The 70,854-nt window shown below is 50.2% G+C and overlaps 2 protein-coding genes and 1 long non-coding RNA gene across 9 annotated transcripts; 1 reads left to right on the forward strand and 2 right to left on the reverse strand.

Annotated features, from left to right (window-relative positions):
* Positions 1–27,812: 27,812 nt before the first annotated feature.
* On the reverse strand, positions 27,813–30,186 carry FOXD2 (forkhead box D2). The gene has a single exon (XM_061120046.1). It carries the CDS (start codon positions 30,100–30,102, stop codon positions 28,639–28,641), a length of 1,464 nt encoding a protein of 487 aa, XP_060976029.1. The 5' UTR covers positions 30,103–30,186; the 3' UTR covers positions 27,813–28,638.
* A 364-nt stretch (positions 30,187–30,550) lies between these two features.
* LOC133041387 (uncharacterized) lies at positions 30,551–56,272 on the forward strand. 7 transcript variants are annotated; one of them, XR_009689233.1, is made up of 8 exons: positions 30,551–30,696; positions 30,769–30,951; positions 42,432–42,517; positions 44,422–44,643; positions 44,781–44,820; positions 46,237–46,400; positions 48,349–48,488; positions 52,586–53,804. It is a non-coding gene; the product is annotated as an uncharacterized LOC133041387 (long non-coding RNA). The 7 variants fall into 7 exon arrangements; XR_009689230.1 differs by lacking the exon at positions 52,586–53,804 and adding an exon at positions 55,814–56,272 and having other exon boundaries at positions 30,551–30,951; XR_009689228.1 differs by having other exon boundaries at positions 30,551–30,951; positions 52,570–53,804.
* On the reverse strand, positions 46,943–48,338 carry FOXE3 (forkhead box E3). Its single transcript, XM_061121968.1, has one exon. The coding sequence runs from the start codon at positions 47,888–47,890 to the stop codon at positions 46,943–46,945; it is 948 nt and encodes a 315-aa protein (XP_060977951.1). The 5' UTR covers positions 47,891–48,338.
* Positions 56,273–70,854: the final 14,582 nt, after the last annotated feature.

Below are 70,854 nucleotides of genomic sequence, written 5' to 3' on the forward strand. Positions count from 1 at the left end.
ACACAGATACACACAGACACACACAGACACACGCAGACACAGACACACACACAGACACACACAGACACACACACACAGATACACACAGACACACACAGACACACACACACACACAGACACACAAACACAGATACACACAGACACACACACAGACACACACACAGATACACACAGACAGACACACACACACAGATACACACAGACACACAAACACAGACACACACACACAAATAGCATTCCCAGTGATCCAGGTCATACCTCCTATGGCCCCACCCCACCTCCCACTTCATTGTATTGGGGATGCCTTAGATAAGAATATGTGGGCAAAAAGTAAAAAATAAATAAAGAATCTGTGGACAGAGGTACACCAGGTTCCCAAGGCCCACTGTGGAAGGAGCCATCCTCTCGGGGCCTCACTTCCCTGTAGGCCTTGCTACTAGTGAAATACCATGGGTCTCCGACTCGGCTCTGATATGATGACTTGGCGCTGCTTTCCAGAGCCCTAGTTGCGGTTCATCTGTTACCCTTTAGAGGGGACTTGGCGGTCCCGGCTGAGTTGCTGGAGAACCAGATGTGTGGGGCCACAACTCTCCCTGCACACATCTCCAGATTTCAGCTGTCTTTGAGGAAAGAAAAGCACTCCAAACCTCTCAGCCTGCACCTTTCCCCATGGATCCTGAGTGTCTGGGCCCCATTCCTCTTTCCCAGGGACACTCTGAGAACCCAGCAGGCCCAGGGAACGCCCAGCACACCATCCTTCCAGCATCCACACCTCAGAGCATTCCCCTCCACCCTCAGCATCCCAGGAACCTTACTTAACACAGCAGCTCCAACACTAGCAACCTTTGTAAATGACAAAGAATTTCTAGGACTCTTTCAGGAACTTGACCAATTGAAGGAATCAAACAGCAGACAGAGGCTCTGTCCACAAAAGGAGCAGTTTAAAAAAAGAAGGGGAAAAAAAAAAGCTAATCTGTAGGTGTAAACATCACTGCTGAGAAAATAGCCTACTAAGTACTGAACCCAGCAACTCAGGCCTCCATCATCTCACTTGTCCACATCTTGCTCAGATCAATACCCACTGGATAAAGAAGTCAGTGAACTAAATTTAGCACGAGTTCAGGATTCTAGCATCCAAATTCTGCCACTGCCTTTTTATATAACCTTAAAAAAGGTCTCCCATCCCTGGGCCCCTGTAAAATGAGGGATTGGCTCTCACCCCCCTATACCGAAGGATACAGATGTCAAGGGCTCTGGTCCAGCATGTCTCTGCTCTTACTGGCTCCAGATTCTTGGAGGAGCCCTCACTAGAGTCCAGACATGATCAAAGAAGGTGGCTGCTCCCCCATCTCTCATTCCAATTTGCCCACATCTTGTCTCTTTAGTAAGAAAAAAAGAGGCTTGACTCAGACAGGCTGAGAGAAGATTCACAGGACGGAGTGATCGGGCTGTTGGCTAGAAGCCTCCATCCTTGAGCCAAGCAATTGTCCCCTTAATTAAAGACATGCCCTCGATCATGGTGCAGCCTGTGGGGACTGACTCATTCACACTCGGACCAAGAGCCAGGCTCAGCTAAGGAGCCTACTCTCTGGCTCAGGAGAGAAGGTGGACGTGTTTATGAAAATGACTGGAACTTTTCTCCCCTCAGGAAAAACAACTTTTTTTTTTTCTTTTTTGGTGGAGTAAACAAAACAGGATTCTGCCTTACTCCAAACCAAGAAAGTCAAGTCTCATTCCAGCCTCCCCCCTGGGTGTCCCTAGTCTGTGGGGACAGAGGGGCAGAATTACTCAGGTAAAGCTAACACAGTCATGGAGAAGGACCTTTTCCCATATTCATCCTCTCAGAATTTAGCCATGCTTGAGATAAGCCGACCTCAGCATTCCTGCCACCACATTCCCTCCAGGACTCCCCAGTCTGACAGGGGAGACACAAGCCAGCCCACCCCTAAGGAGAGGGTGATAGGAAATCCTAGCCCCACACACTCCTGACAGAAGCATTGGCTGTAGCTATGGTCACAGATAGAGATGATGGGCCTTGTGGGAGGAGGGAAGGAGAACAAATGGATGGGGGAAGGGTCCCTGCTCATCTGTTCCCAGTGACCCAGGCAAGAGGCTTGCCAAGGACACCCCTCCCACTGAAAGAAGCAATCAGGAGAACCACATGTATATTTGCATAATATTTGCATTCAATTTCCTTCTGATTTACATAAGTCCCCTAGCATGGGCCCATCCTCTTAGACAGTTCTCTTGGTGAACATGTCCCTCCCGTCCTGGAAAGGGCCGGCTTTGTCTTAGCACCTCTGAAGGCTCCTCTCTCAGCCTGCCTAAGTCACCTGGGACTTGGAGTAGAGGTGAGGGGAAGCTGGATTCTCAAGGATCAAGAATGCCAAGCTGGCCAGGGGCCTGTATAACAACACACAGCTAAAGCAGAGGAGGAGCGGGAGGGGAGGAGAGGTGCCATCAGTCTCCACAAGCTACCTCTTCCCACTCCCCTCTCCATCTCCCCTTCAGCAAAGCACTGGGACAGTTAGAATAGGGAGTGGAAATTCTGACTAGGGCAGTGAAATCAAGGATGATTTCATGAAGCAAGTACATGAGCAAAGCTTTCAAGGAAGAGCAGAGTGTGGCTAGGTAAATGGAGACCACAGTGGTGAAGGACAGAGCCCATTTATCCACAGAGTGAGTTATTCATTCCCTACATAGATAAATAGGTAGGTGACAGATGAACAGAGATGGGCTTCCCTGGTGGCTCAGATGGTAAAGAATCTGACTGCAATGTGGGAGACCCAGTTTTGATCCCTGGGTCAAGAAGATCCCCTGGAGAAGGGAATGGCAACCCACTCCAGTATTCATGCCCGGAGAATCCCATGAACAGAGGAGTCTGACCAGTCCCTGGGGTCACAAAGCATCAGACACAACTAAGCAACTACCACATCTAACTACTTCTATAGATAATACATAGGTGATAAATGATTGATAGAAAATAAGTAAATGACTGACTGATCGATTGATGATAAATGATTGACAGATAGTAGACACACAGATGATAAATGATGGATAGATGTTGATGATGGTGATGATGATCATGATAGATCAATAAATAGATAGACAGATGCTACTACTAGCCCAGCTCTGAGCCAGGTACCAGAAGCGCAGTGATGGGTTAAGCATGCTCCCTCCAGCCAGTGAGACAGAGAAGCAAGCAATTAATTAAAATTCAGAGTGGTGAATGCTGTGCTAGCGAGATGTACAAATTGTTGAGGGAGCACAGGGGAGGGGACTGTTAAATCAGCTGGAAAAGGTAATGTCGAAAGATGTGAAAGAGAGACCTGCACAAAAGAGTGACATTTGAACTAAGTGTTCCGGAGGATAAAGAGAAAGTCATCAACAGGAGACAATGTAGGGAAGAGCATTCCAGGCAGAGGAAACGATCAGAGGCAAGGCATGAAAGTCTGGATAAACTACAAAAAGACCAGGCAAAGGGGTAGAATTCAAGAAGGAGACAATAAGGCTGAAATTCTGGAAAACATACCAGGCCAAGAAGGTCCCTGGTGGAAGGACAACTGAAGAGTCTCCAGAAAAATCCCTTTGAGCTAGAAAAAGTGGTTATAGATACTCTGTAGAGGGTATCTATGATTTCAAAGGGATATTTCTAAATTGGAAGGCTGAAATACTGGGGAGGCTACTCAGAGAACTGAGGGAGTTGAGATGAATAAACAAAAGATACGTAAGTAAAATGGTGAAGGATGGATAGATGGATAGATGGAAAATTAAATTCATTATCTAGCATACCATCTTTATAACAGTGGGTGAATTAAGAGGTCTTGGAGATGATTATTTTAATCTGATACCAAAGGCAAAATAAACAAGTGGGACTACACCAAACTAAAAGCTTCTGCATAGTAAAGGAAACTATCAACAAAATGAAAAGGCAACCTACCCTACAAAACAGGAGAAAATATTTGCAAACCATATATCTGATAAGGGACTAATATGCAAAATAATAAAGGACTCATACAACTCAACAGCAAAAAAAAAAAAAAACAGTCTGACTAAAAACTGGGCAGAAAACAAAAAAAACTGGGTAGAAGATCTGAATAGATATTTTTCCAAAGAAGACAGATAGCTAACAAGTACATAAAAAGATGCCCTACATCATTGGGAAAACACAGGTCAGGATCACAACGAGATATCACCCCATACCTGTTGGAATGCCCATTATCAAAAAGACTGAAAACAACAAGTGTTGGTGAAGATGTGGAGAAAAGGGACCCTCCTACACTGTTGGTGGGAATGTAAATTGGTGTAAATGGAAAACAGTATGGAGGTTCCTCAAAAAATTAAACATAAAATTACCGTATGATCCCACACTTTCAATTCTGGGTATTTACCCAAAGAAAACAACAACACTAACAAATCTGCATCCCCATGTTCATTGTAGTAACACTTATAATAACCATGATGTGGAAACAATCTAAGTGCTGATCAATGAATGGATAAGTGGATAAAGAAACTGTGAGATGCATATACATAGAGAGAGCTGAGAAAAGTGAAGACTGGTAGAGAAGGTAATTTATCCCTTGAGAGAGATATAGAGACTTTATTAGTAATCTTTGCAGTCAGTAAGTCATATCCAACTCTTTGAGACCCCATGAACTGCAGCACTCCAGGCTCCCCTGTCCTTCACTATCTCCCAGAGTTTGCTCAAACTCATGTCCATTGAGTCAGTGATGCCATCCAACCATCGCATTCTCTGTTGCACTCTTCTCCTCTTGCTCTCAATCTTTCCCAGCATCAGGGTCTTTTCCAATGAGTCAACTCTTCGCATTAGGTGCCCAAATTACTGGAGCTTCGGCATCAGTACTTCCAATGAATATTCAGGGTTGATTTCCTTTCCTTTAGGATTGACTGGCTTGATCTCCGTGCTGTCCAAGTGACTTTCGAGAGTCTTCTCCAGCAAAACAGTTCAAAATCATCAATTTTTCAGTGCTCAGACTGCTTTATGGTCCAACTCTCACCTCCACACATGCCTACTAAAAAAACCATGGCTTTGACTATATGGACCTTTGTCGGCAAAGTGATATATCTGCTGAGTAATGATTATGAAAGTTTACCTTTGAAAACAATACTTCATTTTGCAAAAGAATGCCTACATATTTTTGTGTCACTGAAAATTTTCAAAGCTATGAAGCTCACGTTTGATACCTTAGGACCCCGTCAGCTGAGGTTGTACAACCATCAGTTCAGTTCAGTCGCTCAGTCTTGTCCAACTCTTTGCAACCCTGTGGTCAATACCGAAATCAGATTGATTATATTCTTTGCAGAATATAATATATTCTGCAATATATTCTTTGCAAAGATGGAGAAGCTCTATACAGTCAGCAAAAACAAGACCGGGAGCTGACTGTGGCTCATATCATGAGCTTGTTATTGCCAAATTCAGACTTAAATTGAAGTAAGTAGCGAAAACCACTAGACCATTCAGGTATGACCTAAATCAAATCCCTTACGGTTATACAGTGGAAGTGAGAAATAGATTCAAGGGAATAGATCTGATAGACAGAGTGCCTGAAGAACTATGGACGGAGGTTCGTGACATTGTACAACCACAGAGACAGAATTTTCTGAACTGAAATTCAGCACACCTGGCCAACTCCAGCCTCTCAGGAACAGAGCGACAACAGAATGGAATGTGTGACATAGGTGTCATCCTGGGGAGTCTGGGAGTAGTGGAGGCTGTCAGTGTGGTTCCAGTTCACAGCTGGTCAGTGACAGCAAAGGTCTACCCACAGGCACTCTCTAGGTCTGGAGGTGGTAGGAGAAGGAAGGAGGGTAGTGAGTGATGAGGGTACACGACAGGGCAAATGGGAGCAAACACACACCCTAGATCAAGGCCACTCAGAGATGACAGTCCTGGTAAATCCGACATGACTGGAGCTGGGCAGAGCAAGCTGGGGAGGCTTCCTGGAGGAGGCAACACCTAAGCTAAGGTACAGACAGTGGCTTTTTCTGGGACACAGGCACCAGAAGAGGAGCAGTTTGGTGGATGGGAAAAGGGACACAAAGTTGGGAAATTATAAATTCATTTAGAGACCTGAAGTCTTTCTGTCTGTGCTTTCTCTTGCACAGATCTTACCACATCACAGGCCCACCCCTGTCTCCGTCTTTCCAGGTCCTCCATCCTCCTAAAAATCTTCCCAGCCTTGGAACATTCCAAGGGTAAGGATGGCCTGGTTAAGGGGGTGACCAGGAATGATGCCCTGGAAAAGCAAACCCGCAGCTGGAGAGGGTAATCTCCACCCACATCATGGCTGCTGCCTGCTCACATGTCCTCCTGCACGTCTGGGGCAGCTCAGCTGCCTTCCCCTCTTTCTCTTTCCCTGTCAATATGCCCAGCTACCCACATTGCCCAGCCCTTCCGACTTAGTTGGAAAGGATTCCTGTCTCCTCCATCCAGAAGAAACATGGTTAGCTGTGTGACTTTAATCCAATCACAAACCTCTCTGGGCCTCAATTTCTTTGCCTATAAAACAAAATTAATAATTCCCAGCCTTGCCTGCGCCCCACCCCCCCAGGTCTCTTATGAGAATGAAATGAAATGAAAATGGTCACCTACTGAACATCTGCTATAGATACACAGGTTTTCAATGTTTCAGTAGAAACCAAATACATAATTATATTAGGCTGATTTTTAATTTCCTTCTCTTTGCTCATGGTAGTTTTTAATGTTGTTACAGTAAATAAAAATTACTTATTTAATAACTCGGGGAAACTAAAGTTTGAAAAAATAAATTCTACTTAGAAGTGGAGGAAAGTTTAGCGTTTTGAAATTATACAGGGACATTTCCTATTTTGCTGTTTCTTGTGACTGTTCTCTTTTATTGGTATTGTTATTGTTTCCATCATCATCATTGATGAATGAATGAATAATTAATTTTTATCCTCATCTTGCAGATGAGGAAACAGAGTCTCAGGATGACTACACTAGTTGCCCAGACACATAGCCAGTTACTGGCTGAGCCAACATCCAGATCTTTGGTCTCCATATCTAGTGATCCTCACATTACAACACAAAACATTTTTGCATGACCTGTTTCCAATGTTGGCAATGCTTACATTCAATTTTTAAATATCATGTGTATCTAGCTGCCACAAATCTAAATTCACATATGAAAACAAAAATAGAATTAAAATAAACACACATACGGTGAAATTCAGCTATCTAGAACCTTTGATTAATGCATTTCTCCAGATACCCAAGCTTTCAGACAGCTAAAGATTTAAACATCAACTTTGCTTTTTAATTTTAATCATTTCTAGAAACTGTTCTCTAAAAATATGTACTCTTTCCCTGATTTCTTAATCAGCATATACAGAAAGTAATGTAACCTTTCTTAAAGCCTAAAGGTAGCCATTCTAATCCCATCTGGGACTGGAGTATAAATAACTTCATCATGTCCCTTCTCTGACCTCCATGTGCTCAATAACAACAACAACTAACATTTATTGGGCACTTACCACATACACCGTTCTAAGTAAACATGAACTGACATAATCGTCCAAACCCTAGAAGGTGGATGCTGTGACATCTGTTTTATAGACAAAGAAAGGGAGGCACTGAGAGGTTGAGTAACTTCCTCAAGGTTACAGAGCTGGCAGGCTGGGGACTCAGGATATGGATCCTGGCAGCATGGCTCTGGCAGTGAGACCAGGTGCTTCCAGCCCTGACCTGTAAGGCCTTACCCTCTACGCCCAAAGAAGTGTTTGATGGGCATGTGTGCCAACCCCCAGCATAGCCCAGGCTCAGGAAAGAGCGCCGCCCTCTCCAGACATTCCATACGGTCTCCCACAGGCCACCGCAAAGCTTCGTGGAAATCCCTTTCTTCTCCCCAGCTCCCAACAGTTGCTGCAGCTTATGAAGCTTGAAGATCCTCGGCCCTCCTGTCGGCCCTCCGGCCCTGCCAGTTCTGAACTTTATACCTTCAGCCTTTTTCTGGCTCTTGACAAACGGAAAAAAAAATCATTCTCAGGATTGATGTGTGTGTGTCTGTGTGTCTGCCCACAGAGGAAAAATGACATTTTTGGCCCTTCCCTCAACTTGTAGTTGCATAACACCGGAAGAGACGAGGGGCTGGACAGAAACTCAAGGAGGCGGTTGCAGCCTCTTGCCACCCACCCCAGCCCACCATGGGCCACACAGCAAACCCCGCTGCTGCCCAATCCTTTCCCTTGCTCTTCCGCAGGGAATCACTGCTGTGGCCTCAGACCCAACTTGGAAAATGTAGCATTCCTGCCCACCTTCCAACCTCATCGCCCACAACTCCCCAGCACACAGTCTTTTTTTTTTTTTTCCAGACGATCCAGATTCCTCATTGATCTCAACCCATGTTTCATGCTTTCCTACCTCTGTGCCTGTGCCCACACTACTTCCCCTCCAGGAATGCCCTCCCTTCTCCCCACCCTATATCCAAACCCACCGTCCTTCCAGGCTGTGCTGGGGATACAGAGATGAATAATGGAGGAAGGGTCCCTGCTCTCAAGACAGTCATTAAAAAGTGACTGTACAATTTAATTGCAGATAGTAAAAAGCCTTCACTGCTACACCTGTGCTCACATCCCCTCCACCCCGGGTGCTGCCATCATCACCTAGCAGTGCTTAGAAATAACATCTAAGAATGGTCTCCTTCCACCACCGTCTGCAATTAACAAAGATTCTCTTGAATCTTTAAGGCCTTTGACCAAAGCCCACTGCCTCCAGGGACTCTTCCAGAAAACCCCACTGTCGATGCAATCATTCCTCTTCAGAACATACCCCCTTGTTGGTTTCAGTGGACCACCCCCACCCCCGCCTCTGTGGGCAGCCCTGTGTTGAATCTGACAACTGCATTTACACAGTGAGTGTAACTCTGAACCCTACACTCTGGGGCTTCTGACCAAGTACAATCCCCTTCCACTTACACCAGTGTGCCAAAGAAAGACAGGGACAGTCTCTGGGTGCCATGTCATGGCAAGGTGTGGAAGCATCCAGTGAAGCCAGGATGTTCATAAGGCCCATCTGATGCTCTAACGTGCAAGCCTACAACGTTTCAATGCTGACTGCCCAGATTGAAGTCTGTGTCGAGCAGTGCCATTCTTATGGTTAAAGTCAGATCATTTAATGGTCTTTTTAATTTTTTCTCAAAATTATCATCTTGGGTAGTTTTTCTGAAATCTTTTCAATAGTTTGTAAGGGGACTCTTGACAGACAAAACACCATATGACGAACAGAGGCAGCATCAACCAGCAAAAATCATCTTGCCATTGACAGTCCCCCAGATTTTTCCAGAATTGGAACAATGAAAACTTTTCATGAATGACTTGTCCAAAGATAATTTGGTAGGACAAGGTAGACTCAGTGAGGAAAAGGCCTTATCAGGGTAAGGCTGTGTTCATAGTGAAGTAAAAGGAGATAAAAACTAAATCAAGTTCTGTAATTAAGACAAGCAGTGAAGAGGGAACAGTATCTCACAAAGGTGATGAAAATCCAGTCCGAGATGCAGTCACGTCTCAAAATTCTTGGAGAAAGTGTTCCACTTTCCTGGGGTGTTGGCTCCTCAGGGGACGTCAGTGCCCCGCCCTGTGTTAAACAGGATGGATGGGAATGTGAGCTGGTGGGAAGCAGGGGGGCCTGGCTGCCGAGTGAAGTGGTGTCAGCGTTGCTGCCAGCCCACCACACTCTCCTACGATGATCTCACAAGATGACCACCCAGGCAGCCGCGGGGCGGCTGTGCACGGGCAGCCATCTGCCACGCTGGGGACGATCTGCTCTACTCGGCCAACTGCTTTAGAAGCCGCCGTCCCAGGTGGCAAACCTGCATCCCACATCAGAAGGGCAGGTCTCATGGTCCAAAGACTCACCTCCCTCAGTAGCTCGTCCTTGGAACACTCCACATACACATCCACATGCAGAGAGTGTTCAAGACTCATCCAACAGACCTGTGACTGACAGTCCAGATGCTGTGGAGTAGAACACACAGGGAAGCCACGGCTTCCTCTAAGATGCAAGAACTCTTTCCTGTTGCTTCCAGTCAAACACCTGCCCAAGACCCCATCACCACAGACAGGACCTCTCATGGGTGAATTCAACACACAAAAGCCAATAAACTGGAAGAGAAGCAGGACCACTCACCAGAGCATTAAGAAAGTGGTCCTTCTCAGAGCTTTCACTGTCAGAGCCAAGGTTCAATTCCTGGTGGGGGAACAAAAGATCCCGAAAGCTACAAAGCATGCTCTCCCCCTCAAAAAAAGTTAAAAAAGAAAGCAGTCCTGGAAAATGGAAAGCTGTAGAAAATTACAGTTATTATTTTAATTATTATCACAATTATTAACTTGAGGAGGAGGTGAAGGAGAGAGCTTCACTGCATCCTTACAAAAGAAAGCAAATAGTCTGGTGACCATCAGCTGCCTTCAGCCATGGAGAATGGGCTGCTAGAGAGCCTGGCCCCTTCCATCACACTGGGAACCTCCTTCCTCGAGGGGTTCCATCAGAAAACAACTAACATGGTGCAGGAGAAAGCCAACAGTAAAAGCCACCCAGTCATTGTGATAACATAGAAACACTATTGCCTACGGTATATGATAATTATATCAAGTTGTTCTGAATAAAAACAAAACTCTCCAATGGTATACACAGTTCAGTGCATGCTCAGAAACTAGTACAACTGATGCAATAATTCCTCTGTCTCAAAATTAAAACAGGATCTCAAAGAAGTAGAGGACAAAGGAAATAAAATCTTGATAATTGTTGAATCTAAATGGTGGGTATGTAGGAGGTTCATTGTACTTTTCTCTCTGAAAATGTGCATTAAAATTTTTTTTTAACAAGAATTGTCAAAAATTCAGAGACAAGTAACAACTACTGGTCCTACCACTTAAACACTGTGGAAGTCTTTGTGGTTCAGGTGACTGTTGCTTCTTAGAACTACCCTCTTGTAGTATATACAAAATAAAGATTCTTGTGTAATTGCAGAAAAAAAAAAAGAAAGAAGAGAGGCTGTGGAAAGGGAAGAAGAGGGGAGGGGGGATGGGAAGGGCAGGAAGAAGCAGGGGAGAGCACAGCTGAAAGAACTGAGCTTCCACAGGAGCAGGACCGAGGTCCCATCATACCTTCCCATGTGTGACTATGGGTAGGTTTGTGGTATTCTCTGTGCATCTATTTCTTCTTCCTGAAAATTAGGATACTGTCCTCCACAGGCTTGTTCTGGGGCAATAATTAAATGTAAAGTGAAAGTTTCTCAGTCATGTCCGACTCTTTGCGACCCCAAGGACTATACAGTCCATGGAATTCTCCAGGCCAGAATACTGGAGTGGGTAGCCTTTCCCTTTTCCAGGGGATCTTCCCAACCCAGGAGTTGAACCCATGTCTCCCACAATGCAGGCAAATTCTTTACCAGCTGAGCCACAAGGGAAGCCCAAGAATACTGGAGTAGGTAGCCTATCCCTTCTCCAGGAGATCTTCCCAACCCAGGAATCAAACCAGGGTCTCCTGCATTGCAGGCGGATTCTTTACCAACTGAGCTATCAGGGGAGCCCATAATTAAATAACGGATGTTAAATATTCCACACATAGTAGGCACTCAAGGAACCCTGACTATTATTGCTTTATAAGTCTTTGTGCTTTATAAAATAGTTACATTCAGGAGATGCTATGCTTTACAAAAGAATTCACCCCAGGGTCCCTTTAAGCTCCTAGCCCTGCTAGTGCATTTTAAACGGGATTGAGTTTGCAGAAACCCATTTACACAGGACTTTTCAAGAACGCAGCAGCCAAGGCACTAATGAAGGCAAGAACATCTACAGAGAGAGTCCCTGGGCAGAATCTCTCAGATCCTGTCCAGCAGGATTCTCTGAAAGACAGGAAACTAAAAAACATCTTCTCTGAAAACCCACAAAGACCCACTGGCTGCCCTCTGGGAAGCCTTTTTTCCATGCATATTTGGAAGCACTGTGGTACCTCCAGCTCTGGATCTGGGCTTGTGAAGACAATAGCACTAAGGTAACAGCACTGGTTAACATTTACTGAGAGCTTCCTATGGGAGAGCCTCTGTGTTAATTCCCGCGCATTATCCTACACAAGGCGATAAAAGCTAATGTCTGCATAACTACAAGTGCTTTCAGATGAAAAAGTTCTTATACTTCCTCACAAAGATCTCTGTTGGTTGTTTTCTTTTTTCCCAGATAGAAAAACAGAGGCACAGAGTAGGTAAATCATTTGCCCAAGATTACCCAGCTATAAATGATGGATTATTGGAATCAGTCTAGCTCTGAAGTCTACCCCGTTGCAGACCCACTGCTCTGTGCCAGGTACCCTCTCCCCACCGGCAGTCCATCCAGCAGTGACAGGACTGTAGGGCTAGGGTCCCTGCAGGAGGCCCCCCACTCCCCATCTCACTTAGCCCTCCACAAGCTGTTGTCAATTGCACTGAAGTATTTACAGCAACCAGCGACCGCTGACACCTCTGTCCACGTGGGCTATAATTTGATGCTCAAGCTGTTAAACAGCCGCTTTCGAGCGCTGAGCTCTTCACAATGAGTGTCTCTCCCAAGAGCCAGGCTGGCTGCCTCTCAGCTTCTCCTGACACTTGCACACCTCTCCTGTGGGCCCCAGGCATGCACACACACACACACACACACACACACACACACACACACACACACACACCAAATACCCTATCACACACAGACACTTCCTCACAGGCACAGTTATCATCACAAAGTGATCTGAGTTCACTGTTCAGGACACACCCACCCACGCATGACACATGTCACAGATTCCCAATGCACCCAGTTCACACCCCTGTGGTCATCAACACACAAGACACTACAAGGGTAATGGCTGAGGATATTCCATGACTGCTAGTAATGCCCATCCCATACCCATTTCCATGAAATAAGCCCTCCCCACGTAATTGTTCATGGGAAAATAATGCACACACTCAACTCTGCATTAGTGTAAACAGAAAAACACTAAATAGACTTTTTCACTTACTTGTGCTAAATGCAGCTGTCACTTGGATGTGCCTGTACCTGATCATTGTTTTACCTAAGTGGTGGGTGTATAGGAATTCATTTTTGCCATTCTCTCCGCTTCCACCAGTGTTTGAAAAGGTTCATCCTGCTGTGTACACCTAAAGCCCTGACTCCACATCTGTGTGTGGGCGCCTATGTGTGTTGCAGGGTAGGTAAGGTGAGAGGTGTGCATGTGCTCACACTCCAGCACGGCTGCCTGTGTGTGTGTGTTTGTACGGAGCAGACCCCGCACTGTGACTCTGGGGCCGCCCCTCTCCCCAGGAAGTCTTTGCAGGGTAGGGCTGCCCTCTGCATAACTATCCAAGAGCAAACACATCAGAAACCAGATCCCCTCGCAGCCCCCATCAATGTAGCAGTGGGGGGAGGGGTGTTCTGAAAGAGACCGGGAGCAGGGGATGAGGGAGGGCAGAGAAAGAAACGGGGACCTGCCGGTCCAGAGGAGAATAGATTCAAGAACACGTGCTCTTCTGTAATCACCAAGGAGACGGTCCAGAGCCGTGGACACTGACTGGTTGAGGGTCTGAGGAGGACCTGGGTTTCCAGCCCTTCAGGGGTCCTCTGAGGTCACCAGATCTGAGAGGATGGGGGTCAGCCTCAGCCCCCTTCCTGGAACTGCTGAGGCAGGGTGCCTAGAGGGCTCCAGGAGACAGAGGCACCAGAGTGAGCCTGAGCTGAGAAGATGCCCCGCAGAGCGGCCTTCGGACAAAGGAGATTCAGTGGATGCGGAGATGAATGAGGACAGAAAGAGAGGGAAGAACCAGAGGGGCAGCGAGAAGAGAAGAAATGTCTGAGTAGGATGGATAAGAAGACTGAGGCCAACAGGGGACCCAGGGCAGTGCTGAAATAAAGGACAGAAACCCTCGCAGCAGGAAGGGATGAAAGGACTCAGGACCAGGGTCTCTCTGGCAGCCCTAGCAAGTCATTGACAAAGAGTGGGTCCTGCCCTACCTGTCCAAGAATCCTCAAGGAAACCTCCCTGGGACCTGGACAACACTGTGAGGGGGGCAGGGGGAGGGGTGAGCATCCCTCCCTCTTCAGAGCCGGCATGGAGGCCCATGGAGGAGCAGGAAGCTGGTGGGAGGGAAGAAAAGGAAAACCTTCCAGTGGGGACAAAGGAGCAAAGGGACCCTTGAAATCAGATCAGAGTTCAAGTCCTGATGCTATTTCCCGTGCAAACTTGCAGGAGCCCCTTAACTTCTACAAGTCTCATCTGGAAAATACAGATGCTCACCTCAAGTCCCCAGGTGAACCAAATGAGGTGATGGGGATGGAAATACTTTCTAGCAAGGTCTGTGCAACTCTTCATTGATGGAGGCTGCCAGCAGGGGAGAAGCCATGAGACAGCGTAGACATGACAGTGAACAATTATCTGCCAACAGGGACACTTTACTCTTAATACTTATGTGTGCTTCTACGTCCTTCCTCATCCCACAAAGCATTTGAGTTGGCTAAGAGGGGAAAATCAGACAGACTGACTGAAGGGCAGATGGGTGGACAGAGGAATAAAGACGGAGGCAACAAGAAAGCAAGAGACTTCTAGGGCAAAGGTCATTTCTTCAGACATTCAATTCAACCTTCCCTTCTCAAGCATCTTCTGCTTGGTTTCAGATGACTTTCCCCTGATAGAAGCGTGGCAATGTCAGTCTACTCCTCTCCCTATTCCTTCTCCTCCTGCACACACGCATTGTGCTCAGGCATGTCTGACTCTTTTGTGACTCCATGGACTGTAGCCTGCCAGGCTCCTCTGTCCGTGGGATTCCCCAGGAAAGAAAACTGGAGTGGGTTGCCATTTCTTCCTCCAGGTTTTCTTCCTGACCCAGGGATCGAACCCAGGTCTCCTGCACTTCCTGAACTGGCAAGCAGATTCTTTTACCACCTAGAAAGACCCCTGTGCACAAGACCAGACACTATTTCCCAGCTACCCTGCAATCAGATGGAGCCATGTGACTGGGTTGTGACCAAGGAAAGTGGTCAGAGTGATATTTGCTGCCTGTAGACCTGGCCTTTTAAAAACTCACACAAGCCCCCCACCCCACCCCCACTCCAAATCCTCCGCTCTCTTTCCTCCTCTGCTGAGTTTAGAAGATCCAGTGGAGGATGTCAAGCCATTAGAACTGGGGTACACAATCCCCAGAGGTCGATGATAGAATTTGCTATGTTGGAGCTTCATATATTTGGATGAGAAAATTTTTATCTTTATTTTTACTGAACCTCTAAACTGAGATTCAATATTATATTCAACTTCAAAGAGAGGCAACAAATTCCAGTGGTATTCCCTATACCTGTAAGTAGGTCACCCATAGAAATCACAGTATTTTTCTAAATCATGTTAAGTGGCTGCCAAAATATCAAAAGATCATTTATACTGAAAACTGTTGAAGTTGTACTATTAATCCTTTTGCTATTTCCTATTTAACTTGTTATATTATTATTATTCCATCCTATTATATAAAAATTTTTAATACCTTGATACTTGAATTTCAATATAATTATAGTCCCATGAATTGGATTTTATGTATTGAACATTTTTATTCTTAGGGGTCCATTGGCTTAGCCAACAGGATCCATGTGCCCAACAGGACCCACGACACACAAAAAAATAAGAACACCTCCTCTATAGAGTAATAGAGCCCCTAGAGGGAAGGCCCTGGGTCTCTGGATGATGTCCCCTGCCCTACTACCACCACCACTGATTCAACATTTGTATTATGAGATGAATAAAAAACAATCTTCACTTGTTAAACTACTAAGACTTTGAAGACCTTTTATATACAGAGAGTAGTCTTTGTAGATCCAGGAAGAGTACAGGGTGGACTTCTTGGCTTGAGTTAACTCTAGACTCAGTCTTAGTTCTCCTAAATGCCCTTGCTGACCCTGGAATGCCCTGGATGCCCTCCCCTCAAACTTCTGCTGTCCAAATGCTCCCAAAACTTCAAGTCCCAGCTCAAATGCCACCTCTTACAGGAAGCCTTCCTAGGTCTCCTCCCCATCCCAGAACCTCCTTGCCCTTGAATTGAAGCACCAGGCACTACCAACATTAGACTGTGAGCTTCCTCAGGGGTAGGACATTGGATAAATTCCCTTCCTGTCCCCCAGCTTACAGCTTCCCCCTACAGTGGGCCCAGCTCAGGAATGATCAGCCATGGTGGGGCTAGTAAATGTTTGCTGCATGGGAGGTAGGTGAGTGGCCAGGGAACTGTCTGTCTGATTCAGCTCTACTCCCTTATAACCTGGTCCAGGTCCACACAGCGTGTGCACACTTAGGGAAAATGGTGTAGGCAAGGTGAGGGGGCACTAGTGCTTTCCCACACTGGGGCCTCAAGTTCCCTTCTCTTGAGATTATTTCTGTTCAGTCTGGATTCCCAATCAACACATCTGTCCTCTAGGTCTCTGTAGTCTGGGTAGCCAGATGAGACTAGAAGGAGTTCAAAACAAGACAAGTCTGATGAAAGATGCCTTCTGTGGGTCCCAGCTGAGGCAGCCTCTTTGTCCCAAACCCTTGAAAGCCACTCTCTCTGCCCACTCCCCTCTCTCCCATCCCTCCCTCATGCTCACTCACACCAGGCAAGTGAAGCCTCTGCCCTTGGACTGGAAGCACTTCTCTTCTCCGTGTAGCTCTGGAAGCTCAGACCTGCCCCTGACAGCTGCTGCACCATGGGAGAGTGGAAACGGTGGAGAGGTCTCTGGTCCCCTCTTTCAGAGGGCTCCTGCCAGCTCAAGCTCCCTTCAGAAGGGAGAAGAGAATGGAGATGAGCTGAAGTCCCTGCCGCCTTTCTCACTTCGTGCTACCATGGGGCTCACAGGCCCCAGGTCCTGCTCCGGATACTGCTGTGCCCACTCCCTCTCCCCCACCACACAGGGCACCAAACATCATCACTGCTCTATTAAGGGTCAAACTTCTGAGTAACATTAACTCCACTTGACTTTGAGCAATGTGACGCATTTTGGGGGCACTTCCACAAGCAGGTGGTTGATTCATTCACGCAGGTGCCAGGCCTGTGTCATGTGCTGAGAACACAGTGATGCACTGGACTCAACTCCTGCCCTCAGGGAGCTCCCAGTCTGGTAAGGGAGGTAGAACAATGAGTAGAAAACACTCTACAATAAGTTATTTAAAAGCATCAGGGGTTGTAGAAGTACTGGAGACAGGATCTAACACCAGCCTTGGGGGATAGAGATGGAAGGCTTCCTGGAAGAAGTGACACCGGGGCTGGGAGTGACCCAGGTATTAATAGAAAGGGGAAGAGACAATCCAATGCATGAACCTTTGAATCACTGACTCTTGGACTTATCAAAGGGTAGAATCATAGACATCTAGAATCATTCTTCTAGTGAACAACAATGTATTGTGTCAGATGACCATGATGGGTAAAAAGATCTCAGAATCAAAGGAATCTTGTATCTCAAACTTGGCCTGGCTTCCATAGTGGCTCTTGAAAGGTAGACTGTCTCTTTCAACTCCAAGGACCAGGGGAGAGGAAAACGAGTTTGAAGTTTCCCTGAATATAAGAAAGAAGGGTGAATCCCTCTTGGTGGAATGAAAGGAATTCTCTGGGATGGACAATGGCACAGCAGGAGGGGACCCGGGCTCCCTGCTAATGCAGTGACTGGTAACCCAATGGTCAGAGCTCTGTTGATAGGCGTCAGAGTCAAACAGGATGGAGCTTTGGGTGGTGGTCAGTCTCCCCAACAGGTTGTGGCCTGCCAGAGTGGGGAAGTGATTCACCTCCTAAATTATATCCTCCAGCTAGTCTCTCTCAAAGCCCCCTGTATCCTGCCTTCAGAACCCATGTTACAGTTTTAATTAGATATGCACCTGTCTGTTTCTTCCTCTCCTGCCTAGATTATCACCACCTTAAGACCAGGAACAACATCTGTTTTGCTCACCACTGTATCCTCAAGCACAAAGCAGGTAATAAGAGACTTGCTGAAATGAATTGAGATTGATGAGTGGATATGGAAGGACATTTCAGCAAATGAGGGATGGCCTGGTGGTAAGCTCGTTTCATTTCACAGAGAGCAACACTGGGCCCACAGAAGATGGAGTTGCCCCAAGCTCGAGCTGCCAGTGTAGACAGAGAGGTGGGGGCAGGGAGGCCTGTTACAGGGTGGGAGCATACAGAGGAAGGCACACATAACCCTGGCCCCCAAGATGCCCCAGCCTCTACAGAATCAGTTTCTTAGGGAAGTTCTCCTTCCCCGTCCATCCGTACTCCACCACCTTTATGGCAAGCCCAGCCTTCTCTTCAAATGATGTGCCAGAGGGAGAAAGGATGGAGCAGCGACGGGTGTGAAGGTGGGGGTGAGGATGAGGAGTCCAGTTTCGGTGTCAGAGCTTGGGGACCTACGACAAGGACTGGACAGCCTCAGCACTTAATCTGTGGGGTTTTCCGCCTTGCTAGCTAGAACACAGAGCCAGGCAGGTTAGCCCAAGCACATCCCCTGAGCACGTCAGCGTGGATCGGCCCGGGTCAGTGCAGGGTCACGCCTGTTAGCGCAGGGTCAGGCGTGCTCAGAGTTGGGTCATCTCTTATAGCGCTGGGTCGGCTCGCTTTAAAGCAAGAGCTTCCCTGTTTGCAGATCAGCCTCTAACGCAGGGTCAGGGCGGGGGTGGGCCGGGTCCCCTCCTCGGTAGCGGCGTAATAGCTCCGGGTACTTCGGGGCCAGCGGCGCCCCCAAGTGGCAGGGCCCCGTCGGCGCTCGGATCCGGGTCTGGGAGGGTTTCAGGAACTTCGTTCCTCTCTTTCAGGTGGGGAGCCTGGTGGACCCAGGTCCCGGGCCTCGCCCTGCAGGAAGTGTTTTGCTTCCCAGTATTCTTTACACACATCTTTGGGGCTTTTTCTGCTCACAGCATGCCACTGGGTGCGTGAGCGCATCTGAGAGCGAGAATCCTAGAGGCAGGCGGAGAGCAGACCAGTCATGGGGAAATTCCAGTCTCCGCTCCAAGAGAAGCGACCGCGGAGCCCGGCCCTTCCCCTCCCGCCTCTCCCCTCTGCCTTGAGTCTCGGTCTGCGGACAGGCTTGCTGCGGACTTGTGTCTGAGAGCGCGGCCCACCCCCCAGCCCCAGGCTCTGTGTACTTGCCGCTGCGACCCTACACAATCTTAAGTTCTCCAAGTTTGCACTCAGACGGGACACCGAGGGAAGAAGCAGAAAACAGCCCACTCCCCAGCCGGGCTTTGGAACTGTCCTTCCCACACCGCGGGCCACCTACCTTGGTTCCAGTCCTTCCAGCCCCTCTCCCTCTTCCTAAACACGTGGACACTCCCCACAGCGCTTCCCAGAAATGGGGGTGCAGTGTCCCTGGGTGAACAGAGGCAGGAGTAAAGAGGGCTGGGGAAGAGGCTCCCTGTCACTTTGGGGACCTGCCTCCCATTCCCTGCCACCTATCCCAGTGCCACAACGGGCAGGGAATTCAGCAGGCTGCCAGGTGGTGACTCACCCTCATAGTAGCATGTGTTCCCCGTTATCCACAAAGGAGGCAGGTTTATGCAGCATCAGGGAACCAAGAAGTCCTTGGAGACTCAGCCCCTCCAACAGCTCTGCCAGGGGAGGACAGATCACACAGTCTAGGCTGGAAGTCTCCTGCGTCCAGAAAGGAGTGAGTTAAGCCCCCACTCTCCTGCCCCTCAACACAATGGACACCCTGAGGTGGCCACCTGGGCTCCTTCTCTGGAGTCCCAGCATAACCTGTGGCAGGCCAGCTCTGTCCCTTCCTGCATCCTCGGAGAGTGGAGGGAGGAGCAAGAACTCCTTGGCAGACTAGAGGGAGGAGCTGGGCGAAGTCACTGACCCCAGACCTGGAAGGTGAGTCCAGGCTAACACAACCCAGCTCATTTCTCAGACAGAGAAACTGAGGCTCAGTGAGGGCGGGAAGGACTGGGCCCCAGGTCACAGAGTCAGCAATCCTCTCTCCTCCTCCCCTTCTCTGCCCCTAGTATTAATCATCTTCAGGAAAGTGTTAAAATGAAAACTGCAAAGGAAGGGAAAGAGAGATCAAAGTCTGGTACCATTCGGGGGGGTCAGTGTAACTCAGAATTTCTATGCACGCCTGTGCATGCACGCAGGTGGGGTCACATACACTGGCCTACCGCCCACCAACATTCCTCAAAGCCCTAAAACTGGGCCATTCCATCCACCCTGGTTCAGGAAGAAATGGCTCCAGCCGGGGGAACCTCAGGCCTACCTGATTCAGATTTGCTTCATTTATCCTCCACTGTGTGAAAGGTCTAAAGTCTGATGGGGCATGGGGCGCAAGACTTGGTGTAGCCAAGTGGGTGGACTGACAGATTGGCCAACAGACATAGAAACAGGGAAGGAGGAATGCTACTCCCTAGGAAAACTGAAGGGAAAGAGACAATTTACTGGCAAACCCTGACCCTTCTCCCACCCCCTCCCCTTCCTCACTGCCAAGCTGTTGCCCCAAATTCGCCATGTCTGGGGCTCATGGAAGGATTTCGGCTGTCTTCTCCAGCCCAGGAACCTGGCATAGGGTGGAGCACAAGAGGTTCTTGCTCACTCACACTCCTCTTTACTGCACCTCATTCACCGAAGGGCAACCAATCTCACACCCTAATTTATCCGAGTCATAGTCTGCTCTCTCACACCTGGATCTCAACATTCCTCCAGTCCTGCCTCTGGGAAGAAAGGATTCAGAAGCATTCATAACCCAGACTACACTTAAGATTTCCCTAGAGTACCAGGGGAGATGTTGGGTTTTTATTTCCCTCAAAATGCCTAAGCAAATACTTTAACTATTGATGTTGGTTCACAGAGGCTGCAGATTCCAGCATTACATCTGGCATCCTGCTGAGCAACTTTGAGTGAACCCATCCTCACCCCTCCTCTAGACCTGTTTCTCCATCCATTCAATGTTAGCCTTGGAAACCTTGCAAGCTCCGGTGTTACCAGCTCAACAAATGGCACCCCGTCCTCTTGCTGCGAGATTAATTTCCTAGGAATGAAGCCTCCAAAGCCCTCGGGCTGCTGACAAGTCCCTCTGTGTGGGCTGGAGGAGTGGGGGCCAGGGGGATTTCATGGCACCAGACCGAAGAGCAGGTCAGAGGCCAGACTGTGGAGCCTCTTCGCTGCTCTAGAAGAGCCTGGATAAAGGGACTGGACACCAGTGGGATAGGGAGGAAGTGGAGGCTTTGAGGGGAAGGCTAATCTGCTCTTCTACGGGATGGTCGCTGTGCCCCTCAATACCTTCACTGGCTGCCCCAAAATCCCAGCTTTGCCTGCAGTGGGGAAGGAAGTAGGAAGAAGGTGGACAGGTCTCAGTCTTTGCTAGAAGAATAAGGGATGAGGCTCAGAATTCAGGACTCCTCCCCACCCCTGAAGAAACCTATTCCTAACCCTTCCACCCCAGTCCTCCACACCCACACCCCCAGCTTCTGCCTCTGCCCCAGGAGCAGGGAGCACACTCTCACACAGTGATACAGTCACAAATATACACGCTAGGACACACAAGTGTTCAGCCCCGAGCCATCACCCACACAGACACATATTTCCTGTCACACACAATCATATACACAGTCACAGACCCCAATTACTCAAAATCACATATACACAGACTGTGATACCTGGAACCATCAGCATAAAGTGGAAATTTACCATCCTTAACCCTTAACATACCACTTTTTTTTTAACCTTAAATATGGTAATAATCACTTCTTTTGTTTCTCTTCTGTTCTCCACTATAGAATTAGACGGCATCTAATGATGCTAGGCAGACATTTGCTGCTTGTACCTCTGGTACAATGTCCAGCACACAGTAGGTGTTCAATAAATATTTGTGGAAAGAAGGAGCCAAAGAGTTGAGAGATGTCCAGGGCCTAAGGCAAATTGACTCGCCAGCGTTTGATCCTTACAGGTACCTCCTTGAACAGGAAAACTGTTCTTCACACAAACTGAGCTCTGACACTCGCCTCACGCTCTTCAAATGGTCAACAGAGGGAGGAGGGATGGGGTAAACAGATCAGAGGCCAGACATGCTGCCCGGGACCCATCAGAACCCGGAAGCTGCCTCAAAGTCCATCTGCCCTCTTAATGCTATATCAAAGGCTTTGCAAAGAGATCCTCAGAACAGTCCTCTGATCCTCCAGTCTGCCTGGGGCTCCACAAAGAGTGACTGCCTGGGGCTGTCGTGTGGTACTGATGCAAGGCCAGCCCACCAGCATCTGCAGCCCTGCGATCGGACTCATCGACTCCTCATACTGGGAGCCCAAGTTCTCGGATCCACTGGCCCGATCCACAACTGTTCTGTTGTGTAATCCCAGTCTGGTCTCTTCCATTCCAATGCATATCATCCTCAGAACCCTCTAGGCTCCTGCCATCTGGGTCCGAGGCTAGTTTAAGTGATAACCTCACCAGTTGTGCTCTCTGGACTGGAGTGACACGTGGGGAAGGGAGAACTAGCCCCCAAAGATTGGACATTTGCATGGAACTCGCGGTTCTGACTCTAGCCCGATGGGCCCCGAAGGCGCAGCCCGGAGGGCCTGTGAGGACTACTAGAGCGTGTGTGGGGGGTGGTGGTCTCCCTACACCGCGACCAGGACCCGCACATCTGCATCTGAATGGAATGGGCCGCTAGTCTAGGAGTCCAACAACACCGACACCTGCTGGGGAGGGGGACACAAAGCGAGGGCTCTCTGGAAGGGGCGATGAATTAATTTGGACAATAAGCCGCACTCCTGTACCCTCATCTTCCCCCACCCCGCCACACACACACACCGTTTGGCAGTGTCCACACATCATTTAAAATACGCTTTTCAGGGCTGCGGCGATTCCTCGGAATCGTTGGGACGGATTTAAATATCTTGTTCTCCCAGTAATTCGTCCTTTCCAGTCCTAAGATCCATGCAACCGCAATTCCAAGAATACTTCTGCCTGCGTAGACAGAAATGCCCCGAAGGTGAGACTATCCTAAGATGTTTTTCCAGTATCGGGGGAGATGAGCACAGACCTCCAAGACCCCGGCTTCCCGGGGCGAAACGCTCAGGAACCCCCATAGCGGCGGCTGTGAGCATCTTCCCAGTCGCCCGAGTTGCGGGCGCTGATGCGTAGCCCTTGGGAGCCGCGCATCCCCGAAAAGCTGGGCGGGAAGGAGGCGGGTACCGGCTGAGGACCGGGACCCTGTCGACCCCCTTCAGGAGGACGAGGTTGCGGCCAGGAAGCTGGCATGGCCGGGGGGGAGGACACCAGGCGCAGACCCCTGCCGCGTGGAGAAAAGCGAAGGCGCGGACGACGAGCGTCTTCCGCTCTGAGTCCGTGTGGAGCGAAAAGACAGCTCCACAGACACCCAGGACTCAGAGCCGGGAGCTGTGCGCGGGTCGGAAACAACCCCGAGGGTGTTTCCGCGCCCAGTCCAGCCCTGGGGCGCAGGTACCAGGGGAGAACGCTTTCCTTCACCAACAGTCCGAAGCCTCTGCGGCTCCGGAGCGGCGACAACCTCGGGCCGCACAGCTTCTCCGCTAGGAAAGGAGGCGGTGCCCGCTCCGCCCCGCGCCGCGCCCACCAGCTCGCGGAAAGATTCGTTCCCTAAACCATAGCTGGGAATCTCTGTCCTTCCTACGGCTTTCTGTGTTGGTACGTGTCTATGCCGACCCTAAGAAACAGAATAATTCCACTCCAAAACTCTCAACATTTGCTTTGCTCTCAAATGCCCTGATAGACGAAAAGCTTAGGAGGCTGAATTATCCTGCACGACCTCTGCCACCTTTAATTCTCTTTCACTGTTTCTCCGGAAATTTCAGAACGCCAGCCGCAAGGTCAAATGCGAGCTGGGTCTCAGCGTGCGGGTGGGTCCTCTTGGATACCTCGCCAGGCCCCAACCCTGACAACCTTTTGAACCACGTATCGGGATAATTTGGGAGCAAACGCAAACTCGCCTCGCTTCTCTTTGGCGGGATGCGCAGCATTTCAGTTAAATTCCGATTCCGATCCATAAAGACCCTAGGCGACCCGCCTCTTCACACCGGCCCGCTAAGGTTGAAATCTTAAGAGGCACGCTCCACACTCAAATCTTTTCCCCCTTCTTTCTTGCCGGGTCCCTCGTTTAAACGGCGTCGGCGCCTTTATTCGCCTGACCCTAAGCGGAGGAAAACCCGCCTGATCCGTCATTGTCTGGTCCGCGGTCGGCCCCACCCCCGCCCCAATCAGAGTCACAAAACGCCCCTTTCAACAGATTCCAAACCCTCTTCACCCGGGCTCACCGAGCCTTCAACTTCATTAAGTGTGCGCTACGGCGGCGCTGGAGGAGGCGAAGTTTAAATAAACCGGAGCGGAGAGGGAGGAGGGGTGGGTTGCTAGTTGAACGGGAGAGGGAGAAGTGTTTTTGAAAAGGGGAAAAAAGTCATCAGGGGAAAAGCGCTTTGTAACCACGAAGACGCGCCCGCTGTGGCGAGAACAAATTGGATATGGAGGGGGAAGTGTCCGCCCCCACCTCAACTCCCGCTCCTGGGTGGTCCCGGGAGCCCCAGGAGAAAGAAAGATGGGGAGGAATCGGCGGTGAAAAGAATTAACCAATTTAATTGGGCTTCAAGAGAGAAATGGGGAGAGGCTCACCGATGTGCCCCGATCACCGAAACCAAACACTCTTCAGTAAAATAAAATAAAAATGAAATAAAATATCTGCTTTTAGCCTTGGCTGAAAGACGTATGTCAAAGTTTGAGAATCAAGGCTGTTCGCAGCCATAGAGAGTAAATCTGCAAGATGGGGAAATTCTGCCCGGAAAGACCCCCTCCCCCTCTTTGTGGCCTCGGGCCTCCCGGCGCCGGATGAAAAGGAATGAAATTGAACGAAATTGAACGAAATGAAGTGAAATTGACCAGTGAAATTCGCCAATTTTCTTCTCCTTTAAACTGCCCGCTCTCAGCAGCACTTTCTGAACCCCAAGCCGATTTTTTAGCATTTTTTTTCTCACCTCGAGAGATGAAGGTGTGCCCTGGATATTTTCTTATTATTGTCACCGATCGTTGGAGCTTGCGGGGTCAGAGACTCAGCTGTATCCACCCAGAAGGCCAGGGAACCCACAGGAGGGGCTCCAGATGGAATGGCCTATTTCTCCTCCCAGAAGGCTGGCTTCCCTCCTAGGTAACCGGATTTATGCTGAACCACCACCCTTATGCACCCAGAGGGTGAGAGGGGGCCACTTCCAGAACCTCTTTTGTCAGGGCGAGGTGGGGGGCGGGGGGGAGTCCCTGGACTCTACCATACAAACGTGGGATTACTTCAGCCTTCTCCTTGCCCCTCCCTACAGTCCAGGTCCCAGGTGGGTCCTTGCCAGCTTTTAATTAACAGGTTCCCAGCCCAGACAACCTGAAGGAGTTCTGAATTCAAAATACCCTCCTTTCTCCGCCGACTTCAACGGTGCACATATCTCAACAGTTCTTGTCTGGTATTTTTCAAGGCCAGTAATTATATCTGGCCCAGATCTGGCCTTCTTGACCCAGGGCAAAACTGGGGTCCGAATTGGTCTGAGACGGCAAGCTCCCTAGAATCCCATGGAAGGATGCATCTAACTCTTCTCCAATCCTCTTTATTTCTACCTTTTCCTGATACAGACCGTCTGACGCATATACACCTAGCAATATGCATAGATAAATTCACACACACACAACACTCTTCACAAAGACACTGAACAATCCCGAAAGACCCACTGCTTCTCCTGGAAGTAGCAGTTGTGGAAATATCTATCTACACCATCAGATATGAATTCTGGCTGACTTAATTTTCTCTCTTCTAGAGGAGAAACAAATTTATATCTTTTACTTAAAGCTCCAACCTAATATCTGGGGGTGGCATACTCATGGTAAATAAGATCATCTAAGCTACAATGTGTTTTACTGAGGGCAAACACAGGATCACGTTCAAAGGCTCAACCTTCCTCAAGTGAAAAGAAATGAAATCAAATTCAGCAACAGAAGTCAACGAAGCAGCCAGCAAGAGACCATTATTCCAGAATCAGCAGACATTTCCCTCTATCTACCACTGTATCTAACCTTCCCTCTCCTGGACTATTTGATAAAATCACTGGAAGGGAGGTCCGTGCTTCAGTCTCACTCCATTCCTGCAGACTCTCAACAAGATGGAGGAGAGGATGCCTCACCTCTGGCAGAGGGGTTGCATTTAACATCTATGCCTGGAACCTCCCCTCTCCTTAACTGGGGAAGGTGTTAAGAGACTTAGGAGTCCCAACCACTCTTCCTGGACCCTGGTGCGTTCTTACCCTGATCCTGATTCTGACCCTTTTCATACAGGGTACTCTCTCCTCTACTTCCTCCTTCTTTCCTACTGCTCCTAAAGCCTGAGATTTGCCAAAAGCAGCCTGTAAGGCTTCTCCTTGTCTGCCCCTCTCAAGCTCACTCCATCTGATTCTCTGACCTTTCCTTCTTCCTTCTCTGTCACTTGTCTCCCAACAGACTTGTCGCCCCCAGCATGTGTCTATTTTCTCTGAAGGCTGAACTGACTCTCACTGCACCTCCATATTTCTCTTTTTCTCCTATGACCTTAGTTGAATGTTCAGAGAAAAGAGCTAAGTAACCATCTTTGTTTCACCCCAAGCATCACCTCTCACCCAACACACTTGCAAGTCTGGCCTCTGGGAGTTCCAGACTCAGAGCTTATGGAAGACTCCAGCCAGCCGAGTGGCCTTGCACTCAGGCAATAGGTTCTGAGCAAGGCTCAAGGATTGGGGAAGTTTACCTTCATAGAACAAGGCCTCACCAACCCTCTCCTTTAGTTCATACTGCCCTCTCCCCCAAGTTTCTCTGGCTGGCGGAGAGAGGGGTTTCACAGTTTCCAGTTCAGGCCTTTCACTCTGATTATTCCATGTGGGGGGGGGGGGGTCGGGGGTGCAAAGAATGCCCTACAACGGTCAGAGAGAGACCTCTCTCCTCTTAGGGACACAGAAAGAGATGGTGACAGAGAATCGAAAGCAGACACATGGTCACAGATACACACAGAAATAAAAACACAGATATCCTGAAATACAACTGACACCCCCCCCCAAAAAAGGACAAAAAGCGAGGCTACATGACAACCCAGAGAAACATGAACACAAGCTCCATAAGAGCCCCCATGTCCAGAAGCTCAGAAAGGCTTACAGAATATGCATCAGTAAACACTTTCACTCACATTGTGCTTAATGGGTATAGTGTCCATGAGCCTGAGGCACCCAGATCTGTCCAGGCCATGCTAAGTCTGAACTAGAAAGAGATGAGAATCCCCCAGGTACATTTGAAATAAAACCTCTCTGCAGACACCCCAGGCAGAAACCTTCAAGGACCAGAGCAAAAATGAAAGTGCTGGAGGGGTCACAGGCATCCCAGAATCCTGGCCTTATTAACAGCCGAAGGCCAAGGTCACAGTGTCCCCTGTATCTGACAAACCCAAGCCCTCCTCTGCCTGCCTGGCCTGTTCAGGGCCCTTCCTCACTTCGCTCTGCCTAGGAGTCTGTGAGACTCCGGACTGGGAAAGGGGAGTGCAGGCAAGTAGACAGAGTTGGTGACTGCTGGAGTTCACGTACATTTATTCAATTGACACTGATGGGGGGTGGGGGGAGACAGGTTTTCTTTTCTTCCACACAAACCATCAGGAGATTTCACAGAGTCTCCCCAATTGGAGAAGTCTAAATCAATGCACACCCAGTGGACCGAGAACGCAGACAGCAGCCTGCGATACAGATATTTACACACGGTTACAGGACCCCTGCCACAGGATGTGCCCTGGCCCACCCCACCCCCACCTCTCCGTCCCTGACCCAGACCCTCCTCTCCCACCCCAACCTCATTGCCTTTAGCTACAATAAATATCCCAGGGCCTGGGACAGAGCAGACCGCGGAGAGGGCTGCTGGCCCTGGATGGCTGGACCCAGCCGGCCACGGGAAAGGGGTAAAGTTCCTTCCAAAGCGCCCCTGACGCAAAAGAGGGAGGATTTTCCTCAGTGGAGTGGGATCTCGGGATTGCCCAAGCGTTGTGGAGACCCTCGCTTCACCTCTCCGTTCACCTTCGCCTGTGTAGACACTGCGGTAGGCTTCCGAGAGAGAACGAACTGCTTTGGAGAAGAACGAGGGGGAAAAAAATGTTGCATTTTCCTTTTAAGCACAAAGTAGATAATAGGTGTCTTTAAATTATAATATTGAACAATCAGGGCCTCAAAGCTGGGGAAGGAGTGAGGGAGAAGCAAAAGGGGAGACCTCTCTGCGCAGTTGGGTGTTTATGGCGGGATCTGCCCCGGCCTGGGCAGGCACCTCTCCGGGAAAACATTCTTCTGGGGCTGCCGAGAGGCGCAGAGACTGGGAAAGAGCGAAGACATCCCCTCCCCCTTTTACTGCTCAAACTGAAATGGGATCACGGCTAGCGACCTCGTCGCGTAGACCCGGGCCTCTTCCTGAGCGATGGAGCCCGCTTCGTCCCAACTGTCGGAGAGATTCCGAGCGTGGAACCACGGGCGCCGGCCCAAGGTCTGGAGACTCTTCATAAATAGACTCCCTGAGTTCCGCTGGGACCGCAGGAGCTCCAGGAGAGACTGAGGAGTGCGGGCTCAAAGTGGCCCGGATCCCGACACGGTCAGAAGTGGCAGCCACTGAGGCCTGCGACTTTGCCGGCAAACGGGGGCCCTGAGGACAGGAGAGCGTCCCCGTGGTGCGAGAGGCGAACGTGGCCAGCCACTGGAGCCAGGGCCGGGGCAGTCAGCATGGCCAGGACCTGGGCCTGACCCCCAGGACCCGCCGCCGCCGAGAACGGCGACCCCGGGGAGCCCTCGCCGGCGCCCGGGGGTGCTGCCCCGCCGCCACCGTGGCCCATGATGTGGTCTATAGAGAAGGAAGGCCTCTGCCCGGCCCCGGCGCCCCCTCCGCCCGCGTCCGTCTTGAGGCCTGGGCGCAGGAGTGCGGTGCCTGCTGCGGGAGGGCTCAGGGATGCGGGGTAGAAGGCTTTGGCGCAGCCAAGCTCCGCGCCCAGGAAGGCTGGCAGGCCCGAGGGGCCCGGGCCCGACCCTGCGCTTGGAGCAGGCGCAGGGGCCGGAGCCGAGGCTGCGCTCGCGAACACCGAGGCCGTCGGAGGTCCGGGTGGAGGCGCCGCGGCACGGCCCGGGGGTACCGACAACTGGCAAGGGGCGGCGGCGGCGGCGAAAGCAAAGGCGTGCGGGTGTGGATGCGGGTGTGGGGCCGGGCCCGGCGGGGGTGCGCCGTAGGCCGGGAGCGCCAGTCCGTAGCCGTAGCCATAGGCGCCGTAAGCCGCGAAGCCCGGCAGGAAGGCGCCGGGGTCCCCCGCCGCTGCAGCCCCGCCGCGCAACAGCAGCTCCGGGTGCGGGTGCGTGTGTGGATGCGGCGGCGGCAGCGGCTGCCGCTTGAAGCGCTTGCGGCGGCGCAGGAAGCTGCCGTTGTCGAACATGTCGGCCGACTCCGGGTCGAGCGTCCAGTAGTTGCCTTTGCCCGGGTTGCCCGGCTCGCGGGGGATCTTGACGAAGCAGTCGTTGAGCGAGAGGTTGTGGCGGATGCTGTTCTGCCAGGCGGGGAACTTCTCCCGGTAGTAGGGGAAGCGGCCGCTGATGAACTCGCAGATCTCGCTCAGCGTCAGGCGCTTCTTGGGGCTCTGCAGGATGGCCATGGTGATGAGCGCGATGTACGAGTAGGGCGGCTTCACCAGGGGGCTCCGAGTTGCCGCGCCCCCCGACGGCGGTCCTGGCCCGGGCCCCGCCGCGCCCCGGGCCGCCGCCGAAACTGGCCCGGGGCTTCCCGCTGCGGCCGCCGCCCCTCGGGGCGCTAGAGCGCGGGGCTCGCCGTCCGAGCAGCCGCCGGATTCCTCTTCGTCTTCCACGGCTTCCCCCGCGGCTTCCTCCGGGGGAAGCTCGGGGCCGTGGGGGAGCACGTCCCGGGGGGCGCGGGGCCCGGAGCGGGCAGGGAGCTCCCCCCCACCGCTGCCGCCGCCGCCGCCGCCGCCCACCACGTCTATATCTGCGTCGGCCTCGGACAGCGCGGCCGGGGAGCTCTCGGAGGACATGATCTCGCAGCAGCAGCTGCCCAGGGTCATGGTGCCGCCGCCGCCACAGCCGCTCTCCGGCTCCGCTCCGGCCGCGGCTCGGGCTCCGCCGCGCTGCCTCTGGGGCGAGTGTGTTTTGCGCGCGGGCGGGGAGGGGGCGGGGGACTGAGGACTGGCGGGGAGGGGTGTCCCCCAGCTCTGCAGCGCCCCCTCGTGGTTCACTTGGCCGCTCTCATCTCTCGGTGAGTACCCTACTGGCGACGGCTCTCTCCGCTGCCCCGGGTGCCCGAGCCGGGGGCAGCTCCTAGGGCGCGGGCGGAAGGAGCTGAGGCGCCCCCCTAATTCTGCCGGTCTTGGCCCCAGCCCCCCCTCCCCCGCCCCGGGCTGGAGAGGTCGGGGGATTAGTCCCTCCCGCTTGGCGGCAGCCTAAGGCGGAAGAGCGCGAGTCCGGGGCGGAGCTCCCTGAGCGGGGTGGGGCTGGCGGGGGCGGGCAGAGTGCCTCGGCGGAGGGGCCCGGCGGGAACAAACAGCCGCCTCGGCCGGAGCGCTGCTCGGGTGGCCGGAGGCAGATTCTCCTCTTGCCCGCAGATCCCGCAAACCCTCGCTCCCTGGAGCCGCTGCCTTCACTGCGCTCAGCCCTGGATGGTAAGGGTTCACGCGGGTGCCAGCTGGAGCTGGGAGTAGCAGCGGCAGTCCCCCACCCGTCATCTCCCCAAGGCAGCGCCCGGGCCACCGAGGCCAAAGCGCAGTTGGAGCCGCACCAGCGGAGCCTGAGACGCCGGGACCAACGCTGCCGGAGCGGGGCCCGAAGGAACCCGAGCGGCTTCCGGCCCAAGGCGAGACGCACTTGAGTGATCGCAAGGAGCAAAGTTGGCGTTCTCAGATTTGGGCCTCGGAGAGGTGAGCGATTCTGGCTGCGCCCCTGTCTTCCCCTCCAAGGCCTGGACCCGCCACAAGGGGACCCCATCCCCTTGCCACACCGCGGGACTCCAGATGGGGAGCTGTGTGTGGTCAGACCCAGGGAGCGCGTCGCGTGCCCGTTTCCCGCTTTCCTAAAGCTTTTCTGGGGAGCTTTGGTCGTCTTTTCGAGAGTGCGGACCGGCCCATCACTGAGTTTGCCTGTATCCGATCTTCTTGGTTCTTGGTACTCGTTTGTCTCACTCAGGCTCTGTGACTGTGTTTCTTTAGCCCTCGGTGAATCTCTGCCTCTGTTTTCTGTGGAAACCCTGCATTTATCTGGATTTCTGTTCGTCGGTCTGAGAATCTTTTTCTCAGTCTCCCCGTTTCTCCCACCCCCAGTCGCACTGCAGAGCCACCTGCGTTCCTTCTCCCTTCCCCCTTCTCTCGCCGGACTTGCAGGTTCTACCGACAGGCAGCATCGAGACCTCCGTCAATGAACCCTGACCTCAACCACAAGCCAGTGTTGCCTTCAGCTTTCACAATCCTGTGCACGCGGTGTTGGTTCCGTGCTCTTTTTCTATCAGCTGGGTTCCTGGCCATGCCTTTAGGACTCCTCCTCTCCTGGCCTCCCTCCAGCAACCAGTAACTCCCAATTCAGACTGGGGCCGTCTCAACCTCTGGGGGTGACGGGAGATGGGCACTGGACGTGATCAAGTACAGAGCCGACTGACCGGCTGCTGCCCCGACAGCGCCCCACAGTGGTCAAAGCTCAGGCATGCAGGCCGCGAGCCCCAGCTGCGCTCAGCTGTCGCAGACTGTAGGACAGTCAGCAGTGATTCTCCATCCCTACCCGCCGCCTCAGTTTCCTGCTCTAAACAGTAGTTAAGAGCAAAGACCCTGAAGCTAGCCTGCTGGGATCCCAGTGCTGGCTTCACTCCTTACTCGCTCTTTGTATTTTGTGTTTCTCTGTAAAAATGAGGTTAAAAACATCCACCCCCTGACTAATATGTAAAAGTAGCCCCATCACTGTAGGCTAGATACAAAGGAGGATATTGAAGGCACTTTGCAGACTCCTGGGGAGAAAAGGGTTCCGGGCAGTGTAGTCTCCCATCTGGATCTCAAACCCCCTTCTAGCCCTGGGCTGGGTTACACCCTTGCTATCTATTAATAGTCCTCTCCAGTTAGCCTACTGAACTAGGTTTTCTGTAGATAGTACTGGGGGCAGAGTAGAAGGGATTTGTCCGCCCTGCAGGGTCACGTAAGAGTGGATGAAATCTTTCACCCAACAGCAGTCTCCGTTCTAGTGTATTCCACAGGTGGGACAACAGAGGCCTGGGGGGCAGGGGGACTCAGTCTCCTCTCCAACATGGCGAAGCATGGCTGGGTGCAACCCTTGTCATGGAATCCTCATAATAGAATTCTCCATCCTCCCCAGCGATTTGGCTAAGGGCAGAAGAGAGTGGAAGGCATATCCTGTGAGAGCAAGTCTGCTGGGCATCCCCATCTGGGACTTCAGACCAACGGGATCCACCTAGTGTGCTAGGTCTGCAAAAAAGACTGTCCTTGGGAAAAGAGAAGTGCTCCAGTCCTCAAACCATAATCAAGAAATTGGACAGACTAGTGGCCCTGAAATCATAATTTCATAGGTGTTGGGACCCTCCAGGAAGCAAATAAAAGCCTTGGGGAGAAATATTTGCATGAGTGCAGATAAACTCACATACCCAGGGTTGCTAGACTTACCAGATTTATTTTATCTGGCAAACCTATGCAATCCCCAAGCTTGCTCATTACTACAGAGGCCTCTCACTGACACTCACAGACACTCCATACCATCCACCACATACACACAAGCTCCAACCCAGCTGAGCTCTGGTAATGTCTAAGTAAATGGAGAGAAAAACAACACTGGCATCATCCTTCTCCATCTCACTTTCTAAATGTTTTTATTTCTAAAACGGCAAATGTGAACCAGTAGCTTCTTTCTTTGCCAGCACTCTCTCCTGGTTCCCCTTGCTCCAGCCCCCTGCCCAAGCTCAGAGTAACACTAACTGAGGCATTTGCTGTCCAAATATCCTGATTCTTGCTCCAGTCAAGACTACCTTTCTACAGAGCAGCTGCAGCCACCAGCCCACACCTCTGTCTGGCCCTGCTTCACCCTCCATTCTGCTGAGACTCAGGTCAAGGAAAGAAGACATTGGCTCCCCAACCCTGTTCTGCAAGGTGATTCTTAAGAAATCCTCCAGATTCTTCAGAACACATAGTTATAAGAATGGAAACAGGCCAAGGAGATCATGTGACTTGCTAGGCTTTTTGAAGGGCCCCTTAGTGGGGTTGGGCCCAGGTGTCCAGGCTCCCAGACTAGAACTCCTTTATTTATTCAAATAACACTGCTTAACACCTGACCCAAGCTCAACGCTTGCCTAGGGAGGGGTGTTCTCTGGGAGCTTCTCACTCCGCCCAAAGCTCTGGCCAAATTTGTTTCGAACAATGCCAGGGGTAGGTGCCCTGGGGCTGGGAGAATGGCGACCCAATATTCGGGATTCGTTTAGTTTCCTGCCCTTCTCTCATGGCTCCAGCCTTTCCTGCCTGCAGACTGCCTCTTCGACGTCTCTGGATCGTGTGTGCGTCCTTGGGTGTGTCTGTCACTCCCCGCCGCGAAAACCTGGGTGCTGACAGAAGTCTAGGCTTTCAGCTCCCATGCCTGCAGCCTCCAAGAAGCAGGAGGCGACAGATTGTGCGGGTCTTGGTTACAATGTCACTGGTAGTTTTCAGCCTCTTCTTTCCTCCGTCTCACTATTTAGCCACCTTTCTCGATCAGCCCAGAAAGGATTGGGAGAAAGCGTCGGGGGCGGGGATGGCGGGCGCCGATCCGGGGAATTTTCCACTCGGAAATGTTGGGAGCACCGACAAGAGGTTGTTGCTTGTTTGTTGCGCTGTGCAGCTATCAAAGGCGTCTCTCCCCTTATGGCTCCTCCCTGCTCTTCTTCTGGCCCCTGTAGACGTGCTCTTCTCCTCGACTGGAGGGAAAGGAGAGCTCTCGGATGATTATAAGAATATAATTGTCATCACGAAACCGGCCACGAGCTGCGCAGAGCTAGCTAGAGGCGGGGGCGCGGCGCGGAGCTCTCCCGCGGCCTTCCCACGTTGCGTGCGGTGAGCGCGGAGGTCCGCTCCTCCATGCAGACCCGCTGCAAAGCGCCGCCTGAGCCAGGCAGGGGACCCCACGCCTGCACGCTTCTCTGATTTTACTCACAAACCTAGCCAAGGTACCGCGCAGCCACCCGCTCTTTTGGTCCCTCCCCGGGGCCGCAGCTCTGGAGCAAGACGGCGGTTGGGCCGCAGCGGGTCCATCTCCCCATTTTCCTCCAGATCTTCGCCTGCTCAAAGGCGGTCGGCTGTCTTGGCCTTGAGTGGGAGGCGGGAGACTCCAGATCGTGTGACCTGCAGGGGCGAGCTGCAGGCGGCGGGGCTCCATACACAAAGGAGTTCAGGGAGAGACCGGCCTCTCCGCGAGCCCAAAAATGGCAGGGCCTCGGGCGGCGGGAGCTCTTTCACTCCTAGGCTGGCTAGCTCTGCACCGGCTCAGGGGTCGGTGCCTCTGCGGTCCCCCACACCTCGGGAATCCTCAGCTTCTTGGAGGAAACGACTTTCGCTCCTTCCATTGTGCACGGCCACCGTCCCTCGGCTGCGTGATGGGGGCTCGCGGGAGCACCCTCCGGCCCCAGCTCTGGGCGCCGCGGAGCTTGTGCACTCCGTTTAGTTCGCGGGAAGAGGGTTGCGGGCTTCGGAGAGGATGAAAAAACAGCTTGGGTCCCAGACCACCCGCCAGACCAGGAAAGCCGGCTTCGCAGCGACCGGAAAGGACCGGCCGGCCGTACACGCTTGGGAGATATGCGGCAGGGCGTGGGGAGTTGGAGACGCTTCCAGGTGTGTGGAGGCCTGGGCATCAGGTCAGAGTGCCTTGCGGAGTGTGTCCTGGGTCCGCGTGCGTGTGTCTGCCCCTCCGGGCGTAGGGCGACGGTGCTTTTGTGTGCTCAAGTACGTCTCTGAGAGGCCGGCGCCGGTGCCGAGTTCTCCCCTTCCCGACCGCACATCTGGGCCGGGGACAGCCCTGGAATGATCGCCAGCCAGGCCCACAGCTCCACGTCGGGACCCGAAGGACTGCGACCTGGTCGCGAGCTGCAGACCTACTCTGGGCCACGGCGTGACACTCCAGGGAAGGAGGATGTGAGGGTGCGAACCTGGGCAGGGGGCTTGCACCATGGCGAGGAGAGGAGGGGACAGGGGCCTCGCGCGGTGAACCAGGAGGACTGCAGCGGCCGCCTCCTTCCTATGAATTCCTTGCCGGCGGCTAGGACCGCAGTGCTGCGGGAACCGGACGGCTTTCCGCAGCCGCGACCTGGGGCGGAGAGGGAGGGGCGGGTGCGGAGCGTCCCCTACCCTATACGCACGAACGCGCAAACGCGCCGTCACGTTTAGCCTTTCGGAGCCCCAGGCAGGGTCACTGATGATGCCGTAAGTCCTCGCGCGGGCGAGTACATATTGCTGGGCCTGAGTCCTCTGGAGCTGCTGTGGAGCCGCGGAAGCCCGGCGGAAGCCGAGTTAGGGGACCAGAGTCCCCGCTCTGCAGCGCGGGAGCTGGGGACGGATTCCAGGGAAACAGCGACCTCTGGAGGAGCCGCGCAGACACGCAACGAGGCAGGGACTGGACGATCAGGTCTGGGATCAAAGCGCCCCTTCCCCACCCCACTCTGTTGGCAAAATCATTCAGAGACTTATAACCTCTGGACTCCCCTTTGCGCATGCTTGTTTCCTTTCCCAGCTTGTACCCAAGCTTCAAATCCTGCCTTCTCCAGAAAGATGCCTTCTTGAGAGCCCAACTCATCTTTCCCTCTTCCTGCTCTGAGCTCCTAAGAACCTAAAGCCTGAGCCCTGCCTCTAGCCCTCTACCGTACTAGGCACCCTTTCCAAAGAAAGGGTCATTAGTCCATCCATTCCACCCACCCTTTGCATTCCGTGCTGGATGTGCTGTTTTCCTTCCTCCCCCCTTTACCACCAGTAAATAAAGAATGAAATCATTTATCCCAAAATTGGACTATTTTCAATGTTCATTTCTTAGATGGGGAAACTTGAGATCCATTTCCAAGTCAGAGAGAGGGCTGACTTGCCCAAGGTCACACAGCAAAGGTGGAATTAGATCCCATGTCCCAGCCCAGAGCCCACTCCATTTCACCTGAATAGGAAGGAGAAATGCCAGAAGGAACTTGTTTGTACATGTGTGGAGGCGGGTGTTGGGGGGTGGGGGTTCCTGCTCCAGGATGGGACAGTAAGGAGGGCAGGGAGGGCAAAGTTGCCCTGGAAGATCAAACTCTTCTTTCCCCTGACTCCAACCCAGATCAAGCTAGTTTGAAGGGCTCCAAGTTACAGTGATTGGCCAAGTGTCCTTACATCAGCCAGCAGGTCTGTTGGAAGCTGAAAACAACTTCAGTTCAGGCAAATACCACCCTCTCCTCTAACCTGGAAAGGGAGAGAGGGGCCCATAATAAATACCCAGAGGGTGCTGCTGAGATCTGAGGTCAGCCAGAGAAGGCCTTCTGGTGCTTGCAGTTGGAAGGTTAAGGGAGAAGCTGGGACGGTGATTGGCATGTAATTTGTAGGAGGCTCCTGTGATACCTGCCTGGAAGCCTCCTCAGGGATGCTCTCCTGGGCATCATGTGCTTCTCTGCAAAGACTACCAGGCAGCCTGGTCCCTGCCTGCTTATCCAGCCTCATCTCCAGCCTTGACACTGATTTGCTGTTTCTCATGTCTTCACGTTGCACACAGCTCACTCCTCCTAATCCATCCATTTCAAATGTCAAGATTTCTGAGTTGCTTCCCCCAACCCCATAACACCCCACATTGGCCAGGCTGTGCAGAGCTCCTGCCTCTGTTTCCAAAACGCTGATTCCCTCTCATGTCACAATTTGTTTTAGTCTGTTGCCCTCGCTCGACTGTGTGCTCTTTGAGAACAGAAATTACATTGTCTTCATCCTCATCTTTCCTCCTCTACAAAATGGGGGTAATAATTGAACCTACCCCATTGAATAGTTGTGGGAATTAAATGAAATAAGGCACTTAGCCCAGTGCCTGAAACTTTCAGAGAAGCTCAATAACTGCTTCTTATCACCATCATCATCATCATTATTAAACACTACCTTCTGCCAGGCACAAAATCCAACACATAGTAGACACTCAGATAATGTTAGATATGTGGATACATGAATGAATGAATGAGTGAATCATATGACATACTTCTCACTCTGTCTGGGACTCTAGACAAGGTTGTATCTAGCTTACATCATCACTAGAGATATGTGTTCTCTAATGACATTTTTTTCTCCCCCGTCAGTCCCCTTCTCTGAAGGAAGGAGAATGTGTGCCCCCATCAGGGAGAGTTTTCCCCTGGTCCCTGAACCCAGAAGTCATTGGATTTCTCTCTCATGCTCTCTACCTCAGTTTCTTTCCTTTAAAATGGTTCTGATCAATCAAACCAGCCACACTTTGCCAGAATCTCCTGGGGACTCTCCGTTGCCTATGAGACAAAACTTAATCTCCTTAGCATGGTGAGCTGAATATGTTCAGTTTTGAGATGTCCCACATCTCTGTTGGGTAAGATCTTCTCCTGATAGGGCTGTTCAGTCTCTGTCCTCCTCCTACTTGCCTCCAGGAGCAGACAGGCAACCTGGTTGGATTAAACATAGCATTGCAAGCCCAAGGTGATAGGCCTAGGTAGGACCTAAGTCAAGCCAATCACTCCTTCTACAAGATTTAATATATGAACTCTGAGATGCCAGGCTATAAGGACTCTGGGGCTCTGGGATACATGGACATGGACCTCTGGGAAGTTCTCCTATTGGATCAGAAGATGAGCACGCAGGCCTGGCTGCCAGCAGCCATCCTTCCTGTTAGGTGGAGAGTGCTGTTTGACATCAAAGTCCAACCACAGATGAAAACACCCTAAGGAGCTAGAGCTTAGTGACAATGTTGAGTCCTCTTCCTCTGCCTGAAACTAGAACTGTTAGCCTTCTCAGGTATTCTAAAGATATTCCCCTTTCTGCGTAGTAGCTTGAGTCGAATTTTTCACAAACATCAGCACCACAGCAGAGAAGGATCCTGAGTTCCTGAGACCATTGAGGTGCCACGCCCTTCTGAACTGCTTGCACAGACTTTTATGTGAAAAAGAAATAAACTTCAATCTTGGTTAAGCCACTGTTGTGGAATTTTCTTTGGTATGTAAGGTTGGGGAGGAGTTGCTCAGTTGCTCACAGTTGAACTTAACCGTAATTAATACAGGGAGGGATGGGGGAATGTCTCAAAGACATGAGGCCTGGTCTGGGAGGTGTTAGCCTGGAGAATAAAGGACTCAGTGTTGACATAGCCGCCATCTCCAGATCTCTACAGGGCTGTCCTGGAGCACAAAGACCAAGGCAAAAGGGAATCTGAAGGTTATAAAGAGACTCAATTTCTGTGACTCCCTGGAAGGGAGAAATTGCATCATGGCTGTCCTTCAGAGATTCAATTTGCTACTTTGATGGTAGTGAGCTCCCTATCACTGGAAATGCGTGAGTAGAGGCCGGACGATCACTGGGCCGGAATCTTAAGGCATCCAGGTAGAGCAGAAAGAGCACTCTCACCACTTACTGGCCTCAGACAAATAATCTTTCTAAGCCTCAGTTTTCTCACTTGTAAAGTATCCAGGTAGCTAGGTTGGAGACAGAGACCAAGGAAATTTCCTGGCACTACCTCTCAGGGATTTATGAAACCTAGTACTCCAGCTGGAGCCAACTAGGAGTCAGGAGGCTTTGGTGAGGCTCCTCGCTCTTCTCTTCAACCTTGACATTTTTTAGCATGCCTGCTCCAACCTGCCAAGAGAATGTGCCTCCCCTGGTTTGTTCATGAGACTGGAGAGGAGCAGTTGCACCTGAGGCCTGGGATCTACTCCCAGACCTTCCCCTCCCTTCCTGTGTCACCTCAGATACACCTCCCTACTTATCCCATCTTCAGTTTCCTTATCTGACATGTAAGAAGCGCATCTTCTCTTCTGGGCAGTCTGGATCCAGAATCAGGGCTCTTAACTACAGTACTGTGCCTTATCTATAACTCCAAATGTGAGCAATTGACATTCACAGCAATAATAATTATCATGTTTCTGTAGAGCCTGACCTTGCCCATATTCTTGCTCTTCCCAGCCCAGGTCAGCCTGGAATGGTACCATCTGCTGCATGAGCTGATGTCATCAATCTGGGATGACCCAAGGTTCCCCAGCTGTGGAGGGATTTGCTTTCAGTCAGGAGTTTGGCTCTCATCGTCACATGCTTGCCTCTCACAAAGGGCTCTGCTTGATCTTCCCTCGTCCACCTCCTCCCACAAGACTGGGGCTACTCAGATTTGGATGATTAGAGGCAAGGAGATAGGAAATCAAAGGCCAGAGAGGAACACATCTTAGAACATGATTCTGTGATCAGAGGAAGGGAGTCATGATTGGGGCCTGAACGTGGAGGGCCAGAAGGGCAGATGGCAATGTCTGGCAGGAGGTCTGGAGGTCCCTACTCTTGCCAGTGATGCCCAGGGTTTGGGGGCTGGAAGGGAAAAGTAGCGATCACCCTGCACAGATTGATACCCAGGACATAGACCCACCCAGGGTGGAGGTGGCAAGTGCCCAGCCTTCCCAAATCTGGAGACCAGAACATCTCTGGGAAGGCCACTGGGGAGGAGGGCAGTGAGGTTTGAGTAGGTGAAATTCTGACCACAGTCACTGAGAGTCCTTTTGTTTAATAAAAGAGGGCAGCTGCCAAGAATAGGGGAGAATGGAAGATCTGGGAGGGCTTCCTGGGGGAGGTGGAAACTGCAGCCCGTTTTCTTTTGTAAAACAAATCATTGGGCTCCTCATGAGCGAGTGCCTTTCAGAGATCAGAAGCCACTCTCAGCCCCAATTGGCATCCAAATGGATCCTAGCTTTCTTCTATAGATTTGCTGCTCAAATCAGGTGCATACAAGGTGGCCAATAGGTGGCGCTTTTGCCTCCACAAAATTAATGAGGGGAGAACAGGGGAGAGACACCTGATTCAAGGAGAGGGGAGAGAGAAGGGGAGTGTTCAAGAGGGAGGAAGGGGAAAACTGAAAGAAAAAGGAAACCAGAACCTGTCACTTGGCTTTGGAAAGTAGCTTTCAATATCAGGACTGTGGGTGTGAGCTGGGGGGACACAGATATTGGGATGAGGAATTTTACTGGTGTCTGGGGCTTTCCACCCAAGTTTCCATCTCCACTGGCCTCTCTCAGACGAAGAGAATGGCTTGGGAGTCAGGAGGACCTGGAGTCCAGTTCTGAGTCAGTCACTTTGCAGCTTGACCTGGGTAAGTCACTTAACCTTTTATGATACTCGATTTCATCATCTATTAAGTGAAGCTAAGAATTGTAACAGGCTTCCCTGGTGGCTCAGATGGTAAAGAATTCTAATAATGCCATGCCGCATTCCCAGAATAACCTGTATTTGGTTGATCGTGCATTTTTATAATATACTACTGGCTTCAATTTGGTGATATTTCATTAAGGAACTCTGCTGCTTCTTTCATATGTGAGAATAGCTATCGTTTGCATGTTCACTGCTTATCAGTTTTTTATAACATCATTAAGTAGATAGAATTGGGATGACTTCCATTCTTCCTGTGTCCTGGAACAATTTATATAACTAGAAAAATAGGTTCCTTAATGATTGAAAGAATCACTGGTAATATTGGCTAGCCTAAGTGCTTTCTGGTGGGAGCAGTGGGGGAAAGGTCTCTGGCAATGTTTTCTGTTTTCTACTGTACTCACACGTCTGTTGTTTTAGTCACTAAGTTGTGCCCAACTTTTTTTGAGACCCCCATGGACTGGCTCCCTTGTCCATAGGATTTCCCGGGCAAGAATACTGGAGTAGGTTGCTATTTCCTTCTTCAGGAGATCATCCCAACCCACAGGTCAAACCCACATCTCCTGCTAGGCAGGTGGATTTTTTTTTTAACCACAGAACCACCAGGGAAGCCCCTATTAAGATTAGTTACTCTTTAAATTAGTCAAATGAAACCAGATTGTCTGCTAGGCAAATGCCTATGCCCCTCGAAGTTTCAGAGTGAGCGTATGAAGTGAAAGTCACTCAGTTGTGTCCGACTCTTTGCGACCCCATGATACAGTTCATGGAATTCTCCAGGCCAGAAGACTGGAGTGGGTAGCCTTTCCCTTCTCCGGGGGATCTTCCCAACCCAGGAATCTAACAGGGGTCCCCTACGGGGACAGGCAGATTCTTTACCAACTGAGCTATCAGGGAGTGGGCATGAGGCTGCGATTAAATGGGAAAGTATGTAACCTCCATGGAATAGGAGGTTTTAGCCAATGGCTGCTTGTTTCTATACCTTTGTGCTAGTTTTCTCTACCACCACCATTACTGCTACCAAGCCACCATCCTTTCCTGCCTGGATGCTGCAGTAGCCTTTTAATTGGCCTCCCCACCCCACCCCAGTTCCCCTCTAACAGCATATTTGGGGCTATGAAATTTCCTTTCAGACTTTTCCTATGACTGCATTGTATGGATTTTAATATGTGCTATTCTCACCTTTATGATTTTATAGTCTGAAACTATAATTATCCTCTAATTTTAGTTACTTAGATAAACGACTTAAATCTTCAAGTGCTTGTTTCAAAATCTGGTCCAAGAACGTATTCTTATACAATCACAAATTTATGAACATTTTTTAATGTTATGTTTTTGTTTCAATAGTAATCTTAAACATATTCATTTAAGCGTATTGTGGATCACTTAAATGACCTCCTGATATCATACGTATCAGAAACTTGGTATTTAGAGTTTTCATTTGTATTTATTATCAAGGAGTTCTTTAATCTTGAGATAAGGTAAAAAATGATGTAGCCTTGATAAATAAGTACAGTGTTTGGGCCTGTTGGTGACATGCACTGCTACATGAAGGAATGCTTGCACTTCATTCAGAAGAAAAAAAACAGTGGATGGATTTAGCCATCACTGGTCAGGCACACCAAACCCAAAGACCTACAGTGTTTGGTCACATTCATGGTACAAGTGTTTCGTTTCAGCAAAACAATGTCTTTTTTTACATTTGATTAATGTAATGAATTTGAATTTTTATTTTGTAGCTCTGTTTGAATTTTTATTAAAATACTTTGTTTTACAGTTATATGAGAGATACAAGTCTAAGGAATTTACACCTGCTTGTACTAAATGACATTATAATAAAAAATTAAAATCAATTCTGGGGGCCCACAGAGCTTTATTCCTTTAGGAGGAGACCACTTTAGCCTCCTGTATCCTGCAAAATCTTCCCCCTACCTCATACGTCTCGGTATTTCCCATGGGCTTAAAACCAGCCAAGCCAGTCCCTAGCAGTAGAGGGTTCTCCATGTGGCCCATTTTTTCTTCTTCCTTCCCAGGTGAAGCACAACCCTGAAGATTACCTGAAGGAGCTTCTCTACTGACATGCTGGCCTGTGTCCTTGCCAAGGACGTCACTTTCCTAGGTACTCAATTTTCTACCTGCCAGGGTGACAGTGGCCACTTTCTTGAGCCGAATCGCACAGGCCCTCTAAGCACTCTGAGCAGCCCAGCACCATTGTGGGCCCAAAGTCATTCTTTCCGGGGGTTCCAAATCCCCCTAAGTCAGGAAGCAGCCCCTCTCAGCTCACCTATGAGTAACTCCTTATTCTTATAAGGAACTCAGGACCGTTCCCCTAGCTTAACTCTCCTACCCAAACAAGCATCCCTCATTTCTATAACACTGAGCCTCCTTCCAAGTTTCCCAGTAGGTAGGTAGGGTAGGCGGGAAGTGTGTACTGAACCCAGGAAACAGTCTCTCATTCCCCTCGTTCTCAACCACCCCTAAATAAGGTCTACAGAACACAGCTTTGACACAATCATTTAGTTGTCAAAATGCAAACTTAGTTTCTCATGCTAAAATAATCATCTTAGTTTCAGGTAATGCAAAATTTTTCCCCAAATTGACCTCGACTGAAACAAAGAAATCAAAAGGGGAGATTGGAATCCCAGGAGCACAGGATCCAACACAGAATAGAGATAGAGGGAATTCCAAGGAAAACAGTAAAGGGAAATCTCAGGGCCACATCTGGGCAGCAGACATGGAGCACAATCAGCCCAGCCTGAAGGTGAAGGACAGAAGGCTCTGGGAGAGATGCCCCCGGGAAAGGAAAAACACGACCAAAAGCGATGACAGATTTCCTGATAGGTTTGACGTCATGAAAAACTGTGCTATTGGAAGATATGGGAAGAAGCTTTAGCCACAGGTATAAAGCTAAGCAAATGAAAAAAAAAAAAAAATAAGGCAATAACTCCAGGAAAATTCAAAGTTGCACCAAAAGGAAAAAAAAAAAAAAAGGAAGCCTAGTCATGGTACACTAGCAACTTATTGAAGAACAAAATTTATGTGGCATCAGTCATGTAAAAGGGCTTCCTTGTTGACTCAGTGGTAAAGAATTTGCCTGCTAACTTGCAGGAAATGCAGGTTTAGTCCCTGGATTGGGAAGATACACTGGAGAAGGAAATGGCAACCCACTCCAGTATTCTTGCCTGGAGAATCCCATGAACAGTGGAACCTGATGGGCTATATAGTCCATGGGGTCACAAAAAGTCAGACACAACTTTGTAATTAAACAAGAAGAAGAAGTAATGTAAATCCTAGAAACTAATTTAACCAAACGTTGGTAATTTCAGGTGGAGTGTGGAAGAGATAGAGATTTAGAGGTAAATGATCATCTATCATAATAGGAAGTTAATCATTCTGTTCTAAGAGAGAATAGTGTAAGCATGGAGATAGGCAAGTAGATCCAAAAGAGACAAATATGAACTGAAAATAGATGCTTCTAAGAAACGAAGCACATGTCCTAAGGTCTTTGATTGCTATTTGACTTGTTAGGTTATGTGACTGTTTCAATTTAATAAAAACAAAACTTAAGTGTTAAAAAAATGTATCTTCAGAGTAAAGATGATATCAAGTTTTCTATAAAAATGAAGGGGTAAGTATTTGCTTAACATTGCTGAAGACTATTGAAATTATTTCCTCTAAAAAGAGGGCAGAGGAAATTATATTGAAATCTCACTTCTAGAAAAAAAAGTATTTGGTGCTTTAAAGACAGAATTGAATTAAGACTTTTGCTTTATTTTTTTCAACACCTCCCAAAGTGTCAAAATTCTTAGGATGCTCTACGACATGTAGCTTTCCAGACAATGAACTCTGTAAGGGCATAAACACTCTCATTTGTATCCCTATTGGTCTCAGAGCCCAGCACAAGGTCTGGGACACAGTCAGCCCTCCATGATGTTGAATACAGGAAAATTAAAGAAGCATTTTTAAAATAAAATCTTTCTGACTTTCTAGGTCAGTATTTACCTTTCTGGTATTTCCATGCAGACATTTCTCATCTCTTCCCCACTATTTCAAGATCCCAGGGACAGTGACTTGTATGGCAAACAAGATTTGAATTCAGAATTCAAGAAGCACTTCCCGACTTCAGCCAAGTAAGAAGGAACTTCTTCTTCCTGTCTGTGGAAATTTCTTGAATTTGAAAGGAATTTATCATGAAGTTCTGTGAGGCAGAAGGAGGGACCGTAACACCATTTGAAGCAGAAGCGAGTATGCATTTTGATCTCCCCAGGGCTCTCTTCCCCAGAGAACTGAGGGCGGGATCTTCCCTACCTGCTTGGCTGCAGGGAGGGGTGATTTTCTCATTGGACCAATGGGGACTTAGTCTCCACCTCCATGTCTTTCAGCTCTACTGCAGATCAGTGGGAGGACTGCAAGTGAGAATGGGTAAGAAGGTGCCAAAGTACTGTCAGCCCAATCATTATTCAGTAAGTCAGGCACAATATTAGACACTAGGGATTCATTCATTCAGTCAGTCATCAAATATTAAGTGAAGGGCTGTTATGCATCAGGCAAATTAGATCTGACTTGCCCAAAGGGGTTAATAGCTGAGGGAACGGGGTCTATCCAGAGCATTTCATACCAGCCTGTGCATACCTACTGCCCTACCTCCAAAGAGGGCCTTCCCTGCCTTCTCAGATTTCCTGAACCTTTGTCCTCTATGAGCTGCTTACTCCCTGTGCTCACCCTCTATCGCTGCCCCCAGAGCTTTAAACACTTGTATCAGGCACGTCCAACATGCAAATCACGTTCACCCTGGGCTCAGACACACTGATCCCCTCCCCCGCCCTTCCCCACACCTAATTCAGGCCCTAGTTGACTGAGAGCCCTGGGGCAAAGGAGCTGGGGAAAGCCTGATGCTTAGCGTTTGGATCAGCACCAGAAAGCAGATAGGGTCAAAGGCCAACTCCCTCCCTCTCCTGCAACTTCTGAGTGCTCAGTGCTGCCCTGTCCTTGGTGCTGGGGACAGTCATGAATCAGCTCAAGTCCCTGCTGCTCCAGCTCCCATTTCAGCAGGGGAGTTAAGATGGGGTGCAGAATCCAGCTCCAGAAGTTCCACAGGGCATGTATGGTTCTCCAGCCTGGCCCCACTCCTTAAAGTAGGGAATAGCTTTTTAAACTGAGTCCCAGCCTTGGCACAGTGCCTTTACTCCAGAATACTGTGCATGTTAATCACCCTTGAATTTTGTTAAATTGTGGAAACCGATGATTCAGTGGGTCTGAGTTAAGATTCTGCATTTCTACCAAGCTCCCAGGTACCTGGACCACAGTTTGGGTGGAAGGCTCTAGGGTACTTGTCTCATTTCTGAGAACTGATTGATAATGTCTCTTCGCCACTGATCCATAAGCTCAAAGCATGGATCTTGCCCATTTGTTTAGTGATACATTCCCTGTGCTTGGCACATTCAGTGAGTGCTTTTTGGAGGAGTAGCGATTGCTCCCTTATCCATGGGAGCTGGGAATAATCCCACACAGCAGACAAACACACTGGCCAAATACACTCACCTGCATGCCCCATCTTTACCAGCTTCTGCAGCAGGTGATAGATGGCATTTCACCAGGCCTATTATGTGCACAGCTATGGCTGAATCACATCCTAATCCTACTTCATGAACCTTTGCCGGGTAACTCACAAGGGGCTCACCCCATGTGGCAACCCAAGATCCTGAACAGAAGGTCCCTACTGCCTCCCCAGACCACTCCCTCAAGTCACCAGCCAGCACACCAAGCCCAAAGGAAAGTTTCTTCTTTTTAATTAAACTAGTTTTAATTAAAAGTAATAATAATCTAGTAAGTCTCAAGTTTTTCAGATGATGGGGCAGCCCACTAACTCTTCCTGAAGTCAAGGAGCCCCTGGTGTTGCTTGTCTCAGAAATGAAGAGCTATCCTGGGGTCTGGAGGAGCTCAGCCAGGTTCCAGTCTGTGTCAAAGGGGAGTGCTCTCTCAGTAGGAAACGGAACGGACAGGTAAGTGGGAGTGGGGAACAAGCTTGTGGGGGGGAATGAAAGGATAACAGCCAGGGAGTCACAGACCTAGGAGTCTGGCCTCTAATGTGTTATTAAAAAAAAAAAAAAAACACCCAGGGGAGGTTAAAGACCAGTTGGGAGACAGTTTGAGATCGAAGGTCTGACTTCCAAAGGCTTGAAATTCACCAGAAATTCGAGGTGGTGGCTCACAGGTGGTGCTCCAGGGTCTCCGGACATGGGACCCAAAATAGTGCAGGGGTCGGGGGCATGCACAGATGAGGGCTCACAGTGGAGGGAGAAGAAAAGCAGGCCTTACAATTCGGGATGGGGGGGTGGGGAGTTAAGTCCAGTGGAGAGATGCTGCGAGGTTCCCCGGGGATGAGGGACAGCGGCGGGTGAAACAGGTGTGCTCAGTCTACGAGGCAGAGCTGGGGAACTCCGAGGTGCGCTCTAAGGCACGGAGACAGAGATTGGGGCTCCCAGGCAGCTCCCCTTCCTGAGGAAGAGGGGCCCGGGCTGCCCCCCGCCGATGGGAACGGGGCTCACAGGTAGCGCTCCAGCCCAGGCGCGTAGCCCGGCGGCCGCAGGTAGGCCTCCCCCGGGCCGAGGGAGGCGAGCGCGGTTCCCGGCCCTGCCAAGGCCAGCAGCGGCTCGGCGGGCAGCGGGCCGGGGCCGGGGCGCGTCGCGGGCAGCCCCAGGCGGTCGGGCGGCGGTGAGTAGAGCGGCGGGGAGGCGGTGCAGGGCGAGAAGGCGGCGTCGGGGGCCGCGCAGCAAGGCGGCTCGGGGGCGCCTAGCCCCGCCAGCTCGGGCGGCAGGCTCACCAGGCTGTCGACGCTGAAGAGGCGCGCGGGCGGCGCGGAGCCGGGGGCGGCCGGGGGCGGCGGCGCGAGCAGCGCGGACCCGGGGCCGGGAGCGTAGGGCCCGTAGGGGAAGGGCGGCGGGCCGGCGGCCGGCGGCGGGGCCGGGAGCACGGGCAGCTCGGCGCGCTTGAAGCGCTTGCGGCGCCGCAGGAAGCTGCCGTTGTCGAACATGTCGGCGGCCGCCGGGTCGAGCGTCCAGTAGTTGCCCTTGCCCGGGTTGCCCGGCTCGCGGGGCACCTTGACGAAGCAGTCGTTGAGCGTGAGGTTGTGGCGGATGCTGTTCTGCCACTTGCGCGGGCTGTCGCGGTAGAAGGCGAAGCGCTCGGTGATGAAGCGGTAGATGGCGGCCAGCGTGAGGCGGCGGCCGGGTGCGTGCGCCAGCGCCATGGCGATGAGCGCGATGTATGAGTAGGGCGGCTTCCCGCGCTGCAGGGGCCGCCGCCGCCGCCGGCCCGGGCCGGGCGCCGGCGCGGGCTCCGGCTCCCCGCGGCCCGCCCCCGCCTCCTCGGGCTCCCGCCCGGGCTCGGCTCCGGCGAGCGGCGACGGCGGCGGCCCCGACGGCGCGACCGAGGGCGGGGCGGGAAAGCCAGAGAAAGCTGCGGGCGGCTCCATATCGCTGCGCCCAGTCATGGGAATACTGCGGGCTGCCCGCGCTTTCGGAGAGAGCCGGGCCAATGACCTGCCTTATATGGACACGGCCCCCTCCCTCTGTGCCCCCAGCCAGGGGCGAGGGCTCGGACCTTCGCTGGCCAGCGCCTCCCCCTCTAATTTGCCTTCCCAATCCTCTTTCAAGGCTGACAGTTCTCTTCCCCATCCGCAGCCTTTCATCCCTCCCTTGGCTTCATCCCTTTGGGTCAGTCTTTCCCAGACCCAGCCTCATCCCTTCTCCATCTCCATTGGGTCAGCCCCTGGCCCAAGCCCCATCACACCAGACTCAGTCAGCCCACTTCCCTTTCCACTCTTCCCTCAACCGCCACCCCTTTGGGTCAATGCCAATCACAAATCCATCCATTCAGAGCACTCTCTGGGCCCCCTCCCCATCCTACTTCTCTCAGCTAAGTCCTGTCCCTTCCATCCTTCTCTCCTAGTACCCCTACGCGTCCTTCCAATCCCAGCTGGGGCAGAGATGAGAGCCGCCCAGAGCCAACTTGCCAACCCTCAGTATCCTGATGCTGTGCTGGTCAAAGAGGTGTCAAACCCACCCCAGGACGTTAGACTATGGAGAAAGGTAGGTTGGGGAGGGAGGGGGGGAAGGGAAGAGCAGGAGGCAGGCTTTGTCAGGGGAGGATATTTCCTGGCTCCAGGGTTAGCATCTCCTCTCTCTGCTATCTCCCCCACAACCTTGTCCCGTCCAGGCCAGCATCCTTTGAAAAAACAAAATCGTGAAAAGCAATCCAGCCAGCAGATTTGGGAACTGGAGAACTGATTACTTTAAATCAAGAGCCCGCTAGTAAATCTGTAATTTGGAATTACCTTCTGGATGCCTCTTCTCCATGCATCTTCTGTTCTAGAAAAAAAGGCTCCCTTTTTCACACCCTCATGTCGTGCACCCTGGGAAGATGCACAAAACACAGCCGCACAGCCCAAAGTTCCAAGAAGCAGTTACTGGCTCAGAGAGAGAGCCCCCCAAGTGCTTCCATAGACTGGAAATCTGGCGAGCTGCTTACTGGCCCAGAAATGCCAGGCTCACTGGGGAATGTTCTGCGGGGTGCGTGCATGCAAAGTCTCTTCAGTTGTGTCTGACTCTTTGGGACCCTTTGGACTGTAGCCCACCAGGCTCCTCTGTCCGTAGGATTCTCCAGGCAAGAATTCTGGAGTGGGTTGCCCTGCCCTCCTCCAGGGGATCTTCCGGACCCAGGAACTGAACCCAGGTCTCTTGTGTCTCCTGCTTTGGCAGAAGGGTTCTTTACCACTAGTGCCATCTGGGAAGCTCCAGAAACGCCAGACTCACAGCTCATTGGGGAAGGTGGTGATGAGGAGGTCCCTTATTCTTTATTAAAATCTATCTCTAGGAAATACCACCACCCACCTCACTGTTCAAAAGAGATGCACCCCTGAGCCTGTTTTAGGAAACTTTTCCAAAGTGAGAGGAAAGCCAGACCTGGCTTGGAGGGAACTAAGGGATGAAAAAGCCTTGTCTTAAAGAGGCTTGTCTCTCCTGGAGATAGGCAAGTTCAAGGGAGCAGGGCTGAGAGTAGGTAAGACTACCCAAGTGGCCCAAATTTAAGGGAGTGCTCACTCTCAGGGTGATACAAGTGCAAGGTCAGCATTTGAGAGCCAGTGCCTCCTTAAATTTGGAGCCCTAGGTGTCTCACCCCAGCTCTGGCTAATATGGAGTGCCTGTGGGTACAGATGATCAAAGCTAGCTACAGCAGCCAGAGGGCCTAGGGCTTCAAATTCCAAACTCAAAGCTCAACAGCCCACTCTCCCAGCTCCAATCTCAGCAGATAATATAACAGCCACCATTACTGAGCATTGTGTATGTGGTAAACACATACATTAGCTCGCTTAAATGTGAATACCTTGTGAGGTTATACTATTATTATCCCTGTTTTGCAGATAAGGAAACTAAGGCTTTGAGAGGTTAAAAGACTTGCCTGACTTCACATAGCTAGTAAGTGGCAGGTGGGATTAAACCCAGAGTTCAGTGCACCAGCACACCATCATACCATGATATTTTAAAGCTGAGACTATTGAAATAGTTTACTCTAGAGTCCTTCCAGCTCTCACAACTTCATCTGCAAAATTGGTGCCTAGCCTCTCTCTCCTGACCTCCAAGTCAGCATATCCAAGTGTTCATTTGACATGACCCTCAACCCAGTGCACCCCCAACTCCATCTTCCTCCCCATCCTGCAGTCCAAATCTCAGCCAATGGACCCCTTGCCCCTTACCACCCAGATCAGAAATATTGGGCATCATCTCAGGCTCCTCCCTCCCCCATCACTCCCCACGTCTCAGCAATCCACAAGTCCTATCAATACCACGTGGATCCAAATCCGTCCTTCCTTCAGTTCTCCTGGCCTCAGTTTCACCCACATCATTGATCAAGCACTTCTGTGCCAGGTCCTTTGCCAGTGCTCAGGAGAGACAGAGTGAAGAGACGGACACCCAGACAACTACCACCCATTCTGAGAGAGACAGGCAGAGAGGACCGAGAAGCAGAGAGGAAGGAGAAGATGACACTCTAGAGAGATCTAGAGACAACCACCCTCCCACCACAAGTGAAGAGTCAGCCTGGTTTATACATGAAGAGACCCCACCTGAGTCCCCTCTCCACCTTGCATCCTACTGCCTGGCCAGGCCTTAGGAGCATAAGATGGTACAGTCACAGTGAACAGCTCACCAAAGAGGAAGGCAAGACAAGCAGCTGCAGCAGCAGGGAACCTGGCTCGAAGAGCCTAGTGTCCAGGGCCGATTGCTCATTTGAGCCTCAGTTTCCTCGCTTGCCGAAGAGGGACGATAATGGACCCTCTTGGTGTTGTTATGAGATTCAAATGAGATCGTGTATGAAAGTGCCTGGCCCACACTGGCACCTGGTAATAGACTTTAAATAAGAGATTTCTTTTCTACTACACACCTGGCACTTCTGGTATTAAACCAGGAAGGGAAGGAGAGAGGCAGAGCCAGAGAAATGATTTCAGCACCTGCATGTATTGAGCCAGGTGCAGCAGAATGCTGCTGCTATTATCAGGCAGGAAACCAGAGCCACTGTCTTTCTCCCCTTCCCTTAGGGCTGAAGCCCCTCTCCAAAGACCCCTTCCACAGCCTCCCGGGGTCGGGAGTGGGTTGTAAGAGAATGACTCTTACTACCTCCCTTGGCAGATTGAAATTTTCTTGTGCTATCAATTTTCCAGTCCATGTGTAGAGTCTGGGACATATAGTGTATGTTCAGTAAGTGGTCCTGAATGTGTGGTTGGCTGTGCTACTCTTGGGGAGAGTGGGGGCAGGGAGCTGGGCCAAGGGGGTGAGAACCCAGACTTTTCCAGTTCTCTGTGTCTGCCTGGCCCCCTCCTTTGGGCCTGCTTCCCGGAGCCAAGCAGGCCGGTGTCAGGGGGTGGCCCAAGGGCTAATCCTTGTTTTCAGCGTGGCTGGGCCCTCTTTTCACAGGCCCTGGGCCGGACGGGATGCGGCTGAGCATCCGGGCATAAGATGGCCAGTGAAGGCGGCCCCTTTCTCATGGGCCTGGATTCCAGGCGGCCCAGCGTCTGAGTGGAGCCCCTGGGGCGGGAGGAACACAGTGGCTAGGCTGGGCAGGCCTTTGTCTGACCATGCTGGGTGGATATTCAGGCTGGCAGGAGGGATTAATGGCCAGGGATTGGCCCTGGGGCTGGCCTTCCCACTGCCCTTTAGAGGCCAAAGGCCCAGGTCAGGGCACACAGTGTTGATGGCTCCCTAGATAGGAGTGGAAATTCCCACCCTGTCCAAAGCTGTTAGCATCAGCCCCCAAGGCTCCCTGCCCCCAGCCCCACCTCTGCAGAGGCACCATGAGCCAAGAGGGCCTTCGAAGCAAGGATCAGAGGGTGGGGGCCAGAGCTTCCCAGCCACTCTGCCTGGGAGAGAGGACTGAGGCTGAAAGTTATCTTGGGTCCTTGCCCCAAGATTCACAGCCACCTTAGGAGGGCCCCCGATTGCCCCTCCAAAACTCTGGAGAGAAAGAGCTATGTTAACCCAGTGAGGGTCCAGAGGACCAGCCTGAGCTGTCACTAGGCCCTGAAAGGCTTCCTAGAGTATTCTTCAAATACCCTAGTTTGATGGAGAAGGCAATGGCACCCCACTCCAGTACTCTTGCCTGGAAAATCCCATGGACCGAGAAGCCTGGCAGGCTGCGGTCCATGGGGTCGCGAAGAGTCGGACACGACTGAGCGACTTCACTTTCACTTTTCACTTTCATGCACTGGAGAAGGAAATGGCAACCCACTCCAGTGTTCTTGCCTGGAGAATCCCAGGGACGGAGGAGCCTGGTGGGCTGCCGTCTATGGGGTCGCACAGAGTCAGACACAACTGAAGCAACTTAGCAGCAGCAGCAGCACCCTAGTTTGAGACCACTCTAGAGTCATTTATTCCTGAAGCCCTCCATCACAGCTGCCACAGAACCCATAGCCCAGAGGCTGAGAAGGGGCTTAGGAACTCAAGGAATTCTTGGAGACACCCCCACCCCAGCCCTGACACCTCAGGGCCTCCTCCCTCTGACCTCTAAGACCAGAGCTGCCCGAGATACTGCTCCTTCCTCAGAAGTCAGGGGCAGAGATTTGCAGCCTGGCGAGGGGGCATACTGGATGCCCAGTCTGGGATGGCCTTTTCTAACCAGGCTGCTCCTGAACCAGGGATGAAAGAAGCAGCCCCAGCCTTACCCACAGAGCCTGAACTCTGCAACACCCTCTGGGCTGAGTGGCCTGCACCAGCCTCGGGAAATGGAACAGGGGCAGCAGGCCTGACTCTGCAGAGAGAGCATCAGAGAAGAACCCAGGAGGAGGCTGCCCCTCGTCGTGCATCTTCATTCCTCAAGCACTCTCATTCAGCAAATCCCAAGGACCTGTGTCTAGACTGTCCTAGGTGCTGGGTCAGTGAAGAGTCAGACTGTCCTCTGCCTTCGCTATGCCCAGGAGAGGGCAGCCATGCAGCCACTGCCCATACAGGGTGGTCAGTGTATGATGCGGGCAGAGAAGGGATGGTAGGGGCACAGAAAAGGGAGCCCACCGAGCCTGGCAGAGCCAGAAGGCTTCCTGAGAGGGTAGAAGTCCAGCTGCAGGGGAGCAGGCCCAGGCTGGATGAGGGCTCATTCTCTGTGCCCCCACCTCATCTCATCACTGCACTTACTGAATTTCCATGTGTCTGTTTCCCACATTACGGGTACCGTGTCTCACTCATATTTGAATCCCTGGCACGTAGTATAGTGCCTGGTACAAGTTGATAGTGGATAAATGTGAATCAGATGGTTGGAAGGATGGCTAAGTAATGGGACAAGAAAATCACGGGTGCAAAGACAAGAGAATATAGTCCATTCTGGGAAGTGCAAGACTTTCAGTATTTTTCTACTAAAAATGAGATGAGCTCAATATCCGTGACAACCTAATTGGGCAAAGAATTTATAAAAGAATAGATGCATATATATGTATAACTGAATCATTTTGTTGTATACCTGAAACTAATACAATGTTGTTAATCAACTGTGTGCTCCAATATAAAATAAAAAGTTAAAAAAATTAGATGAGCTAAATACCTGTAAAATTCTTAGGACACTGCCTGACGCATCAATACTGCTTGTTAACTGTTTTAACTTTTTAAAATTATTATTTTTCAATAAAGCTTTAATTATTTGCTTATTTTAGTGAAAACATTGAACTTTTGTTGTTTTGAATACATTTATTAATAGAACATAGGTCTTGGTAAGTGGTGCCTATGACTATAACAGTTTTTCTAAGATGAAGACTATATATTTTTCTGACAAAATTTTGTGAAAAAGACAAAAGTTGTGAACCAAATAATAATAAATATTGTAAATCATGTCAAAATAAGCAGATCAACAATGTGATGAAAAAAATCACTTGGTCTTTTAGTAAAAGTTTGTTATCTAAAAAACATTATGAGCTATTTTTTGTTATTATTATTGTTTACTGTGGCTAGTGTAGAGCCTCGGGGTACTGAGACAGAGAAGGTAGGTGGAGTCAGATTATAGATGACTTTATTTGCCAGGTTTCAGAGATTGCATCTTTCTAGAGACAACAGGAAGTCTTGGAATATTTTTCAGCAGGGGAGTGACAAGGTCAGATCCGTTGTTTAGATCAGCGTGACAGCAATGGACTGAAGAGGGAAGGGGCTGGCGGCTAAGAGACCAGGCAGCTAAGGCCTAGCATACGATGCTCTGTGAATCTCCAGAACTGGAACGAGGCTCCAGTTCTGGGGAAGCAGCAGACTCTTCATACCCATTCACTCCTCACCAGGGCAGAGGGCCCTCCAGCGTCCATCTCAGAGAGTGCCTTAAACCCCAGCTTTGTCACACCTCCAGGAACTGGCCGTCACCCTCTACTCATTTCTCTCCCTCTCTGACCACCTCCACTCACCAAGATCCATTAGTTCTCTGAGGTTTGTCTCAAGCACTCTCTTCTCTTGTCCCTCTGTCTCAGTCTTCGTTCAGACCAACATCAGTTCCCACGCTGCCGACTGCAGTGGCCTCCTGGCTGGGCTCCCTACTTCCCACTCAGATCCCTTCTATCCCCAGCAGCTAGAGAAGGGCCTCATCTGTTGAACATGGTAGGCGTCTCCCCATCAGCTCAAGAATCAGACCGAGTCCCTAACCCAGCTGGCAGCGGCCACACAACCTGACTCACCCAAGGCCTCACTGCCTATTTCTCCCCCGTCTCCCTGTGCCCTCTTTCCCCCGGAGCACACACGTGTTCTTTACAGACCCACTGTCAGCAAAGTGCCAGGTCCTCTCCCACTCTGAGCTTTTGTTAGCCAAAGTGAGCAAATCGCTTCTACAGCTTAGCTACAAAGGCAGTCTCATTTACTTCTCCAGTCAGCCCCTTGATCTCCCAAGATCCTAACTAACAGGAAAGTCCATCTTTCCCTCTGATAGATCCACCCAGCCTGCCCGGTGGACCCCTTCTTGTCCTCTGAGAACAGTTCACAGAACATAGGGCTTCCCTGGTAGCTCAGCTGGTAAAGAATCTGCCTGCAATGCAGGAGGCCCTGGTTCGATTCCTGGATCAGGAAGTTCTCCTGGAGAAGGGATAGGCTACCCACTCCAGTATTCTTGGGGGCTTTCCTGGTGGTTCAGATGGTAAAGAATTCGCCTGCAATGCAGGAGACCTGGGTTCAGTCCCTGGGTTGGGAAGATCCTCAGAAGGAGTGCATGACAACCCACTCCAGTGGTGGTCCCTGGTGAGTCCCCATGCTGAGAGGAGCCTGGCGGGCTACAGTCCATGGGATCGCAAAAAGCCACACACGGCTGAGCGGTTAAGCACTAGAACACAGAAGATAACCATTTTATCCTCCAGAAAACCTTCCGCAGTTTCTCTTTCCTTTCTCTTTCTGCAGGCCAAAGGCCTGCCAGTGCCCCTGGCCCAATTGAGCCTTCAGCACATGCTCTGCATCTGTGTTTCTCTGTGCCCCATTCATCTTTGGACCCTGTGCCAGGCCAAGGAGCTGCCCAGCTCAGGGAGCTTTGCTGAGTGACTGACTGACTACCTCACTGAATGAATGAATGAATGAACGAACCACCACAAGTGTCTGGAATGGCAACAGATCCGGGTACCTGATTTCCAACTAGGAACCTGCCTTCTGCCCTTGCGGCCTCTCTGCTCAGCTTCGTGGTCCTGGGCTGAGACCCCCCCACCCGATCCTTGCCTCGGCTGGGTCCAGACTTGATTCAGGCTCAGACTCAGACAGTGTCAGCTCAGCCCTGAGGGTGCAATTCCAGCCACTACTAAACCACACACCTGGCATCTGAAGTATGTTCCATATCATTTAGGGCTGTCAGTGTTCTGCCATCCTCCTCACCCTCAACCTAGGCAGTCTCAGGACTCTCATGCCTCCCTGCTTCTCATTTCCAGGGTAGCTGACGGGGAGGAGTGCTGTCAGCCAGACCAGCTGATGAGCCAAGGAAGTCTCGGCTGGAAAAGAGGGAGTTAGACTCCGCCGCTCATTTGCTATGTGAGCCTGAGCAAGTTGCACAACTCCTGTGGCCCATGTTAGACACATAAACCCCCAGGGCTTGAAGAGGATCTGGGCCAATGATTCCCAACCTAGAGGCCCTTTAGCTAAAACAAGGCATCTGGAAACCACGTGGCACCCTGTGCTGTCTGTAAAGAGGATGCACAATGTGTCTCACACACAAGTATGAATGTTTTGCAAATGGATGTGGAAGCTGCTGTGACTGAGAAATACCCACAGGGCAAAGCTTTGTAGTCATTTTAATTTTTAATCCATCAGTGGATATTAAAAGCACAACTGCTATCATATGGGGCAGCAGAGAGGTATTTGTTAATCCCCATTCTTAAACTACTGCTTTAATCCAATATGCCTTCTTCACAGTTTTGTATATTGAGGTCCAGGAAGGAAAGAGGTTTGCCTAAAGTCTCAAAGCAAGTCAGTGCAAAGCCAGAAATGGAGCCCAGGTCTCCGACCCCCAGCTCCTCCTTCTCTGCATTTATTCAACGGTATTTATGAGCACCTGCCTGTGCGGACTCAACCCTGGGCACCAGGGAGCCAGTGATGGAGAGCCACCATCCTAGCCTCGGGCACTAACATTCTGTCAGGGAGAGGTGACAGTGAACAAAGACTCTATCCTAATCCTCAAGGAGCCTGGGAGGACTGGAATCAGGAAGTGATGTGATAAGTTTCCTGTTGTCCAGTGACCACTGCATTTGCAATGTGGATGATAGACCAGAAGGGGTTTCTCATTTAGGGTATTATTTAGGATGTTTGGGGCTACAGGTACAGAAAAACTCAACTCAGAGTGATCTAGGTTGCAGGGAAATATGTTTTTCTCCCTAACAAGGTCAGAGAGAGGATGCAGTTAGGGCTGTGGCTCTCCTCTCTGATTCTCTTGGCTCTGCTGTCCCTCATGGGTTGGCTTCATTATCAGGCTGGTGATTGGATAATTACAGCACCCAGAACTACAGCAGTGGTTTGTAAGTGTTCTATGCCTCTTTCTTAGGGGAGGAAATCTCCCCTTCCCATACCCCAATGTCTCCACAGCTGTCATTGGCCAGAATTGGGTCACTTCCCCACTCCTAAAACAGTCACTGGAAGAGAGGAATGCATTACAGATTTGACTAGGACTAATCAGTACCTAGGTGGTACTAATGGTGCTAATGGTAAAGAACCCACCTGCCAGTGTAGAAGATATAAGAGACGTGGGTTTGATCCCTTGAGTTGGGACTATCCCCTGGAGGAGGGCATAGCAACCCACTCCAGTATTCTTGCCTGGAGAATCCTATAGACAGAGGAGCCCAGTGGGCTACAGTCCATAGAGTCTCAAAGAGTTGGACCTGACTGAAGCTACTTAGCATGCATGCATGCAATCAGAACCTACCCACCCCCAGAACTGGGAATGAGTCACTTTCCTATGAACAGGGTTGCTGTGCGGAAGAAGGTAGATACTGAAACAGATTCCCTTAGGAAGGAGGGAAGGACAAAGACTGATGTAAAGAGAGAAGCAAGAAGGCTGAAAGTCCAGCCTCAAGTCCAGTGAAAAGAGCGGCTTGCATACAGCACTTGCCTCACTGCATCATACAAGACACTCACAGATGTCTGCTTACCCACCAGGCTCTCAGCACCTTGAAGGCAAGGCCTGGGATTCAACCTCTTGTGGATCCAGGCACAGGAATCACCAGAGAGGAAGAGGAGTGGTTATAAAAGCCAATGTATTCCAATAGCAGGAAGCACAGGCTCCGATCTGAGAAGGGCCCCAAGCTGGGACCAGGGAAGATCACCCTGTGGACCATCACCTGGCTGGGTGAGGTGGGGCCATCATCTTGGCCTCCCTGAGCCTCGGTTTCTCCTTTAGAGACCTGAGAGAGGATGTTCTTGCTCTTTAGCCACACTCATCTCCCACAGTCTTCCGTCTCTATCACCATGGATGAGCCAGTGAGTGGGGGATGAGGGGGTTAAGCAAAAGGGAGAAGAGGGAGACGGCAGCATTCCAAGAACTGGAGTGCTGGAGCCGGTCGACCAGCTGGTGAAGTTAGTGAATCTCCTCCCAGCACTGCCCTCAGTGACATGTTGGTAGTTTCAAATTGGCCACAGTGGGAGGTGTGGAAATTGACAGACGCTACCAATCATAACCTATTCCCTTCTATTTTGTGCCCCCCCATACCCCAAATCCAGCTGTTAAACATTCAGCAGCCCACCACTTGGCAAAGCTCCAGTGATTAAAATAATAAAGCTCAGATAAGGCAACTCTTCTTTGTGGCTCTCAGGGGGCTCCAGGAGGGAGGGCCTAGAGGGCAGGGCCTGGGAGCGGGTGAAGATCAGGCAGTGACCTGTGGTCTCTCTAGGAGCCGTTATCTCACACTCCGGGAACCCTGTGTCTGTGTCCAGCACTAAGCCAAGAATCTTACAGGACATCCCTAACACAGTAGGTCTGAGAATCAAGCCTGACCGTCGCCATCATTCTATCCTGAGTTCCAATACTCAGTTCATACTATTTGATTCAGTAATTCCCCTGCTAGGAATTCACCATGAGGGATGTGCTCAACAAGTCAGGTTTATTCAAGGATGGTCATTCACTGTATTATTTATAATAGAGGAAAATTTGAACCTACTGTCTTGCAGTAGGTTGGGTCTATTCCTGAAAACATTCGGCAAGTAGTGAAAGAAGAACATTTTTGAGGACTTTTTAAGGACATGAGGAAATATTTACGATATAATATTAAATATAAAAAACAGCATGTAAAAGTTACATAGTACAATACCAATGTTTGTATATGTGTATATACATGCAAAAAGAATGGGAAGAAAATGCACCACAATATCAAAAGCTTTATCTCTAGATGATAGATTGGGGTGATTTTTTTTTTCTTCTTTTTCCTAATTTTTTAGAAGTTAAAACTAAAAACATTATTTGCCAAGTTGTGCTCTTAAGACATATGCATTTTGCTGTGTTTACATGTGCTAATGCTTCAGTAAAAAAATTTTTAAATTTCTACATATTTGATACACCAGAAACCAATAGCAGTTGCCACAGGCAGAAGAAAAACAATGTGGTTATAAAGCAGGAGTGAGAGAAGGAGACTTTATCCCTTTTCCATTTGTATTCTTTGAACTTGAGATCATGTGAGTGTATCACCTATTCGAAGATGGATTGATTAAATTTTTTAAAAACAGATAATAAGCATGCGTGAGTTCATTAACAAGAGGAAAAATACTAATTTACAAAACCATCCTGTTTACAGATGAAGGAGTGGAGACTAGCAGAGGTTGGGGTACTGCCCAGAGTCACCCAGCCAGGAGACAGTTCCAAGCCCAGGGCCCCAGTGGCAGCTGTCGCTGGCTGTGTCTGGGGCTTTGAGTTTACAAATTACTGCTTCCCTATAGGCTCATTACTCATTATAGATGCAGAAGCTGAAAATACTTAAGTTTAGCATCCACCTTCCTCAGCCCACTGCTTCCCAGGTGGTACTGTGGTAAAGAATCCACCTGATAAAACAGGAGATGCAAGAGATGTGGGTTTGATCCCTGAGTCAGGAAGATCCCCTGGAAGAGAAAATGGCAACCCACTTCATTATCCTTGCCTGGAGAATCCCATGGACAGAGGAGCCTGGCAAACTACAGTCCATAGGGTTGCACAGAATCGGACGTGACTGAGTGACTGAGCATGCACACCTTCACCCCACTGTCACCTAGAGTGTTGGCTCCCAATATCCCACCTGGCACCCTTCTCCCCCCATTCTACCCCCGGTGGGCAGGGGCCATGTCCATAGCGTCTGTGGAGATTCCCATAGACTGCTCTTATGAGACCCAGAAGGACAATGACTTTGCCCACCCCAGGCCACCCTGTGTCTCCCTAAGGACTAGAATCCAAGGAGGAGTCCAGAACCTTGGGTGAGAAGACGAAGGGCTCTCCTAGAAGCAAGAAGCAAGAAGCAGCATCTGGAACAGTTTCTGCTTTGGAGCAAGCGTGCAGTCGTCAGTACGGCTGTGGCATGTTTAGGGCAATAACTGCATATTTTCTCCAGGGTGCATTGTGAACCACTATTGCTCAGAATGTAATAAGTATGTTTCCTACGAGGTGGGGATGTTTACACTCCTCCCAGGCCTGCCTGGGCTGCTCTTCTGTCATCTGCTTGGCCATAGGTTCCAGGCCTTCTTATTTTTAGATGGCTCTAACAGCGCTGGGACCAGCCACCAAATGCAGCTGTGAGCGTGGCTTTTGTGATGGTACCAAGGATCAGTGGAGCAGCTTACTAGGGGACGCATCCTTCATTCCAGTGCTTTACTGTGGTCTAAAGTCACTTCTTTTCATCCGTGTTCAAAGACTTCACCCTGGGGATTTTACAAGCTTTAAAAAAAAGGGGGGAGTTTTTTCTTGTTTTCTCAGAAGTTAAATGGGCGGAAAATACAAATAAAAGGTCAGCTCCTATGTCTCCACCCCTCTGGCCCTAGGCAGCCACTTTCTCTCATTCTCCTTTGGACCCTTACAAGCCAGGTTCTTCTGTCTGGAGTGCGCTTCCTCCTCTCTCCACATCCACCCATCTCTGAAAAACTCAGCTTATGCCACCTCCTCCAAGAAGCCTTCTAAACAGGGATACGTCTCCTTCTCTGACTTCCCCACAGTGTTTGTGCTTCCCTTTTCCAGAGCCACTACCTCACTCAGTACTAAAATGCTTGCCTAACTCCCTCCCCTGTCTAACTCTGTGAGTCTTGAGAATAGGCGATAGGAATCATTCCTTTACCAAGGGTCTGTGTCCCAACATAGGGCCAGGGACAGAACAGATGCACAAGTGATACTGACTGATTAATTGATAGAAAGAATAAATTAATGACCACAGTAACAGAGCATCAGAGATCAAGGGGACACCAGCCCCATCATTTTACAGATAAGGATAGTGAGACTTAGAAAGAGAAGGGAGAAGGCATGATCAGGAGCCACTGGTTGCAGACGACAGAATACCAAGTCAAACTAACTTAAGAAAAACAAGGCGGGTGTACTGGCGCATTAATCATGGCAAAGATGAAACGATTTAGGGATATCAGGACCAAGTACTCAGACATTCTCTTTATGTTAGCATCACTGTCCCAGACCACTTTCTCCACAAGGTTGGGGACCGGGCTGTTGGCAAGCCTCAGTCTCTCACAGTTCTACAAACAGAGACAAAAGAGCTGCACTTGAAAAAAATCCCCCGAGAGGCACCTTGAATGGTCCAATTTGGGACCCCTGCTCACTCCTTGCAAATCACAGTCAGAGGATGGCAGCTCCCAACTGAGGGAGGAGCAATTCTCCCAAACACACAAGGGCATCCCAGCCATGACCCTTGGGGGAAATCACTGTGGACTGCGCAGCCACCACAATTTAAATCTGCTAGAGTCACTAGCATTTGTTGAGCATCTCTGTACACTACCCATGTTAGATATTTTCCTGCCCACTCTTTTACAATAATTCTGTGAGGTGGATATATTTACTCCCATTTCACAGATGAGAAAACTGAGATTCAAAGAGGATAATTGGCCCAAAGTCTAAGAGAGTTAAAGAACCCAATAAAACACTTAGTCCCACCCTCCGCTGTGTATAAGTGAAGGGCCTTCAGCCAGCCGCGAGGGTAGGGACTTGCTTGAAGTCACAGAGGAGGTCAGTAGGATAGTTTGGAACTGGAATTCATGAGCATGTAGTCACATCACAGTACTATATACATAACAGGCATCTTCTGTATCTGCTATGCTCATGACAATTCCCTTCTCTCAGAACAGCCCACCCACCAATCCCCAGGACTATGAGGAATGACGCCAGAGGGTAGCCTGGCAGTCATGTTGGCAAAATGTGACCCTGTTCTCCTCGCAAAGCTGGTTGGGCCAAGAGTGGGACACCAGCTCTTGCTGGTTCAATCATCCTCTCTTGGGAATGTGGAGATTCTTTTCATGTGGCTGGACATGACAGGTGCTGTGAGCAGCCATGTTTCCCCCATCTGATCAGAGGGGCAGAGAAGGCCAGTTTGGGAAGAGAAAAGAACAGAGAGGCAGAGACAGAGGTGGGGAGTAGTCCCCACCCCTGTGGTCATGAGCTGGGTCAAGTCCTTTACCACATTAGGTCACTTGAGACTCTAAGTCCCTTGTAATCAATCCCCCTTTTCTGTGTTTAAACAGACTCTGATGGGTTTCTTTTCTTAAGTTAATTTTTTTAGAGTATAGTTGATTTACAATGTTGTGTTGGTTTCTGCTATGCAGCAAAGTGAATCCATTATACATATACATATATTAAACAGACTAGTGGATTTCTTGTTATGAAAGTGGCATCCTTTTATAGCATGTGGCAAAGTGCCTTTACTCAAAGGAGGGGTCACTGCATGAAGCCACATGGTTACTTCAGGTATTTCAGGTGGTCTGGTGAAGAGGCCTGTGTAGGCTGGAGTGGTCAGAAGAGCTTCACTGGAGCAAGCAGGACTCCTCTGTCCATCCTTGAAGGATAGGATGCATATAAGCAGGGCAAGAAGAGGCAGGAGCACTTCCAGGGGACAGTTGAGATGATGCAAGACAGGCTAATTTGAAGGAGTCAAATGTAGAGCCAAGCAGGGCAGTGAAGTAGCAAACAAGAAGGACGGTGGTCTTCTGGTCCCCTAGGAGCCATGGAGAGCTCCCGTGGATGTCTGGTGGATACAGGGAAGGATTGGGAGGAATTAGCCCCTGGGAGGGTTTCTCGGGGTTGGTTACCAACCAAATCACTGAGGTGAAAGCAATTACATCCCACCTGTGCTCTAGGCTGACATCAGGCATTTTGCCATTTCCTGCCGGCCTGTCACTCTCCAGACCCTCACTCTCCAACCTCTGTGACTTTGTGCAGTTCTCCCAGCCAGGGTGCTCAGTGGTTAAGACTCCCCTTGCCAATGCAGGAGACACTGGAGACATAGGTTCAATCCCTGGGTTGGAAGATCCCCTGGAAAAGGAAATGGCAATCCACTCCAGTAATTTTGCAAGGAAAATCCCATGGACAGATGAGCCTGGTAGGCTACATGGGGTCGCAAAAGAGTCTGACACAACTGAGCAACTGAGTACACACACACACACCAGCCTAGGAGCCCTTCCATCCAATCTCAGCCCAGCTCAAAGCCACCTTAACCCAAAGCCTTTCCTGTCACCACCCCAACCCCCAAAGTGTAATCCAGGCTTTCTTTCTATGGTTCCCACTTGGACCCTCTACTGTGCAGTTTACATAGTAATTATCTATGTAAGTATCTGTTGCCCCCACTAGAATGCGAGCCCTGAGGCCAGGATTCAGATCTGATTCATTGCTTATCTATTGCCCACAAGTGGAGTTGGCCCCCAGTACGGGAAAGTTTGCTACATACTCGAGGGTAGCCATCGTCCACGCTAACCATGGGAAGAAGTGGTATGTTTGCTGTCTCAACCTCCCGCCCCCACTTACCAATCAAAAGAGAAAGAGCAAGATGTGAGGGAGCAGGGAGTTCGTACTCCCATGGAGGGCTGTGGAGTTGAGAGTGTGTGGGGCTATGGGTGCGTGCATGTGTGTGCACATGTGTATGTGAGTGCACGGGTCTCTGCTGGGAGCTCTCTCTAGGTTGTCAGTCAAGGAGGGCTCCCCCCAGAGCTGGGCATTTGGCAACACTAGCTGTGTCATTAGCTATGGTGGCCACCCCTGGCCTCAAGCTTCATTCTAGTCACACAGTCCTCTGTTGGGCTAGCAGGCATCAGGCCTGGAGGCCAATGGAAGATGTAGTCAATAACTCCAGAGCCAACCCCGTTTGGCTCAGAGCCCAGGAGGGGCTGGGGCTCAGCAGAAATCAATCTAATCTTCCGTGACACGATGCCTCCAAAGATCCTGTCCATCTTTGTTAACCTGCAGTTGACATTCAGATTAATTAGATGCTTCCCTGCCTCACACTGCTCCCCCCAAGGCTTGTGAGCGGTCAGGGGAGGCAGCAGAGCAGCCGCATGAAGAAGAGACTGGATGCTGAAAGTTTGGACAGAGAGGAAAGGGGCCAGAGACGAGCTGGCCTCGCTGAGTACCTACAGATTTCAGCTCTGACCAGCACTTCCTGCCTTCCTCCCTACAGGCCTAGCTGTCCCTTCTCCAGCACATAAACGTGGGTCCTAGTGCTTGGCCCTGAGTTGGCTTGCCCCAGGGTGAGTGGCTGTGAAGAGGCAGAATGGGAACCTGAACCCAGTTTATTGATGGCCAGCCTCTTGTCATGGAATCCTGTTGTCTTTACAGGGTCTGGAGGTAGCACCCCCGAGCTTCTCCAGCACCTTTTCTTCCCAAAGCTTCATGCCCCAAATCCTCATGACCTACATGTCCAATACTCTCACAAACAGAATTTTTATGCCAGATTTCTGCCGACTGGCCTGCCTGGCCCTCTGTCAAATCTCCCTCATCCCACCTGCCGTGTGCTCACCAGCATTTACCACAATTGTGCCACTTGGTCATATAGGTGTGTGCCTGCATGCTCAGTCGTGTCCGACTCTTTGCGACACCATGGACTTTAGCCTACCAGGCTCCTCTGTCCATGGGATTTTCCAGGCAAGAATACTGGAGTGAGTTGGCAATTTCCTCCTCCAGAGGATCTCCCCAACCCAGGGATCAAACCCACATCTCCTGTATCTCCTGCATTGGCAGGAAAATTCCTTACCACTGAGCCACCTGAGAAGCCCATCCTATAGGTGATATTTGCCTAATGTCTGCCTCTGCCACCAGACTCTGAGTCCCATGAGGGGAGGGGCTATATCTTTTTCACGGCTGTCTCCCCATTGTTCATTCACTCAAGAGAACATAGTGCTCCGGCCCTGAGGTGACTTGCCCCAGGGTGAGTGGCCGCAAAGAGACAGAGCGGGGACTTGAACCCAGTTTGCTGATGGCTGCCCACTTGTCAAGGAGTCCTGTTGCCTTTAGAGGGTCTAGAGGTGGCTTTCCATGAGCCAGGGCCCACCTGTGTTCCCAACCTCGACGTCTTCCCTCCCCTCCCATCCCCTAGCTCAGACGTTGGCAGTTGGCACAGCAAGATTCCTCTCTCCTCCTGGAGGTCCTCCAGCTGAGCCTCAGGGCTGCTGGGCCCTCTGGCACTTGGTCTACCTTCCTCAAGCAGTCCCAGAGACAAGGAGGCTCAGGGAACAGGCTTTCAAGGAAACACTCTGGTGAGGCATTTGGAGTGATACTCGGTTGGGCCAGGAGGCTGTTGAGGGTGGCAGGCGCTCTGTGGGCACGGTCCTGGATTCCAAGGAGCCAAGGCCAAGGCAGGCCAAGAATTCCTTGCCTTAATTTTTTGCCTCTAATTCCTCCCAGAAATGAGGCGTGTCAGTCCTCAAATTCTTGGGTTTTTACGAGGCGATTATGGTGATTACTATAAATCTCCCGTGTGTTGTTTTCAAAGGGGCAATTAAGTGGAGGAACCAGGCACCATTTTCATTTCTCATTAAGTGATTAGGGTTTGTTTGGCAAATTCCAACATCTGTGGCTAGAGGCAGGCTCTGCTGAACTTGACTTGGGTAGCGCATGGCCTCCACACACGCTAAGCGTCCAGCACTTCCCTTTTGCCCTGGCTTCTCCTGGTGTGAAGGGATTGGAAAGAATCCTTTCATTGTGCAGATGAGGAAACTGAAGCACAGGATGGGAAACTCATTCACTAATACTGCACCACTAGCAAGCTCTAGAGCCAGGTCCTGCCTCCCAGAGTAGGTCTCCAGGCAGTACACCATGCTTCTATCTAATGAAGGATTTTTCGATAAGCTTGTACCCACTGAGGCAACTTCTGGAAGGAACAGTGAGGGCTCCTTCTTTAGCATAGTGTCATTTCCCCACCTGATTCTTCTTTCTCCTAGAACAACCATCCCATCAACAAGTAGACCAGACACTGTTGGCTGCCCACACAATAGTGTATTCCCAGCCTCCTATTGTTTTGCTGGCCTCCCACTAAAGAGGCTATACCCAGCCTGTCTTGTGGTTAGGAGAGGCTGTGTGATCCAGTTCTGGCCAACTGAGAATATGGGGGTTTCTGCTGGGGGACTTCTGAGTACATAGAAGTCAAAGTCACTCCAGGAGAAAGGCTTTGCTTCATATTCACTCCGTCATGTCTGCTTTTAGATGTGGTTGTTTATAATGATGCTCCTAGTTGAGGCAGCCATCTTATAATTTGAGGCAACAGGCTGGAGGAAGAAAGCCAACTGTTCCAGTCATCTTTTGCTATGTAACAAATTACCCCCCAAAATTCAGAATCTTAAAACAACAGTTTAGTATTGTCCTTCGCCATTTGGTAGGTGGGCTGGGCTCAAAGAGATGGTTCTCACCTGAGGTCTCTTCCGGTAGAGGCTAGGCCAGGAGGCATCTGCAGGCTCACCTGGGCCAGGTGTCCTGGATGGCTCCCTCACGTAGCTGGCAGTTGCTGCTGGATGTCCAGTGAGAGCTCAGACAGGACTCCTGACCAGGACACCTGCACGGGGCCTCTTCACGCGGCTTGGGTGGCTCCCAGTGTGGATGTCCGGGAGCGTTTCAAGCACTAACTAAGCATTTTAAGAGGCCCAGACAGATGCTGCAAGGATTATGACCTAAGCCTTCAAAGCTCAAAATATCATTTCCACTACATTCTATGGGTTAAGCTAGTCACTAAGGCCAGTACAGATTCAAGTGGAAGAGAATTAGACTCCATCTCTTTATTTAAAATTTATTGAAGTATAGTTGATACACAATGTTGTGTTATTAATTTTTGCTGTATAGCAAAGTGACTATAATATATACATGTTTTCAGTCCTTCCCTCTCCTCACCCCACTCCCCATTGGCAACCAAAAGTCTGTTCTCTGTGTCTGTCAGTCTGTTTCTGTTTCATAAATATGTTCATTTTTGTTGCATTTTAGATTCCACAAAGAAGTGATATCAGATACTTGTCTTTCTCTTTCTGACTTACTTTGCTTAGTATGATAATTTCTAGGTCCATTCATGTTGCTGCAGATGGCATTATGTCCTTTTTTATGGCTGAGTAATATTCCATTTTCAGCTCTTGATGAAAGCACAGCAGGGTCACACTGCAGAAGAGCAAGGGGCATGGAAAATATTGTTGCCTCCATCTTTGGAAAACGTAATCTGCCATACCCACACCCTGAGGATGATTATATGGAACAGGGAAAGAGTCATGGTCCTTGTTACCTATGAGCTACCTCACAGTCTCTAGACTTAAGTAAATAAATAATGTTCTAAAGGCTTAAGCCATGGTAAGTTGGCTTTTCTGTCAAAGTCCGAAGCAAGAAGCAAACACGATAAAGGAGGACTTCCTGGAGAAGGTGGGGCTTAAACTGGACATTTCAAAATCATTTCAAACTCTTAGACTTTGGTACCTGATACCCCTAGGTCTGGGTTCAGGTTCTGCATTTACTACTAGCTATGTGAGTCTGAGCAAGTTAGCCTCTGTGAGTTTCAATTCCCTCATTTGTAAATTAGGAATAATAAAACTTGGCTCTAAGTTCATTCTGAGAATTAAATGAAATGATACCTAGTAAGAGTTTAGTATGAGCCCTGACACGTACTAAGTGGTCTGTAAATGTTATTTATCATCGTTATTTTATCATGTTATTGAGATGAGGAAGAGAAACCCAGCTTGCTATGTGTGGTTCCTGACATCATTGCTGAGGCTATTGAGGGGAGGCATCAGGAAAGCACTTTGTGAGGGACATAGCTGCCTCTGGGAGTGCCAAGCTTCCACATTTGGGGGCACAGGCAGAGCTGAGGGGCCCCGTGAGGGAGGCTGCAGAAGGGCTTCTGCCTTAGGAGAAGACGGACTGCCCCTTAGAGCTTAGTAAGGAGGAAGAGGAGCTGATGGGAGGGGCCTGGGTGGGACCCTGGGCAATCAGCTTTAGAGTAGTTGGTGAGGCCTTCCTCTATGGAAACCAGCCCAAATTGGGACAGGGAGCCGTCCTCTGCAGGTGTGGTGATCAATTTGTTCCAGTGCGCATGTGCGCATGTCCTTCTCGTCTTACACTGAAAATCCCACATCATCTAGGGAGCTGCCCAGTACAGGGCAAACCAGGCCAGCTGGTCAACTCCTTCTGCATGGGGTCCTCCGGCTGGAGCACACCGGGACTTAGGGAGTCCTCCTTGGGGAGGCCTGGGATGCAGAGCCACCTCCAGGGCAACCTGGCTTTACAGTCTCTAAGTCAGGGAAAACAACAGTCCCTCGGCCATCACAGGCTGCACATCCAGGCCCGGGGGCAGGGCGTGTAGTGCAGAGGAGAAGCAGTCATTCTCCAGCTCTAGTTGGCCCCACCGTCTCAGTCCTCTGTTTGTGTGTGTGACATGCATGCAGTAGTGTCCGACTCTGCAAACCAATGGACTGTAGCCCACCATGTTTTTCTGTCCATAGGACTTCCCAGGCAAGAATGCTAAAGTGGGTTGCCATTTCTTCCTCCAGGGGTTCTTCCCGACTTATGATCAAATCACATCTCTTATGTCCTGCATCAATAGGCAGATTCTTTATCAACAGTGCCACCTGGGAAGCCCTCGGTCCTCTGGGAAAGATATATTTGTGCTATTATCACCAGTGAGTACTGGTTCCAAATAGTAAAAGGAGTACATCAAGGCTGTATATTGTCACCCTGCTTATTTAACTTATATGCAGGGTACATCATGAGAAACGCTGGGCTGGAAGACACACAAGCTGGAATCAAGATTGCCAGGAGAAATATCAATAACCTCAGATATGCAGATGACACCACCCTTATGGCAGAAAGTGAAGAAGAACTAAAGAGTCTCTTGATGAAAGTGAAAGAGGAGACTGAAAAAGTTGGCTTAAAGCTCAACATTCAGAAAACTAAGATCATGGCATCTGGTCCTATCACTTCATGGCAAATAGATGGGGAAACAGTGGAAACAGTGGCTGACTTTATTTTTGGGGGCTCCAAAATCACTGCAGATGGTGATTGCAGCCATGAAATTAAAAGACGCTTACTCCTTGGAAGGAAAGTTATGACCAACCTAAACAGCATATTAAAAAGCAGAGACATTACTTTGTCAACAAAGGTCCATCTAGTCAAGGCTATGGTTTTTCCAGTAGTCATGTATGGATGTGAGAGTTGGACCATAAAGAAAGCTGACTGCTGAAGAACTGATGCTTTTGAACTGTGGTGTTGGAGAAGACTCTTGAGAGTCCCTTGGACTGCAAGGAGATCCAACCAGTCCATCCTAAAGGAGATCAGTCCTGGGTGTTCATTGGAAGGACTGACGTTGAAGCTGAAACTCCAGTACTTTGGCCACCTGTTGCAAAGAGCTGACTCATTTGAAAAGACCCTGATGCTGAGAAAGATTGAAGGCAGGAGAAGGGGATGACAGAGGATGAGAAGGTTGGATGGCATCATTGACTCAATGGACCTGAGTTTGGGTAAACTCCAGGAGTTGGTGATGGACAGGGAGGCCTGGCGTGTTGCAGTTCATGGGGTTGCGAAGAGTCAGACATGACTGAGCGACTGAACTGAACTGAACATCAGTGAGTATCATCAGTGAGTGAACATCAATGGGATCATTTTAGCACCTCGAGGCATGGAAGATACACACTTATGCCTGAGATAGAGCTTCCCTAAACTATGTCCTAGAACCAAGATCTCAGCATTCACTTGCTTTTTTTTCTGGCCACACCACAAGGCATGTGGGATTTTAGTTCCCCAACCAGGAATTGAACCCATGCCCCTTGCAGCACAAGCATGAAACACTAACCACTGGACTGCTAGGGAAGTCCCCCACCATTAGGCTCCAACCAATGGGACTGTGTATTCTGAAGTTCTAATCTGACAGGCACCCGCAAAGTAGAGTTTACAGTCCTTTCCTAAGGAGGAGCCTTGAAAGGTAAGGAAGAGGGGCCTGGGGCCAGGGGAGGAGAGAGACAGAACAGGAGACATACTTGGGAGGACCTCACAACTGGGTCAGTGCTATCATCAGCTGGATAATGAGAAAGAGCTTTGGGCTGACATGTCCCTGAGGATGATAAATTGATTGCTTGTTTTATCCCTCTTTTTCTTGAGAGACTTTTAAAATGACTATTAAGCAATACAAAGGATGTAAACACACAACAATAAAGGTGATGGGTGAGGTAACCTTAGTAGACAGATATTACAACAAATTTCAGGACAATAGAAAGCAGATGGATGGGTAACAGATGCAGCAGAGCAGAGAAAGCCTTAGGACAGAGTGCATGGAGGGGAAGATACAGTAAAGGAAGGAGGCAGTTTGACTTGCAGATTAATTAAACATCTACATTGAACAGTATCTCCCCAACCTTGGGCACAGAGCACCAAGAGATCAGGATCTACTCTCCAGGGGGAGACCAGGGGGCTTCTGGAACAATCTAACGTTCCCATGCTCTAGCATCAGGGTTGGGAGTGGAGGAAGTCCTTTGCTATAGACTGACTGACTGCCCAGTCAACTTGAGGCATACAGACTAATTAGCAGCTCTGTAGTACTTCATTTGCAAATATGAACGGACAGCCAAAGATTGCTGCACATTTGAGGAAAGCCACCAAACTGAAAGAGAGTAAGACAAACATATGAGTGCAAAGGAAATGAAAGTAATGCAAGGAGCAGAAAAGAACTAAAAAAAAAAAGGTTTTACACTCTTAATAGCATCCTCATGGATATTCAAGGAGATAGTATATTCATAAAATAAAAACTAGATGGTATGAAGAAAAAAGAAACAACCAGAGTACAAGAGACAGATCTTGAAAATTTATATTTCAAATGTTAATAGGTTTCGATGTTTTCAAGTTGAAATTTCTCAGAGAGTGAAATAAAAAGATAAGGAGGCAGTTAACTATGAGAGAAACCTCCATATTTTTTATAATTTTATTTATTTATTTTTCGCTGTGCTGGGTCTTCATTGCTGCACAGGCTTTTCTCTACTTGCAGTGAGTGGAGGCTACTCTCAAGTTGCAGTGGGTGGGCTTCTCATCGCA

This window comes from Dama dama, chromosome 20 (assembly GCF_033118175.1).
Source record: "Dama dama isolate Ldn47 chromosome 20, ASM3311817v1, whole genome shotgun sequence".
NCBI lineage: Eukaryota > Metazoa > Chordata > Mammalia > Artiodactyla > Cervidae > Dama > Dama dama.

What these genes read in the sequence shown, in the direction of transcription:
- FOXD2 (XM_061120046.1), bottom strand. Translation starts at nt 30,102, where the DNA reads ATGACCCTGGGCAGCTGCTGCTGCGAGATCATGTCCTCCGAGAGCTCC.
- FOXE3 (XM_061121968.1), bottom strand. Translation starts at nt 47,890, where the DNA reads ATGACTGGGCGCAGCGATATGGAGCCGCCCGCAGCTTTCTCTGGCTTT.